This window comes from Pteronotus mesoamericanus, unplaced genomic scaffold (genome assembly GCF_021234165.1).
Source record: "Pteronotus mesoamericanus isolate MK-2021 breed Mesoamerican mustached bat unplaced genomic scaffold, CSHL_Meso_final contig_221, whole genome shotgun sequence".
NCBI classification, from domain to species: domain Eukaryota; kingdom Metazoa; phylum Chordata; class Mammalia; order Chiroptera; family Mormoopidae; genus Pteronotus; species Pteronotus mesoamericanus.
The window spans coordinates 8,187,640-8,256,746 of record NW_026555092.1 but is presented as its reverse complement, the minus strand read 5'-3'; the positions used below and the strand labels follow the sequence as shown (position 1 = coordinate 8,256,746).

Below are 69,107 nucleotides of genomic sequence, written 5' to 3'. Positions count from 1 at the left end.
TTTAGGTCTCAGCTCAAGTGGTTTTATTTTTTTATGGTAAAGTGTACATAACACAATTTACATTCTAAGCATGTCAAAGGTCCAGTTCAGTGGCATTGGGCTCATTCACACTGTTGTGTGGCTGTCACCGCCATCCAGCTCCACAATGTTTTCATCTCCCTAAACTCAAACTTTGTACCCATTAAACAATAACTACTGCCCTAGCTCCTGGTAGCCACTATTTCACTTCCTGTCTCTAGGTTGAATTTGACTATTCTAGGTGCCTCATATAAGCAGAATCATGCAATATTTGTCCATTGTGACTGGCTTATTTCACTTAACATAAAGCCTTCAAGCTTCATCCACATGTGGAAATTTCCTTCCTCTTAAAAGCTGAGTAATATTCCATTGCATGTGTCTACCACATTTTGTTTATCCATTCATCGGTGGATGGACACTTGGGTTGCTTCCACCTTTTGGCTATTGTGAATAATGCTGCTGTGAACATAAGTGTCTGCCTATTAGACACTTATGTGGACATGGATGCCTATTAGAACTCTTGCTTCCCATTCTATTGGATATATATCCAGAAGTGGAATTGCTGGGTTATGTGGTAATTCTATGTTTGGTTTTTTGAGGAATTTCCATACCATTTTCTACCGTGGCTGCACTATTTTACATTTCTATCAGTGATGTAAAACACACAGGGCTCTAATTTCTCCATATCCTTGACAATACTTCTTATTTCCTCTTTCTTCCTTTCTCTGTCTCTCCTCTTACTCCTGTGTTGTATAGTAGCCAACCGAGTGGGTGTGAAGTGGAATCTTATTGAAGTGGTTTTGATTTACATTTCTCTAGTGATTAGTAAGGTTAAACATCCTTTCACATACTTACTTGTCTTTTTTTTTTTTTTAACTAGCATTTATTTTCCACGACCAGCAGCTTGAGCATCATCTAAGAACTTGTTAGAAATGCAAATTCTCAGCCTCCTTCAAGGGTCGCCTGAATTGGAAACTCTGAGGCTGAGGCCGAGCAATCTGGTTTTAACCAACACGCTGGGTAATTCTGGTGCCCACGCACCTTTGAGAACCTCTGGCCTGGGCATTGCGTCAGGCACTTTACAGCATTATTTCACTTATTACATTGTTGTTATTGTTGTTATCCCCACTTGGCAGCTAAGAAAACCAAGGCTCAGAGAAGTGGAGGCCCTCGCCTAAGTCACACGGAGTAGGAGCTCTAAGTCCCTAAACAGCCTGTGTGGTGCCTTCCCTGGGATTTACCAGCAGCCCCAGTGGGGGTTCCCTGCATGGCCGGAAGGGGGAGCTCTTGACCCAGAACCCAGAACCTAGGCTTGGAGGGACTGGGAAGGACAGTGCTCAGGAGCCCTTGAGAGCCAGGCAGGACCCTCAGGGGTCACCCCTTATCAGCCCCACACCACTTTCTTGACCCTTATGTCTCCCACCTGGACTCTCAGCTGTTGACTGCAAAGAACCCTGAGGCAGGGACTCAGGGTGGGCAACTCAGGGACTCAGGGAGAGGTCCCACTAACAAGCTGTGTGGCCTTGGGCATGTTGTTCAGCCAGTCTGGGCCTCAGTTTCCCCATCTCTCAAATAGGGGGTTACCACCCTGGCCTTGGGGATTCACTGAGGACATGAAAGACCCTTCAAGTCTGAGGCGTTTTGGCTTTCTGGAGGGCTGCGATGAACGATGCTCTATTTGGGGGAATAGAAAAGTGAACATTTTTCTATTTGTTCACTTACCAGGTGCTAAATATGTGCTGCATGTTCTCAATGTGACATTTTATTTTATGTCAGCATAATAAAGTATGGGATATTGTCCCCATGTTGAAAATAAGGAAACTGGGCTCAGAGAAAGGAAGTGAGGTGCCCAAAGCTCACATGGCCAGAAAAGGGCAGAGCTGGAATTCAAACTCAGGTTCCCTCTCTTCTCCCAGACAGCCGTCCAAGCCTAGGGCCGCCGGGCAGTGTGAGAAGGCAGAGGTGCTTCCCTGCCTCCCGCCGTCTTTGAACCCTCGAGACCAGACTGTCCACCTTTGGCTCCGGCGCATACTAGCTCTGTCCCTGTGGGAAGCTCACTCTGTGCTCTGGGCGAAATGTTTGTGTCCCCCCGCCCCCAAATTCATATGTTGAAAACTAACCCCCAAGGTGATAGTGTTGATAGGGGACTTGGGGAAGTGATTAAATGATGAGAACAGAGGCCCGTATGGGATTAGCGCCCTTGTAAAAGAGACCCGGAGAGCTCCCTTGTCTTTCTGCCATGTGAGGACAGGCGTGAAGACAGCTGTTTATGAACCAGGAAGCCAGCCCTCACCAGACACTTGGTCTTGGACTCCTAGCCTTCAGAACTGTGAGAAATAAATCTCTGTTGTTTTTAAGCCACCCAGTCTACGGTATTTTGTTAAAGCAGCCTGAATGGACTAAGACACTTCCTCCTCAAGCCTCAGTGTTCTCGTTTGTATGATAGAGACAATAAACCTTGGATTACTCAAGATTTTCAGTCTGGGAAGCACAAGGATACAGCTGGTCTCAAGTATGGAAATAATGGGTGGCCTTTTCTGTCTGCCACTCTGTCAGTCTCCGTGTGCCTCTTGGATTCTCAGTCTGCCTTTAGACCGCTCTTGGCTCTGCTTATCTCTAGGTGGTGGCCTCACTCTTTACTACTGCCCATGGCCTTGCTTGATGTGATAGGTGAGGACAGGAGGGCGGGGCCACAGGCAGCGTTAGGCTATGTCTTTCTAGCTTAGCCACGCCAGGGGAATAGAGAGTCTCTATCACTATCCACATATAAAATCCCAGGGAAAGAGTCTGATTGGCTGGGCTTTTCTATCCCTGGACCAAGTACTGTGGCCAACTGATATGAGACATTTCAACTGGCAAGACTAGGTCACATGTCCACCCTTCTGGTTTGAGAGGAGGGGTTCTGTGATTAACAGCCTCACCAGAACCACTTGGGGTGGCATCAAGGCAATCACTTAACAGCTAACACATTATACCACGTGCCAGCGCTGTTCTAAGCTCCTTAAGTGCACAAATTCATTGGCATCTCACAACGAGGACCCGATTTTTCAGGGAAAGGAACTGAGGTAGAGAGGTACCCAGCTGGTGAGTGGTGCAGCTGGGATTTAAGCTTAGTCTGGTTCCAGACCTCAGGTTCTTAGTTCATCTAAAGAACCACTCTAAAGGTGTAGAGTTGTCAAAAGCAGAGGGAAGGGCTGCTTGGCCGACAAAAGCCATTCACGTCTGTTCTACCACCGCAGGTCCTTTGATGACGAAGTAGGTACCCAGCCGCGGACTTGGCATGCAGTGGGCCTTTTGGGATGGAAGCTCTCCTTCCCTTTCTTTGGAAAATCAGGCAGGCCAGCTTCTTCCTCAAAGAACCAGGTTGGTGTGCCCAGCTCAAAGGGCTGTGTGGATATAATGTCAGCCTGTAAAGTGCCGAAGGAGCCCGCCTGTCATTTGTCCCTCCCTCTGCATCCCCACCACCCAGGAGAGAGGTCTCGCTCAATGTACAGGGAGCCCCAGGTGGTGGGGGCCGGGGGTCAGGGTCAGGTTTGGAGTCTGAGGGCACCAGTCTCCCCTAGGGCATCGTGCCCCCCTGCCAGCATCTCATGCCTTCCCTCTGTGTTATCCTTGGAGCCTGTGGGTCGTGGGCTCACTAGGGGCCGGGGTGGGCCTCTGCTGGGTACACAAACACCAGTCTGCCGTCCAGTGGCCCTGTGAACAAGGGGAGCCCTCAGCAGAACTCGATAAGGTTTCCAAAAACAAGACTGGGCCCCTGGCATGCTGCATTCCTCCCTTCTGCCGGCAGCTGCTAATTTATGCTAATCAGATGCATGAAAACCCCAAGTCCCCAGCGGGTCCAAAGGGACAGGGAGGATCCAGCTGGCTGAACAGAAGATGAAATGGACCTGTGTTCCCCTGGCCGCCTGGTCCCTGCCCTTACCTGAGCTCCCAAGTGGTCCCAGTTCTCCTGAGCCCCACTGCTCTGCCAGCCAGAGAGGCCGGGCCATGTCCTTGGTGCCAGGGACCCCAGGGAAGGTCACAGGGATGGGGCCTTTGGGGCCAGGTCCCTGACAGGCACTATCTCATTGACTCTCCTCCTGACCACCCTCCCGCTCTCACTTCCCCCACCAGGAGTCACCGTGGCTGTGAGGGTAGGGGGCCAGGCGGGGTTTAGAAGCTTCGTAGAAATGCATACAGCTGGTGACAACTCTGGTGTCAGGCAACCGGGGGCTGAGCTCCTGGGCTGGCCACTTAATACTGTGTGCCCTTGAGCACCCTGCTTATTTTCTGTGCCTCAGTCCTGTCATCTGTAAAATGGGGAGGATACCAGTGCTTCCTGTAGGGCTGCAGAGGGATTAAATGAGATGCTGTACCACTTGGGAGAAGCTCAGCGGCGTTGACCATGACTATCAGCCGACCCTAGGGCAGATCCATCTGTCTGACTCTGAAGTCCGAACCCTTCCAGAGGCCCAGGCTCTTTCTCCTTGAGGAGCCTGGGGACCAGGGAATGTTCAAGGCCCATACCCGGTCCCTCCAATACTTCTACCTTGCATTACATGCCCACATGCAGGTTGGTGGGGGATCTCTGGGGCTGACTCTCGGCTCCTTCAGACTCTCAGTGGGGAGCCTCGGGCCATGGATAGGCCTCCTTGCCATTCAGGATCAGGGACGAGGGCCCCAGCTCCTATTCTTGCCTCTTTCCCATCGCGTGGCCCAAGGGCAGCCTCCTGACTGTGAAACAGATCGGCACTTTGGGTGCTCTGTGGTCCACAAAGTGGTGCACGGGGCAGTGTGTTCCCACCTCTCTGCCTCTGCCTATGCTGTTTCTACTGCCGGAAGTACCTCTCTGCCTCCTCTCCTTCCGGGGCACAGATGGCGTCGGCCAGGTCCCCAAGGCCCATCTCCTCTACCAAGACTCCTTACCTTCTGGGCGGCCCGCATTCTACTCATTTATCTGTCGCCCTGCCCCTCCCCACCCTTCACTCAGCTGCTCTCTTCAGGATTAATCTGCACTTTGTACCTACAAGGACTAGACAAACGTCACTTCTCTATGGTTTTATTTTTCCTTCTCTGGCCTCAGTTTCCCCATAGGTACAGTGCTGGAAGGGGTGGCGTCCTGAGGGTCTGAGGAGTTGGCAGCCAGGTCACCCTTTTCTTACCACGACCCCTGGCTGCATGAGGGAGCCCGGAGACAGGGGGCTGGCTCCCTTAGGCTTCTAGAGCCATCAGAACCCTGGTGATCAGGTGATTCTGGGTGGCCTGTCTGGGGGCCTGGACCTTGCAGCCGTGAAGAATTCATTTAAAATTTCCATGGAGCCATTGGCTCTACGCCCTGGCCACGTGAGTTATTTTGGGACACCCTGACCAGTGCTGTCTGCTCTCCACCAAATAAACTGATCCTGACCAGCGAGGCCCGGAAATCTCCCACCCACTCTCGTTTACGACCCTGCTGTGCTCCGGGGCTGGTTCGCGGCCGGAATCTGGTGTGTGCCTTGGATTCATTAAGCCCTGGCTGGGTGGAGCGGGGACACAGGACCCCCTAAAATGTCCTGACCTATTAATGGCGCTGTGGTCTCTGAGCTGGGCAGGGGCATCCTGAACCAAAGAAAATTAAAAATAAAAATAAAATAAATATAAACAATCCTAATGTCACCCCTTTGTGAGGCCTCCAGTGTGTGACAGGCATGCGATACAGCCCAGACCAGCAAGAAAACCATTTTCCTGTCAGCTGATCACAAACACACACACAGCCATGGGATGGGGCAAAACAGCTCTGTAATTTTTCCACTAAGAGTGCTTCAGCCCTTACGAAGTTGGCTATGATTGAGTGGGTGTCCAGGGGTCCCTCTCCCTCTTCATCGTCAATTTTCCCCCCAAACCGGGGGCTCGTACCCTGCCCCTAGCTCTGTATGGGGTCCTGCCCAGAGACAGCTGTTCCCAGCTGGCCCAGGAGAGCCAGACAGCTCCCCCTGTCCTCGGGGTAGTCCTGGGTGCTTCAAAGTCTTCCAGTTCAGCTTCCTCAAGACAAGGCTTTGTTGGGGCCTTTGGTGGGGGAGGGGTTCTTTACACAGGACAGCTTTGATGACTCACAGGGCTCAAAGGTCCCCTCCCTGCTGTGGAGGCAAGGCCAGGCCTCCTTGTCTTTCTTTTAGAGCAACAACAGTGGCAGCAGCCACCATTTACAGAACAGCTACTATGTGCCAGGTTTGATACCAGCTCTCTACACAATCTCATTAATGCCTAAGATAACCCTGGGGAGGAGATTCTATTCAGGTGGGTGTCGGTGAACAGGCTCTCTGAAAAATGAAATGAACAAACAACAGTTATTACTGACTGGTAGTGTTTGCCGATTTCCATGGTGTAAATACTTCCAGTGTGACCTATTGGTAAGGTCATTGAACACAGAACACCCGTGCACAGCTGGCCTTACAAGCCAGGGGACTGCCTGCTGCTGGCCTGTTCTTATTCTTGGTTAACACATCGTGAGTAGCAATCCCAATGTGAAAACTTGGGTGTGTGAGGAAAGCAGCTTTTTAAACACTTTCTGAACTGACCTTAATTTCTGTTTGATGCCTTTAACCCATTGTCATCTTGTCACTTTTGGTCCTCTGGCCCCAGCCCCAGGGTTATCTAAGGCCAAGGAGTTTAGGTGGTGCTGGGACACTGGTAGGGAGGGGCGCATTAGCCCCCAACGTTGTCATCCGCAGACTTCTCGCGAATTGTCCCTGTTCTTGTCTAGCCCTTGCAAGGCATTGCTGAGTCCTTCCTCATTCCTGATTACAATATCCCTTCAGAGCCACCAGCTCCCTGGGGCTGTGTTGGTGCGGTGCCCGTGGGCGCAGGGGAGGCATTTCATTGCACCTGCCCTTCTGTGGGGAGGGCACTCAGGTCCTGGGGGGAGGGGCTCTGGCTGCTGTGCCGCCCACAGGAAGCGCAGCGTCCCTGGCTCCTGTGCCAGGAGGGAGCTCCGCTCTCCCCACAGGTCCCCACAGGCCGGGGGTTTCCTCTCTCCTGTGTCTCCAGAGCCGGCTGAGAACCCTTGCCCCAGCTGCGCCTCCGGAGCCCCAGACTCCCAGCCCCCCAGCCCTCTCTACTGCTCCTTTCATCTCTCATACCTCATCCCCAAAATCTTCCTGGTCTCCTGGGCCAGGAGGACCTCTCTGGTTCGTCACATGGGCTCCCACATGTTCTATACCATGAGACTCAGAGGCAGTGAATTTGACTCCTCCGTAACCTGCACTCTCCTGTGCTATGCCTGAGGACAGCGGCGTGCTCAGCTGCAGGGACTGGGGGCAGGGGCGCTGGGACAGGAAGAAGGGGACAGAGGAAATTCTGGGGAAAGAGGCATTGGTGAATATTTCAACGTGTCACCCCACCAAGTGCTGATAAGGAAACAAATGCAGAGAGGCTAAGTGATCTGCCTCACATGGTCCAGCAGGTCAGAGACCCACCTGGCTGAACCCAAGGCTCTGACTCCCACCACAGAAAGCCAGCAGTGAGAACATCACAGAGACTGAGCTGTTGTCCTCTGGACCCGCCTGGACAGAGGCATAGAGAGAGGGAGAAGCTTACCTAACGCAGAGCGGGGGCCGCAACGCAGGACTCCCCTCTCTGTCTATGTTGGCCCCTAGGGACCAGTTGCTGCCCAGAATCCCTGAGGAGCCTCAGAAAGCCTGAGGGAGAGGGAAGCGCGAGAAGGGGGCTGCTGGTGCCTGGCTGCCCCACACGCCGCGTGGCCTCAGGCAGGGCTGTGCCCTCTCTGGATGCCCTGTTCTCATTTCATTTGCTGGAGGTGCTTTGAAAGAAGAAGAGGAGGAAGGAGGAGCCGGATCCCTTCAAGGCAGCCTGTTGCTCCTCCTGGCTGCTCCCGGGCTCCTTGGCTGGGAACTTAGAGAAATCAGGACACTGATGTTGACACATGTCTATGGCATTCCTCAGGCGCCATCCAAGGTCATCCCGTGGTCCCAGGAATGTCCTTACATGGAGTTGTCCTGTCGCTCCAGTCGTCCTCAGCCTGGAACTGGTACTTTCCCATGTCCTCATCTCTTCTTAACTTTTGTGGCTTTGATGCTGTTGAAGATGACAGGCCAGCTGCGTTGTAGAGTGTCCTCATTTGGGGGTTGTTCCCTCTGATTAGGTTTGCGAAGGACGCCTTTCACTGAGCTGCCTCAGAAGCGATGCTGGGTCCCGCCTGCATCCTCCATGTGGCCTTTGCTTTAAACTCGCTCCCTCTCCTGGTGAAGTTCACGTGGATCCCTGGACTGAGTCGGCCCTCAGCCTTCTCCACTGTCAAGTTGCTCTTTTCCCCTTGGTGATGAAACGGCATTTGGCGGGGAGGTTGCTTCGAGACAATGTGAACGGCCCGTCCCTCATTGAACTTTTAAATCATTTGTTCATTCATGCGTGTCAGTATGGACTTACCGTTTCCCATTTTAGTCAATGGACGATGATGTGGTATTATCATTTTTTTCTTTTGATGCTCCGAAGGGGCTGGAGGGAGCCCCTTCATGCTGCTCCTGGGTCCCCACCGTTCTTTGAGTACTTCCTTACTTTCCGATACAAAAAAATGTTCTGGGCTTATCTCGTTCTGTCCCGAGCCCGACCCTGGAACTGGCCATTTCTTAAAGAGCCTAATTTTAAGTTTTCCATGTGATCCCCAAATGAGGTAGAACATACAGTTGTTGTATTGTATGTGTGTTATATGTGTGTCAAAAGAGTTTATTTATTAAATACAGCATTAAAAAAATACCCCAGACGTTTTATAACTGTGTTTGGGCTGTTCTTATTTTTAAAAAACACACTAGATGCTTTAAAAGCTGGGTGTGGGTGTCATGGGATTGTGCCCTGGGCTGCCGGCGGTTCGGGCCTCGCCCCCGCGCCCACGAGGCTCGTGCCCTCCACCTGGAGCCTCCCGCCGCGGCCAGCACAGCTGCCGCCAGAGCAAACACAGCCCCACACGCATGGGGCCAAAGGAAACAGCCCCCGGTCAATATTAGCTCGTGCGGAACAGGCCCGAGGAATGCGCGGCGTGTCCCCTGTGGCCTCTGGGAGAGGGCGGGTGGCCTCGGGAGCTCACAGGAGCCCCTCCCGTCCTTGGTCCAAGCTCCTTCCGTGTGAGTGGGGAAACCGAGGCCTGGAGGTCGCAAGGACTTGCCTTGGGTCACAGTGTGAGCGGCAGGCCCAGCCATCACTTGTATTTTCCATTCTTTTCCTTTGAGTGTTCCTGCTTCCCGCCTTGTGGCTTCTGGGAGGCAGCAGAGGGCGGGCCAGCGAGCGCTGGACTGGGGGTCAGGACTCCAGGATTTGAGTCCTGGTTCTGCCCAGTTCTGCTGCGTGACTCTGGAGACGTTACTGCTCCCTTTATCTCAGAGGTCCCCACTCTCTGCAAACTGTAAACCCTGACCTCCAGTGCATCTGCCGCACTAATTCAGGCCTGTAAACGCACAAGTTGTTAGAGGCCAGGTAGAGAAGGCGGATGTGTGACGTGAGCTGTGGTGAGGTGATAGGGACAGGGGAGGACACTGGGGAGCTGGAAGGTGCGCCCCTGCAGGAGGGCGTTCAAAGTAAAACAGCAACAAGATCAACGTACCCTGTGGTCACAGGAAGCACGGACAGCTTGCAGGCCCTGCTGGTGTGAGACAGAAAGACGGGCCACTTGCTCTTCCTCCTTGTCACCTCCCCTCCCACAGCGGAGGGGGGAGCCTGGCTGGGGCTGCAGTGCCCAGGCCCGGGGAAGCATCCCAAGGTGCTGTACACCTTGGCTCTGAGCCCTGGGCCCCAGAAGCCTTTGTGCTGGTCTAGCAAGATTTCATCTCAATTCCAGCTGCTGGGATGTGCACATCACCCGCCCACCTCCTGCCTTATCTGTGGCTGCTGGCTTCCTATCTCCCAACTCCAGTTGCTTCCCCCACCCACCCTCTTACCATGAAGGAGGGTCACTGAACGCCAACCGCTGCCCACACCCTGACACAGCCTCTCCAACCCCCTTCAGCCGTCCCAGAAGCCAAGAACCAGCTTCTACTCCCCCCGAGGTCAGCTTTTGAGTCCCAGCTCTGTTGCTCACTGGCTGTAGGATCCTGGGCAAATCATTCAGCCTCTCAAAGCCTCAGTTTTCTTACCTGTCAAATGGGAGGGTGAGGCAATCCAGTCTTAGGGGGTCACTGGGTTGTTGTGAAGGAAAGAGAGTGCGCTGCAAAGCAGGGGCTCAGCACACACCTCCCCTTTCATCCCGAGCTCCCAGCTCTTCCCAGCACAGCACCTGCCTTCCTGGGCCTGCACGCTTTCCCTAGGCGGCCTGTGGGCAATATCTATGGGTACCCACTCTGTGCCCAGCCTCACCCTGGCCTGGGTAAGCCTTGTTTCCACTCCTAACACATAAACAGGATGAAAAGATGGCATAACCAGGGCCTGAAAAAGGGTACTAACTGAAGCACATAAGTAACTCAGGAGAGGGAATGATCCAGAAACAACAGCATAAAAGTATTAGTAAAAGACATTGAGAAATATTTTTTAAAAGGTTTTGCTTATTTATTTTTAGAGAGAGGGAAAGGAAGAGAGAGAGAGAGGGAGAGAAGCATCAATGTAAAAGAGAAACATCGATTGGTTGCCTCTCATACACACCCTGGCCAGGGACTGAACCTGCAACCCAGGCATGTGCCCTGACTGGGAATTGAACTGTTGACTTTTCTCTTTGCAGGATGATGCCCAACAAAGGGTTGAGGAATATTTTTGTAACCTGATATTTTAACAGATACTGTAACTTAAGATATCAATAAAATCAAGTACCTTTTAAAAACAGTGAAAAAAACCCATTAGCAAATTAAAGGAGAAACTGTATAAAAATACTTACCACTTATATAACTGACAACAGATCCACTTCCTTAATATGTAAAAAGCACCTTGAAATCAATAAGAACTAGGTCACCAGCCAAGAGAAAAAAAAAATGAGCAAAGGATATGACTGTTTCTAAAAAAGGAAATACAAATGGCTTTGAAACACATGAAAATATTCTTAACTTTACTAATAAAGGAACTTGAACTGCAACGCAAGTCACTTTTCATCTATGATACTGGTACAGATAAAAAAGTTTGATAACTCATTATGTTAGTGAGGATGTGGGAAACAGACACTCTTTTACAGTGTGGGTAGGAGTATATATTGGCACAACCTCGATGAAGAGCAGTTTGTCAGTATTGACTAAGATTGGCACGCTTGCATTCTGTAACCCAGTAACTTCACTGTTAAGAAGTTTCACTTAGACATGTGAAAACAAAGCCTACACAATGACATCAATCACTGTTGCATTTGTAATTGCAAAAAATTGGAGACAATCTAACATACACTGGTTAAAGTTTGTTTAGTTATGAGACACCCAGTCAAGGGACTACTATGCAGCCATAATAATTATGTAGTTAAATGGAACAAGCTCCAAACATATTGCTCAATGAAGAGTTCATGATACAGAACGTGTATAAGGTATGCTACCTTATCATTTTTGGTATCATTTTGGTAAGGTATCATTTTTGGTAATGATATGTGCTTGAATATGCATAGAAATCTCTAGAAGGAAATACCAGAAACCAGTATTAGTGTGGCTCCAGGGGAGGGTACTGGGGTAGCTGTTGGACAGGAGTAGAATGATACCAGTTTTTCACTTTATATCCATGCACATTTGTTACCTATTCAAAAATAATTGCAAAACCTTGAATGGCAAGGGCATTGCTTTACCCGCACAGAGAAGGGCTGATGGGAGAATCTCAGGCATCGTGAAAAGAAGACGTGAAGAGGGCGGAGCAGGTCTGCACCCTGTACCCATCTCCACGTTCCCGTTCAGTCCTGAGCAGCATCAGGAGGTCCTGTGGTGTGTGGTGGAAAGTATGAAGCTCTCAAACCTGAACCCCAATCCTAAGTGTACTCACAGCAAACCAATTTACCACTGGAGTCCTCAGCTTCTTAGTCTGTAAAATGGGGCAAGCACAGCACCTTCACAGAGTTAAAATGGGACAATGCCTGTGCAAGGCCAATCCTCTGCAGGTGCTCTGTAACCCTCGAGAGGCTCCCTGGGAATGGTGGAGGGTGGGGGCGCCGCCCCTTCCGTTTCCCTGGACATCAGCACTGCCCTTCGTCATTCCTGGGAATCCCTGGAGGGAAAGGGCTCAGTCTCACCTCCTCGAAGGAGCACAGAGCCGCGTTGCTTAGCAAAGCCGCTGGGGGGCGGGGCGGAAAATGTCAACATCAGATTAGCCTGATGGGAAATAGCACACTTCTCCGACCACAAACACCTCCACGTTTCCCTCCAGCACAACGGGGTTTTGGGGTAATGGGGTGGGGCTAAGGCTGGTGATACCAGTGACACCTTCAGGTCTGATACCCCCAAACCCTCTTGGCCAAGGTCATGTTGGGGGTGGAGGTTGCCCCTGCAGACCTCTGGGCCTCTCGGCTGCCCTGCTCTGTGGGATCTGGGAGAGGCCTGTCTCTGAGAAGGCCTCGGCGTCCCCGGGAGTTGCAAACAGTGGTGGCCCCTGATTGGTGGTGCCAAAGAGTGGGTCCTGCAGGCCCTAGGGGGCCACCGAAAGTTCCTGAGCCAGGCAGGGCTTGCTCAGAGTCGGCCTTTACGCAGTATGGTTGGCAGGGGGAAAGGTGATGAGTAAAGGGAGAATAGATGCCTCAGAGGCCACGTGTCCAGGGCACATCCCCATCGTCTTAATCTTCATAGTAATTCTGCAAGAAAGGCCGACCTATTGACGTGCCCATTTTAGAGACGAGAAAACTGAGAGAGGCAGTGAGACTGGACCTCAGTCACACAGCTTGTCAGGGACAAAGGTGAGGTGTGAACCCAGGTTTGTCCCCTGTTAGGATCTCTGGACTTCCCCTACACCTGATACCCCACTTACAGAGGGGCCAGCTATTTTTAGACCACCAGTTTCATCTCTGTTATTCCTTTTACTAAGAGGTGGTATTGTTACCCCCGGTCCAGTGATGCGATTACCGGTATTGTGACTATTACTGTCTTCTGTCTTACCCAGTCAGGTGTTGCTGGGCTGCAGGGGCTGCCACCTGTGGACCCAGTCTTGCTCAGCCTCAAGGCCTCCCCGACTGGGCAGGAAGTCCTGCTCCAAACTTTCTGAGTGGGGCCTGGGATCTGGTGGGGGCTGGGTCTAGCGGGTGCCCTGCTTGAATGGCAGCCCTTTGCAGGTCAAACCTTGGCCTTGTTCACTATTGTAGCCCCAATGCCTAGCCCAGGCCTGATACATAGTAGGCATACAATCAATGCTTGTTAAATGAATAAATGAATGATGCAACCACTTGTCAGATGAGCATGTGTGCCCTCTACTCCCTGATGAGGACCGTGGAACAGACCCAGGTACCCGTGACCAGAGGGCCAGCGGCTGCCCTGGGCAGGGGGCTCGTGGTAGCTGGGGTGCCCAGAGCAGGGATGGAGGCCCTGGAACAGCAGTAGTGGTGGCTGCTGAGTACAGCCTGGCCCCGTGGCCCCCGGCATGCCCAAGTCTGGCAGGGAGGGGACTTGGCCACAATTGGGCTCTTCAGCCTGCAGCCGGCTGCGGACAGATCTTTCAGCAGTTGTTGAAGATTTATTGGCATCCCTGAAAGGGTAGTAGTCAGGAGGCCTGGGCTGGTTGATGGAGCCTCCCAGCTGTTTACCCAGCGCTAAGGAATTTGAGGGCAGCAACATCCCATGCAGGCTGGAGAGGGTCCAGGCACTGGGTACAGCTGCTCAGAATAAATAACCTGTCTGGCCCCAGCGCCTGGCGGAGAGGGGGCCAGGGAACAGAGAGTATGGCTTTGGACCCCTCCCGGATGTTACAAACAGGGAAGCAGAGCTTGGAGTGGGGAAGTGATTGTCCCCAAGCTCCACAGTGAGTCTGTTCTCCAGTTTAGCCCAGAAGCCAGGCCCTTGGGGGCATCAGATCATAGCAACTGATATTTTCACTTGGTGAAATGCCCTTGTTTATGTGGGTCCTTGTTTATCTTCCTCACTAGAATGTTCACACCACGAGAAAAGAGGCTTGGCCTAGCTTGTCCACTGTTGTGTCCCAAGCACCTAACACAAACCCCTTGCTGAATGAATGAATGAAGTCAGAAGACCTTGGTTGGGTTTCTTTTTCTCACATTACAATGTGTCCAGAGGAAGGGGGTTCAGAGACTTCATGATGCCATCAAAGCTCCCCTGCCTCATGGGCTCTTTCTATCTTCCTGCTCCAGTATCCTTAGGCTGTGGCTTTTGTCCTCATGCCTCCTAAATGGCTGCTGCTGCTCCGGGCATTGCGCCTGCATTCCTAGCAGGAATAGGGGAATTAGGACAAAAGGTAGAACGCATGCCCTTATTGAGTGTGTCCATTTTAAGTCAGGCTAACCATAGATTTCCTACAAGTCCCTTAATAGTACATTGGCCAAAATCAGAAATATATAGTAGCGCTTTGACTTTTTTTTTTAACCTCTTCCAGGGCCATGGCCCTTAGCAGCTCCTACCACTTTTGTTGTTTGTGATTGTTATTGTTTTTATTTGATTAAGTAGAAATTCCCTCTCTGAGGGGAATGCCCTAATGCGGTCATTCTTACTATAGCGTTAATGGCAGGTGTGCTACTGTAGCCACCAAATTTTCAGGGACCTGGATCTATGAGGTTCTTTCCAAAGGTGGGGTTAACAGATGGAAGGCGGGAGGCTACACAGCAGCCCTGGACACAGTGGAGAATTCCCACTCTGGAGTTGCAGAATGAGGCAGAGGCTGGGGGTGGCCGGGGCCAGGAGGCGAGTGGGGTTCCCAGCTCCAGAGTCATTGCTCAGTTCCCCAGAGACAGGGCCCTTTCCGACTGTGGTGCCTTCTCTCCATAGCCTCCTGCCTGGGGGTCTTCTCCCTTCAGAACCATGACAGCACCAGCTGGCCCTGGGGGCAGCCTGGCGGGAGGCAGCCCCCTTAATGGGGTGTCGCACAGACAGCCTCAGGGGCCCTTGCCTGACCGGGGACTGACTGCCTGGTTGCCGGAGGGCCTGCTGTGCCCAAGCCCGGGCCTGTGGGCTGTCCTTGCTAGGCTGGCCCTCTGAGGGACAGGGGAATAGAGGAGGGACCGGAGGTCACATGCTTGTGTCCCAGCCCCTGGGGAGCATGCGAGGCTGGGGACTGGACAAGGGGAGGGAGTGCTGTGTGATTGCTTGTATTTTCCAGGCTGCAGCTCCAAATGTCAAAGGAGGGAGGGAGGTGGTGAGGGCAGCCAGGAGGGAATTACGGGCCAGTGGTCCGGCATGAAGCTTGACCTTTGGCCTGGGCAAGGGACAGAGAGCACCTAGGAGCTCCCCGGGCTGCACCGCTCACGTGCCTCTCATACCACTGTCTCGGAGCGGGTCCTGTGTTCTCGTTCCACCGCTGACCAGATGAGTGCCTGCCCGGTGGCAGGCCGCTGCCCTCTCGGACCTGCCAGGCACAGACCAACGCCTCCTCGCTGCCTTCCTGTCTGGGTGGGGCAGGGCAGGCCCAGGTGAGCTGCGAGCGGGGACAGGACTAAGGACGGAAATAACCAGAGCAGCAATCGTAACCAAGATTGTTCCTAGAGTCCTGACTCTGAGCCAGACCCTCTGTTAGTTGACAGGACACAAGACTCTCTAACTCTTTGTTTAAATATGAAACTTGGCAGAGGTGTGGGTTTTATTTTTTTACCTTCAGACATGTGGGTGAAGAGGGAAGCTCTGGCGAAGTTCTTCTGGCTTAACAAAGAAAACTCATAAGTAACTTCCTTGGAGGAAACAGAGATGTCTGCTGACATATTAATATACCACAGCAGCAAATTATTAAGCAAGACAGCCAGCCAGCATTGCAGACTGCTTTGGGATTAAAGATGACTTTCTGAACTATACGAATCACCCCTGAAGTCCGTGGGTCTTAAAAGACTCCTTTGTCAGAAGTAACATTTAGGAGGACAGTTTCACAAGTGATTTTGCTTTTCCCTGGCTATGACTGCAGAAAAGTGAAACATTTCCTCCTCCTTATCTTGAGAAGTTCGAAAGGTCTGAAGCTTTCAAGGGCCCGCCAGTTAAGAAAGAGTGTTTAAAAAGTAGTCTGGAGGAGCTCGAAACTTGTCATTTGTAATGGAAAAGGGCAGAAGAGGAGTAAGGCGCATATGTGGTATTGCTGCCCACAGCGGGTATTTTTTTAATTGAACCCTCACAAACCATGGGATAGTAGTATTCCCAGCCCGCACAGGAGGAAACTGAGGCTCAGTGAAGTCCACAACTTGCCCAAGGTCACACATGAGGAGGTCAAGGGCTGAGCTTATGAGGATGGGGACTGTGGCTTCTATGGGATGAGCTTGGGCTCTGGTGTCAGAGAAGCTCAGATTCCACTATGACCTCTGCTGAGCAGATGTATGAGTTTACTCTTGCTGTTGTAACAAATTAGCCACAAAGTCAGTGGCTGAAAACAACACAAATGCATTATCTACTCTTGTGCAGGTCAGAAACTCAAAAGGGGATTCACTGGGCTAAGATCAAGGTGTCCTTTTGGACAGGGAAAATCTATTCCTTTGCCTTTTCCAGCTTCTAGAAGCTGCCTGTCTTCCTTGGCCTTTGGCCCCTTTCCCCATCTTCAGAGTCCGTAGGCTGGCCTCTTTTAATCTCTGACTCTGATAGTCTCACCTCCCTCTTACACTTATAGGAACATTTTGGATTACATTAGGTCCGCCTGGATAATCCAAAATCTCCCCATCTCAAGTTCCTTTAGTTAATCACCCCTGCAAAGCCCTTTGCCAGGTAAGGCAATGTACAATCACAGGTTCCAGGAGTTAGGATGTGGGTAACTTTGGTGGGGTTCTCTACTCTGCCTACCACAGTAGTCTTGACAAGGGGCCTGACCTTTGGGACAGCAGACGTCCCTTTCTCAGGAGGTCTGGAGGAGAAGAAAATGAGGAGGGTTGGGTTGCCAGCCATAGAAAGTGACTGAGGTTGACACCAGGAAGAGACAAGCTGTCCTGGAGGCTGATGACACAGCGAGGAACACGTGGTCTATGAGAACTGTGCTTCTCGCAGACAGGCAGTGCCTGGGAGACGCCGCTTGCTCAGGAAGACTCTGTCCTCATGGTCACTGGCACCTCCTGAAGATGTGGGCCAGGACTCAGCATCTGACAGATCAGGGTCTAAATCCCAGCTCTGCCTCCTCCCAGCAGCTTGAGGGTGGTTATGGCTGGGGAGGGGAGCAGGGGGGGCCAGGAAGAGAGGAAACAAATACGTTGAGTTTGCACGTGACCTCATTTCTTCTGCCTCTGTTTTGCAGATGTGGAAAAAACAGCTCAGAGAGATCAAGCATCTTGTCTGAGATCACACAGCAGCTGTGGCATTTCTTACCCACCAGGATTCCTAAACCAGTGATGCCCATCAGTGGCTGTTTGCCACATCTGCCTGCCTCCCGGCCTGCAGCTGCCTTGATGTTTTTCTTTAAATCAAGTTATGTTTTTTCTTAACTTAAATGTATCTGTTTTAAAATGATACTTTATATTACTCCCATAAACGGGAAATCATGGAATTTATGAGCTGGTTATGTGTATTTTTATAATGCACATTAAAATGAATCTATCATCATAAAAATGAAGTGCTCATCTGTATACCACATAAAATGGTTCTCGTATACCAGCAGTGGGTTTTGGTTTTCTCTTTGGGAATTGGCTCCAAACCTGCACCAGTTTCACCAGATCATTACACTGTCAATGGCGGTCATTTATTATGGTATTACATTTCCAAATGGCTTCCTACCACAATTAAATCCAGACTCTTCAGCACAGCCTCAGGGCCCTACTGGCCCCGCTTCCCTCATCTCCAGTCACTTTGGTTCTGGTGCTCTTGAGCAAAGTAGAAATTATCTTGCTGTGTTGGCTGTCCAGCCACAAGATGCCAGGATTTGAACCTAGGCCGTGGGCCTTTGAGCCCAAGTGCTTAACCATTACACTACACCAGCTTTCTACAATGTCTGGTCTCAGCAAAGCCTATGATGAAAAATAAGCAGGTTTGGAAATGAAGCAGGGAAAGGATTGGCTGGGTCACCCAGGAGCCTCATGAGGGCAGAGCCTCCTTGATCTCACGGGCAAACTGAGAAAGTTTTGATTAAGTCCACCAGACAAGTTTTATGGGTCCAATAGAGCAACTCCTGTCAAGGAGGAGGAGGAGGAGGAGGAGCTTAGAGACCTTTTATAATCTCCCCTGGGGCAGAAATGATGGGTGGCCAAAGTGGCCGATCCCAACTCTTGAGCTCATCTGTGAGTGGGATTTCAGAGCAGGTCCTGACCTGTTCTCCACTGGAAGCTTTACTTTGCAAGTGAACTCAGCATCTGGATAGAGCAGACTTCCTACAGGAATTTTGCAAGGGTCTCATATTCCCTTCCCTTATTGCAATATAGATAATTTATCATCTGACAGGGAGTATAGATCCCTGTGTTGCTTGCCTAATAGTCAGGGTTTATTAATTCCAATTTTTCCCAAGAATGAGGTGAAAAAAATCCCTGAATGCATGTGAGCATCGGGGGACTGGAGGTCCATGAAGTGCAGTTTTACTGAGGGCTTCCCAAACTGCTGTGAAGCATTAATGACCCAGAGGTAGGGAGAGCCTAGATCAGGGCCTGACACACAGTTGATAGATTTGTTTAGTAATTATTCTTCTGTTCTGGTTTGGGCAGAGCTCAGGAAGAACATGCTTCTCTCTGAGGTTAGAGGGGGAGTGAAGGGAACACCAGCTCCATGGGGCAGCCTGGAGTACCAGCCGGCCCTGGTCCAAATCTCTGTTCCCCACATCCTACCTGTGTGACTTTGGAAAAATCGCTTCCTGTCTCTGTGTCCCGGGTTCTCCATTTGTAAAATGGGGGTAATGATAGTACCTCCCTCAAAGGGCTGAGGTGAGGATTTAAGGATTTAATACAGGAGCACGCTTAGAACAGGTAGGAATTAGTAGATAATAGTTATTTTTGCAGCCTGCCAGACCTGGGTTTGAATCCTACCACCAGCACTAACTTCTGTGTGATTTTGGGCAAATGCCTTGATCTTTCTGGGTCTCTGTTTCTCTCTCTGGAAGTGGGTTTGGTAGCAATCCCTGCTCCCAAGGGTGGTGGTGAGCATCCAGAAACTGCGTAAACCCCAGCCCTGGCACACGGGAGGTAGGTGCTGACGGTGCCCCGTGCATGGGTCAGCGCTCCCCGGGAAGCACCTCTGGAAGTGGCAGAGGCCAGCTGTGGTGCTCCCAGGCAGGCTGTGGCCCTTCCCAGCGGCCCCGCCCTGCTGGTGACGACCTTGCCCCTGCCTGTCTGAGGGACAGGAAGGAAGTGAGAAGGGCAGCTTCCCCTTTTCTGTCCTGCTCCAGGAGCTGAGCTTATTCCCCCTCAGTGTCTCGGAGGAGGGGACAGCAGCACCATGGCCCCCAGTATGGCCATCCGCCAGACTTGCTGCTGCTTCAACGTCCGCATCGCCACCACCGCCCTGGCTATCTACCATGTGGTGAGTGGGGGGCGGGCCCAGGGAGACCGTGTGTGCGTGTGAGGGTGTGAGAGAGTGGCCCTGATCTACTGAGCCCCCTCCAACTAGTGGCCACTGCTCAGTCTCCTGCTCTGTCTACTGGGGGGAAAGGGACCCTGTGGCAGCCTCCTGGGTGGGGCAGGCAGAGTGGAATTAGGGGCCCTTGTTGCAAGAGAACATAACTCACATTCTCTCTGAAGCTCAGTTTCTGCCTCTGTAAAATGGGACAAAATAGCAGCTCCAAGTCAACTTGATGCAAATGGAACCCCAGAAGGGAAAGTGCTTTGGGAGCCAGGAATCTTGGGAGAAACGGGGGCTGGGACGCTGCCAGGATACGGGGCCAGGTCGCAGGCCCAGCTCCAGCTCTTCCTCACCGTGCAGCCTGGGCTCACAAGAGGGAATCACCCTTTGGGCTTCCAACGGGAGGGAGGACGGAGTCCTCCTCGTTTACAGTGTGGGCGAACCACTGCCTTGTCCCCACCAAGAAAGCCTGAGGCTTTGTGCTAGTGAACAGGCGGGTTGCCTGGCTCAGCCTCTTGTGGGGCAACCCAAGGGGGAAGAGGCCCCGGGGTTCCACTTTGGAGGCTGGTGTGTACCTCCCGGGTGTGGAGCCTTGACTCTGGGTGAGTCACGGTCTCCCTGCCCCCTGGGGCCAGAGGTCGTCCCATCTCAGTGGCAGAAGGTCAGGGTCTCTGTTCTGTCCTTCCAGGCCCCCCTCCCCCACCCCACAACTCAAGCCATACCCCCAGGCCCTGGCGCCTTCCTCCCATGGTGGCTCATGGGCTGTGGTTAACATTTCTCTCATGGGCTGGGAAGGGCTTCCTCAAAATGAGCCTGAACCCGCATGCTGCGGTGGGCTGCTGTGGAGGCTTAGACCTGGCTACATCTGCTTCCTGTCCCAGGCTGGGCGGACAGGGCTGCGGCGAGGGCTCAGCCTCCTGGAGGGGTGTTGCTGCTCCGTGCACACCGCCTCGATCCAGACCCGTGTGCAAATCCTGGCCTCACCACTACTAGCTGCGCAGCCTTGGGCTACTGGCTTAACCTCTTTGAATCTTAGTTTCCTCCTTTAGTAAACAGGCATCACGGCAACCTCTGAGAGGCTGGCTGAGAGGATCAAGGGCGCTGATATCTGCAAGACAGTGCCTGACACCTAGCTGAGTGCCTTCTTATTAGCAGTGCATCAGACATGGAGCTTGCTGCCAGCACACCCAGAATCAAACTGTCAGACCCCAGGACGCTGGTTTTGGGAGGAGCTCAGAGGTTGCCCTGCCTGGCTTGTGCCAATGCAAGAGTGATGCTGAGAGAAGCAAATGGGCATTTTGACTGTTCCCACACCACATCCTTAAGGCTCCTTTAAGCTCTGAGATTGTGCAACATTCTCAGAAGACCAGTGTGGTGCTCAGAGGAGGCCCCGTGGGAAGCAGGGCCCCAGATCCTTAGGCGTGTGCCACCACTAACTGGCTGTGTGACCTTGGACAAGCTTCTCTCTTGGGCCTCAGTTTCCATTTATAAAATGAAGGGTGTGTCGGGGGTATGGACTGGCTTGGAGGTCTCAAACTCCAGTGCCTCCAGGGGCCAGACAGTGAGTGAGGATAGTGAGGGGGGGCAGCTGGACCCGCAGCGACCTGGGGAGTCCACGCCGGGTCCACTCTGGCAGCTGCCTCTGTTTCCGCTGATTGTTGCTAAGAAGGAATGTGGGCCCTTGCAGCAGCTCTTCGGGTGTTTAGAGAAGCAGGGAACATGGGCTTTGATGTTTTCAGGCTGGTGACTGGTTCAAAGTTAAAAAGAAAATCCCCGTGTAGGCCATGCTGAATCCGTTTGCAGGCTACCTGGGCCAGGAGGCTGCCCCACGAACTCAAGACTCTGTGACTCTCAAGGTTTCTTCTTGATCACACCGTCTGAGGTCCTCACCTGTACATGATATCAGTGACATGACATATAATATTAAGTGACATCAGTGCCCGTCCACAGAGCTGGAGAATCTGTGGGGAAGATCAGGGAAGACTTCTTGGAGGTGGTGCCATTGGCAGAGGCATAGAGTTGGGTTGCGGGGAGTACGGATGAGGGAGGAATGTGGAGGCTGAAGGACAGTGGCTTGTGCAGGTGACACTATACAGACCAACCTGGAGGCTTCAGGTTGGGGAGCAGGAGGTGGTAGGGGCTTGGAGTGACAAGCAAAAGAGCCTGGACCTTCACCGTTGATATTTTGGGCTGGAGAATTCTTGGTTGTGGGGACTGAACTGTACGCTGTAAGGTGTTCAGCAGCATCCATGGCCACGCTCCGCAAGACACCAGTAGCCGCCCCCAGTTGCGGTAGCCCAGGATATTTCCAAACATTGCCTGGTGTCCCCTGGGGGCAAAACTGCTCTCAGTTGAGAAACACTGTCTAATGGGAGTCACGGGGGGCCTGTTCTAGAGGAAAAGGCATGAGAAGAGAGGAGAAGCCCGGAAGCTGTGCAGCTGGCCCAGGCAGTCCTCTGAGGGTTCGGGCCCTTAGCTGGTTCCAGGGGAGTTTGTCCTCCTGCCCCCTCCATGACAGGCTTCTGCTCCTTCCCGGAAAGGGCCGGGCTGGGGGCTTTCCTGTGGCCCGGGAGTCGGGCGGCAGGTGTGCAGTCAGAGCCTTGAACATCTGGATGGAAAAGGAGAAGCCACTCTCCAGATGTGTTCATCACCAGCTTAATCGGCAGCCAGTCAAGGGTGACAGCCCTAAGCACTGAGAGCTATTTGTGGACTTGGCCCCTCTGGGGAGGGTTAAATCGGGCTCTTGGTGTCTTGGGACAGCTAACATGTTATGGAGTCATCAGGAGCGTGATGGCTGGAGGACCCTCCAGTGTCCGTGGCTGGAGGGCCTTCCTCGGGATTTTGCTGAGTTTGGGTAGAAGATTTCCTGGGTCACAAATGGTTTCTGACCCAAACTTGCACAGGTAGAGGAGTCAGAGAACTTTCTTAAAGTGGCTTGTCTGGCCACCAAAAGCATGTCCTTAAGTCAACGGCAGGAGGTGGAGACCCCTGGAAGGCTCCCTTGCCCAGAAATATCTTGCTCCCTGGCCTCTCTTCTCCAAGGCACCCTGAACTCTGTGAAAAGTGCATGGCCTGGTGAAAAGCTGACCCCTGCGGTGATCGCAGCCACAGAGCAGCAGGGTCTGCGTGAGGAGGGAGGACGGAGCACTGGCCCTGGCTGTCGCTGGGTGATAGGGTTGTGAGCTCTAATTTTTTTCTCCTTTTCCCTATTCCCCACATCTGGTACAATGAGCATTACTACTTTTAAAAATAAACTTTATATTTTGGATGGTTTTGAAATTACAGAACAACTCTGAACATAGTCCAGAGTTCCTGCCCATCATCGCTCAGCCCACACCAGGTTTCCCGTATTGTGACCCTCTTTCGTCAATAAGGCATGCTTGTTGCCACTGCTGCATTGATACTGTATGTACACTATTATTAACAAAGCCCACATGTCACTCAGATTTCCTCAGCTTTCCCCTAATGCCCTTCTTCCGTCCCAGGATCCCATCCGGGCTTCCATGTTACCTTTAATCCTTAGGTCCCTCTCGGCTGAGACAGTTTCTCAGATTTTCTTGTTTTTGATGACTTTGACAGTTTTGAAAGGCATGGGTGATGCATCTTGTCGAACGTTCCTCAAAGGGATTTGTCTGATAGTGTTTGCGTGGCTGGGCTTGAGTAACATGTTTTGGGGGAGGAAGACCCCAGAGGTAAGGTATCACATTGATGTTGACATTGATCACCAGGTTTCTCCATAAAGTTCCTGTTCCCCTGCCCCCATACTGTCCTCTTTGGAAGGAAGTCACTGTGCACAACCCCCACGTGAGGAAGGGGGGGTGCGCTTCCCCTCCCTGAGGGCAGAGCAGCCACACAAAGTATTTCACATTCTTCACAGTAGGTTCGCCTGTTCTCCTTGTTTATTATATAAATAAATGATTGATTTACATTTTTATCAGCAGGGACTCATGGATGTTTATTTTTTACTTTAGGTTATAATCCAATGCTATTTTATTTATGTGGTTGCTCAGGTGTGCTACTTTTTATATTGGAAAAAAAACACACGAAAGCAACCTCTTTTATTTAAAGGACTCTGCAGTGAGTGCAGATGCGTTCTCAAACGTGTCTTCATTTTCTGTGCTTGGCGCCAGGCCAGGATCCAGGCCTGACTGATTCATGGCCTGTGCCCTTCGGGGTTCTAGTCTGTCCAAGAACAACTGTGATTGTGGCTGTGATGGATGACAGCGATGCTTGGTGTGGGGGCACAGGGATCTTAGCTCAGCCCTGGGTAGAGGCTGGGGATTCAGGAAAGGCTCCTTGGAGGAGGCCTTGGTGCTAAGGATGAGCAGGACTTCGCCTGGGTATGTTGGGAAAGAAAGGGTATGTGGGTGGAGGGAAGGGCTGAGCAAAGGCTTGGAGGAGGGGAGGCCACGTGCTGATTGGCAAAGCCCGGGAAGTTCATAAAGCTGGGTTGGAGGAGGGGTGGCTGTGAGGTGTGGCAGGAGAAGCCAGAGAGGTCAACGGGGGTGGGACTGGACCAAGTCCCTTGCTTTTTCAGGCCTTGTAGCTGAAATGATAGGCTTCTGCTTGGCCCAATTCTTGCATTTTACAGGTGAGAAAACAGCGGTCCTGGAGGGTCCCTGACTTGCCCCAGGTTGCACAGGGAGGTTGGGCAGGGCCTGCCCCAGGCCGCCAGGACTGGCACACAGAAGGTGTGTGGAATTAGCTAGCGAATGAACAAATGAATTCTTCACCTGGCTCGCAGGCCAGGGGTGGTCCGAGGATTTGGAGGCCCTTCACTTCTTTATGGTCCAGCTCACAAGGAAGCTTCCCCCTCCAGGAAGCTTCCCCCTCCAGGAAGCTTCCCCGCCGATTTGTCCTCCTTAGAATTCCAGGGGCTCCTCTCTCTGCTCCCCTTCGGGTTAGGGAAGATCACAGACTTCTCTCTATCACTTAGTCTTGATGCGGCCTTGAGCAGGTAGGCACCTTTGCTATCTGGGCCTCAGCTTCCTCATCCATTAAATGGGGCTATGGTTCCTGCCTCAGGGATAACCATTTTAGGGTATCGAGCTGATGTGGACTCACTGGAGTTAGTGTGGGGCGGTGGGCAGCTGGCAGGCAAGTGCCCGGAGTAGGCTCTGAGAGCAGACTATAGGGGCCACCCTTCTGTTCGATTCTCAGCTGTTTGGAACCTTAAAATAGGCCCCAACTGTCAGGTGGGAAAAGCCCCGGATGAGAATCTGTTAGAGTCTTTGCCTTCACGCCTGATGCTCCCATGTTTTGCAGAGGAGTCTTCATGCCTGGTGCCCCCATGTGGGGCAGAGGGGCCTGGCTCTGTGCTGCTGCTCAGGGTCTGGGCCTTTCCTGGAAGGGTGGGGAGGCTGGTGGGGTAGGGTGGGTCTCTGCCTCTCCCCAGCACCCAGGCTGAGAGAGCTGAGTGTGCTGCTCATCTCTGGGGCGTGCATCCCACCCTCCAGCTTATAAAACGCTGGAGAGCCACTAGATCAGAGGACCTGCTAGGCCAATGGGGAAAGGCACACAGGGCCTCCTGTGGGCGCAGAACGGCTCTGTGAACTGCACCAGGTCTGGTGGGCTGAGTGATGATGGGCAGTCACTTGTGGGAGGTGAGCAAGGGTGGGTCAGACCCAGGCTGGGACTCATCCTCTCCCCAGCTTCCTGGTTCTCAGGCCCAAAGGAAGGGAAGGAAGAGGCTTCCGGGAGTGGGAGGCGGGTGGTGGTCCCAGTCATCGGGGGCCCCCTTGGTTGGAGAGAGTCACTGCTGTGAGCAGGCCATGGCTGGGGGCAGCGCTAGCCTGGGTGAGGGTCCTCCCTGGTTCAGCGGCTGAGGCCCGGCTCAGAATGACCTGTGGCTGGAGGGCAGGGCCTGGGTAGTGCGGAGCTTCTCTGTCACCACCTTGTCCTAGCTCCCAGGAAGTGAGGCTTTTATTTTCAGCCCAGGGTAGTGGCCTGGAACTAGAACTTTGCTCTGAGATCACTGTGAGACCTGTGTTGGTCTCCCAGGGGACCCTACCCTGTCGGGGGAAAGGGGAGGGCACAGAGCGCCTAATGAGGCGTGAAGCTGCCCAAAAAGCCGTGCAGAGCGAGACTGCTGGCTCCCTGCCCCTCCAGCCCTCGGCCCTGCTGCAGGCCCGTGCCTCCCTTCCAGCCTCAGTTTTCTCCCCTGTCAAATGGGGCCAGTGACCATGACCTGCGGGATCATTCAGAGACTTGAAAGAACCCAGGTGGGAGACACACCTGGCACCTATGAATGCCCCACAAATGGCAGCTGCCACCAGAGCCCCTACTTGACAGAAGAGGAAACTGGGGCTCAGAGAGGCCAGGCTCTTCTGCTGCTCCAGACTGTGGTGGGGCGCGGTTGGGGTAGAAGGGCGTGAGCTGTTATATCTGGGAGCCTTGTCCTATTCATTTTTTCTTTAAACATTTTTATTAAAAGTATAGTTGACATGCATATTATATTGGTTTCAGGCATTCGACATAGTGATGCTACATTTATATACCTTATAATGTGATCACCGCAGTAGGTCTAGTGACCATCTGTCTGCCACCGTGCAAAGTTATCACAATATTACTGACTACATTCCCTGTGGCTTGTTTATTTTATCACTGGAAGTTGGCACCTCTTACTCAGGGAAGCTTGTTCCTACTAGCGTGGAGCTTTCATGGAAAGACAGTCTTGATTTCATTTGCGAAATGGGGAAAATTGCGACCGATAACAGCGCCTACCTTGCGGGGCTGAGGCGAGGGGGAAATGATGTGTCAGTGTTCAGAGGAGGGCCCGGCCTCTCCTAAATGCTCAGCAGTAACTGTAACAGTATCCTGGCGGAGAGAGGAGGCAGGTTTGCTCTGAATGTAAATAGGGAAGTAACAGTTTACGGGATAGCTTTCAGGGCGCAGGCTGCTTCCCTGATGCCCAGGAGGTGGAAGAGGATGGGGCTTCGGCCAAGCCCGAAGGCTGAATCTGAATCTGTGCCCCCAAACGGCTGCCCTACTTTCACCCCCAAGAGCGGCAGAGACAACTGGCATTTTCGGGGCAGGAACTTGACCCTCAGCACCCCCCTTCCTTGCCATCCTGTCCTCTTTTATAGGGGCGAGTCTGGAAGGACAGGGGGCAGAGGACATGCCTTGCTGCCACAGGCTGAACACAGGCAGGGGCGGGGCTCTGAGAAGGACACGCTGGCCTTCTCAGGTGGCCCTGGGCCAGAGCCAGCTGCTCCCTGTGCAGTGCCGCTGTCCTGGTGATTTCTGTGCTGCAGGGGAAACGTCATCCTGGCCTTTCTCTGTGATCCTGTGGCCTTTGCATGAGCTGTCCTTTCTGCCTGCAGTACTTTTCTTCTGTCCCTTCCAGCCCCAGTCTCACCACCTTTGTAAAACCATGTGTCCACCCAGCATCTCCTACAAACTTCCACCAGCCCAGCCACATGGCATCTACCATTTCCTGGAGGCTGACGGTGTGCCTGGCACATGGATCACACCAACTCACATTTCCCCAAGGGAAACTTCTTACGGCTTCTTGGATGCATCGCACCCACTTTTGCTTTTGCCCCTGCCATTCGCTCTGCCTGGATACCCTCCCCACTGGCCTTTGGGAGAAATCTTTAAGACTTACCACTGTTCAGAAGCTGAAGTCCCCACTCCTGGACCCGAGCTCCCAGCACCTACCCCTGCCTCAGGGCAGCGCCCTACCTGCAGCTCTGGTGGCCCCGTGCTCACGGCCTGGAGGCTCATCCAGGGGTTGGCCGGCCTGCTTCATTTTGTAATGCCCAGGGTCTGACACAGAGTAGGGACCAGCCAACCTCTATTTCATTTTATTTTTGTAAACCTTTTATTGGGTATAATTGACATATCATAAGTACACATCTGGATGAACCTTGACAGAGTGAAAACACCTGTGCGACCTCTACCCTGATTAAGAAATAGGACAGGACCGGCACCCAGAGATCCCCAGGGGCCCCCTCATCACTACCCTGCCCCACCGACTTCTCCCCAAGTATGTGGTTCAAGACTGCAGAGGGATGGGGGTAAAGCACGTGCGTTTTTGTGCCGGTTTCTTTCAACACCAAGTCTGCGAGCTTCCGCCCTGCTGCTGTGTGCAGCCAGCTCACGCCCCCTGCCCCCACCCGTAAAGTACTTTGTTTCAGGGATATATAGCAATGCATTTCCCGGTTTGATGGGGGAGGGAATATTGGGCTGTTTGCAGCTTGGGGCAGTTATGAATAGAGCAGCCACTGCCACTGGGATCTACGGCTTGGCTTCCACACACAAGCGCTTCTGCTGGTCAGTCCATCTTTCTGAATCTTTATTTTTGGGAGCAGATATATGTTGCCTCACTTACCCTTCACAACCATTTACTGGTGGGTAGATCCTTCTCTCTGTTTTACAGATGAGGCAACTGAGGCACAGTGAAGTACAGTGGCCATGGACAGGGATGGGAGGACAGCAGCGCAGTGGCCTCGGGGGAGAAGCGGGGCTCCGGGGCAGGTGCAGACACCTGGCTGGGGCTGCCGCTGAGCCCAGGCTCTGGGAAGGGGGGCGTCGTGATGGTATCTGAGCTGCTCGGGATGTGACTGCAGAGACAGCCCTGCTGCGGAATGGCCCCCCGCCCGGCTGCCCCCTGATAAGCTGCAACAGGAAGTATAGGCTGAGGGTTGGGGAGGGGAGCTTCCTCTTGCCACTGACACATCTGATTCTCTTCTTTTCCTCCCAGACAACCTTGGGGGGTGGGGGCTGGCGCATGGGCAGGGAAAACAAAGTAAGCCTGGGAGGTTGAGAGGAATGAGCTTCAGGACAAGGTTGCTAATAATAATGAGGGTGGCCTAAGTGTGCATGAGCCCTTCAGCCTCAGGCCCTCTGTGCGGGAGGTCAGGGTGAAAAGGAAGAGGGGACAGGAAGGGGTGTGCACTGGGGACCCATTTGGAAACCTGCTTTATCCGTAGGGGAAGGGTTGAAGGCGAGCCTGGGCCTGATTCCTTGTGCAGCCTCTTCGGGGTCACACACAGGCTCCTGCTCTCCTCGCAGGAACTTGAGGGGACAATCCTGATCTCACAGACTTGTTAGGAGGGGACAATGGTGTTCATGGATAGGACCGTGCCATCGCACCGGCTGGCACATAGTCGGTGCTCGCTGAGGGTTGTGCTCTCTGTCAGTTTTATTCCCAGAAATCTCAGTAGGTGGGTCTCTGCCTGCTTCTGAGAGGCTGGGTCCTGAGCTCCCAGGAGGTCCGAGAGAGTGGCCCCACCTTCTGAAGAGGGAGCTGATATTTGAACCTCAGAATCGAGGGGTCCGGTGTCACATTGGTCTTCATCACTTCCGTCGTATCCTGATGTCCCCACCACTGCCACCATCTGTAGCAGCATCAAGGCTGTGTGATCTCTGCAGTTACTTGCCACTTCCCAGCACACTCACTAGTTTATCATCGCCTTGGCCACATCCACTGTCACCTCTATGATCACCACTCACATGATCATGACTCTTACCGCCATGCTAAACCCAGTGACACCCCAGCCGGTCTCCACCTCTCAGCACGGTCACCGTAGTCAGCCTCACCTGACCAAAACCTCTCCGCCTATGTTCACCGTATCCAATAGCGCCCCCGTGGCCCCCACCTGCCCTGACTTTCCTCCCTTCCTACAAACCCCGGTCCCCCTCTTGTTTCATCTCAAGCGGTTGGTTGTTCCTTGGAGCCACCAGGAAAACAAATAGCGAGTCTCTCCTGGCATCCTGGCCACTTGCCCCACTGCTCAGTTTAGGGAAGTTGTGCTTGTTATTCAGAAAGAAGGAACAGGGTTGGGGTGAGAGTGGGAACAGAAACCAGGGAGAAGCAGAAAAAAGAGGTAAAAAGGGGAATGAAGAGTGGGGGAGGGCGCTGGCCACGGCCTGCGCTGACACAGTCATGCAGCCTGAGCCCAGCCTTGGCCTCTGGAGAGGTGAGGCTGGCTCCGGCTCTGCGACAGTCTTGCTGTGTGACCTTGGGCTGCCTGCTACTTCTGTCTGAGCCTCATTTCCCCCCTGGTAACATCCCCTCTCAGCTGCACTGGCACCCCAGTCCCCTGGGTCTGCACGGCCAGGCTCCAGCCGCTTGCACATGATGTTCCTTCTTCCCGCAATGCTTCTCTCTCGTCTCGGTTGGAAAAATTCTCTTGATCCTTCAAAGCCCTGCTCCACCGTTTCCATCTGTCAGGGAAGCCTCCCTGAGTCTTCCAGGCTGCGGCGATCGCTCCTTCACCAGGGACCCTAAACCCGCTGCGTGTTGCCTGTCATGGCTCTGAATACACTGGGCACCCAGCAGCTTCCCCCTGGGGACTTCAATACCTTCAGGGCAGGGTTAATGACTTATCCAGACAGGGCCTGGAGGTGGTATGGGTTCAGAGAGTGCTTCCTGGACAAACGAACAAGGGAAAGAATGAATACCCACAGATTAATGAATGCTGCCCAACCGTGTTAGTTACGGAGTGCTTGCTGTACACCTGGATCTGTACAGCTGCCATTTGACCTGATAGCAACCTATGTGGCAGGTCCGGTTATTCCCCCCATTTCCCAGATGAGGAGACTGAGGCTCTGAGAGGTTAGTGGCTCGCTCAAAGGCATAGAACTTGGCTTAGGCCTAGGACCATCTGAATCCAGCACCCCAGCTCTTAACCACATGATCTTCCCGTGGAGAATCAAGGAATAGTGAGTGAGGGGACGCTATAGTGGAGGAACAGGTGGGCAAGGGGGTTGCTGTCTGCCTGGGCTTTGCAGGAGGACAGAAGCGCTGTTCCAGCAGGGTGTGGGTCCTGGGCCAGCCAGGCCCTCCAAGCTCGGGGTGAGGGCAGTGCTGTGTCCAGGTGGAATCCGGGGGCTGGGGGCGGGGGTGTGGGGTGGGCAGTGGAGGGAGATGAGAGGAAAATAAGGACCTGGGAAATCTGAACTCCTGGGGATTCCAGGCCTCTCCCAGCAGACACTGTAGGTAAGCCAGGTACTTTTCCAGAAATGCAAATGAGTCTTGGTTCTAGACTTGGGTGACTCTCGGATGATGCATTGAAGGCCGTCTGATGAGCAGGAGGCAGCTCTGAGCTGGGAGCCTGGGAACGACGTGCCCTCATTTGCAAAAGTTCCACTCCCCCGACTCTCCTGTGTTCAGTCATCCCTGTGGCCCTGGGAGCAAATGGGGTGACTCGGCTCGTTGACTGGAGGGGGGAAACTGAGGCCTAGGAGGAGCCAGGACCTGGCCATGGTAGGATGGCAGTGAGGCCGTGGGGGAGGCCTCCCGTCAGGCTCCACCTGCTGCGTCCTGAGCTCTGAGTGTCCAGCGCTGAGGAAGGATGGGCAGACGGCTGGTGGGACCAGAGGCTGGGGCCCAGAGCAGCCTCTTGGCTCTGAGTGGAGCCCTGGACCCTGGGAGCACAGGCACCAGGGTTCAAGTGCCAGCCGGGCCACATGACACAGCCTGGGAGTCCTCCTTTCTGAGCCTCCACCTCCTCCTCTGTAACACTGGGAAAACATTGCCTTTCTTTCAGGGTTTAGGGGTTTATGATGCAAACCTGTGAGTACAGATCTGAGCACACAGTAGGTGCTCAATAAGTGTCAGTTGTTCTCCAATCCATCTCCTAGGGAGCCGAATCCCCTACCTTTCTCCTGGACTGGGGACTGGTGTTTTTATTGAAGGTTAGGGGCCCGGGGAAGGTGTGAGTCAGCCTCTGTGACCTTGAGGCTGGTTCCTCCCTTCTTCGCTGTGTGGCCTTGGGTTTTCATCTGGTGCATGGGGTCAGAACCATCTCCCTCCCGCTGCAGGATTGTTGGGAAGGTGAAATGGGTGAAGGGTGAGCCTGTTATTAAACACAGATGGTTTTTTACCAAAATAGAAACAGCAGTGCTTGCTGCTGCTTCTTAAACAGGCTGCCGGAGGGAGAGGTGACTTCGGAGGGAAGAGGAGACGGGTGTCTGCCTCTGACTCCACGGGGGGTGGGGCTGGGGGCAGGCCTCGGGCGGAGCCAGGAGGCTGGGAGATGATGGGCGGGCAGGGGAGGCGATGAGAATGGGCTCTAGGTCCCTTCAGCCTGGCTTTGAATCCTGGCTCTGCAGATTACAAGCTGGGAAGCCTTGGGCCCCTCTGAGTCGCACCTTCCTCATCTTTGAAATGGGAGTGGGAGGATTAAGAATAGTCCCTTTCCCGGGCTATGGGCGTGTCATGGGGGTGGTGAGGGTGGTGCACCTGGCCCCTGTGGATCAGGGTGTACAAATGTCCTCCCCCTCCTCCCCTCGCTGGGGTCACAGGGCATTCAGGAGGGGCGGTGGGGAGGCTAACGGCAGGACCGCAGGCATGGCGACAGGGTCGTGAGAGATGTGTGGGGTCAGAATTGAGAAAGTGGGGGAGGCAGGGAGGTTTGGGAGTTAGCAGTGGTCTCCGAAGTCGGGTGATGCTCAAGGTGACCACTGGGGTTTCAGGATGACAATATTAGAATTTATAAATGTTTCCATTATATTCTTTATGAATTCCTGAAATTTTTGTATGTATGTTTCATGATGTTCATGATAAACCAGGAGAGTAGCACGTGCATATAATTTAGAAATAAAGAGGAGTATGTTCAAAAGGTTCCCCGACATAGGTGCGTGATCGAAATATCTGAGCCTTCTGGGGTCCGGGCCAGCAGGGGCCTTGAGGTGCAGGGGGGCAGGGTATATGGGAAGGCAACAGGGCATCACCGGGAGACTTGGACTTCAGTTCCACTCTGTCCCCAATGAGCTCCGTGTCCTTGGGCAAGCCACCTAACCTCTCTCAGTTCATTAAACAAGAAGAAGGAGCTTATAAAATAAGTGGATGAAGGCTCTTTCCAGCAACTGGAGTTTGGGGTTGTCTGATTCTGAGCTTCGTTCTAGATCTCAAATAATCCTTGATTCTTGGCACTTCAAAAGTCCTTTTGTGCCGCTCCTGGACCAGGGACTGGTGTCTTCCGTGGAAAGTTAGGGGCCTTTCTAAGCCCAGCTGCGACTCATCTGTGCTCTGCCCACACACTCCCAGGGTTGGGGAGCTCACTGTCTTGCAGGGTCCCCGGTTCTGCCCTGGACTGAACTGCCGTCTGCCTCCCTTTCTCTTTCCCTCATTAAAGGTGAAACTGGGAGGAGGGAGGCTGAGGAAGCAGCTTTCGTCTCTCAGGGCTGCTTCTTGCAGGTGCCAGCCTCAGGCCTCACCCCGCATCTGCCGTTCCACTCTGGGCCGCTCTCAGCCTTCCTGGTGAAACAAAGCCCGCTTGGTTGCCCAGGCGGAGCGGGCCGCTGGAGCAGGCTCACCGTCGCCCCCTGGCACCCTGTTCCCGGTACTGCCTGACTGGCCCTCGTAAATTTGCACCAGCCGAAAGCAGATTATGTTGGCTGAGCACCTATTGCCAGGGCCCAAGCTCAGTTTTTTGCAAATACAACACAATTTCTTCCTTACTCAATCCAGTGATGGCCATTTTCCAGAGGAGAAAACAGAGGTGAGGTGGCTTTGCCCAAAGTCACATAGGGACACGCATTCAAACCTCTCTCTGACTCTGGAGCCCAGCTCTTCATTACTCTCCTACGTTGTCCCTTTCTGCCCCACTGAAGAGGATGTAACATGGCAGAGAGAACAATTAATACCTGTGTCTGAGCTAAAAAACCCACAGTCAGCAAGGGGGAAACAGATGGTTGGTGTCGGGTTGCCTCTCCTTTCAGCATGAGTTACCAGGGTGGGGCTGCCTAGAAGCCAATGTAAATATAGGCTATATTAATAGAGGTAGGATGCCTGCTGGAGGGAGGGGATAGTCTTATTCTCAGTCAATGGATGGTGCCTAGAACATTGTGTGCGTGTGGTGGGGGAAGGGCAGAAGGCCACCTGCAAGGACACGAATGCACAGAAGATGATGAGTTCCCCGTGGCTGGAGGCATTTGCTGCATGGCCAGGATTCTTGCATCGGAAAGTGGATACTGCATCCACTGATGGACCTTGAACAATCGATGTTGTTCTTTTGGTTTGCACTAGGATGTGAAAGAAAAAAATCCCCCCGCTTTCTGCCTGTCTTTGTGGCAGCCCAGATTGAATGGGGGACTACATCTGCAAAAAGAAAAAAAAAAGAAAAAAAACATAAAGGAAGTGGAGGGCCTGGGCAAGGTGACCTCCAAGGTCCTTTTAAGCTGCAGTTTTGTGGCTGGACTTCAGCAGCTGCGGGGGCCACCCCGACACTCACGCCCATCAGAGTGCCCCTCCTCCGTTATCCTCCGCAGGGGTGGGTCCCCATCGGGGGATGGGGTTCATGTGTCTTTCCATCCATTTATTCATCAAATAAAACAGCAAGAGCAGTGAACAAGAGAGACGCAGGAACCTGCAGTCCATTGGGGATAATAGTAATAATAGTAGAAAGCACAGACTAAGTGCTTACGACCTGCCAGGCACTGTACGTGAATTATAGCCCATCCGGTCCCACTCCAACCCTGTGAGGCAGGTGGTGTTATTATCCTCATTTTGACAATGGGGAAACTGAGGTGCCATGAGAGATGGGTTTCGGAGGGCACGCGGGAATTCATGGGTCAGGTGCTGCCAGGCCTGTGTTGATGACTCTGTGAGCTTTAAGCTCTCTGATGCGCAGGTGCTGTGACTAAGGTCCCATGATGTCCCTCACCTTCTCTTAAGACTGACCTTCAATAGTCCCAGTTATGCTTGAATGAGAACATGGTTCTAAGGGCTTGACTGGGATTCTCATTTATTCCTCATAATAGCCTCCTAAGGTAGCTACTACATTACCCTCATTTTGCAGAGCAGAAACTGAGGCACAGAGAGGTTGCGTAACTTGCCCAAACTCACACAGCTGGGAAGTGAAAGAACCATGATCATGAGCTTGTACAGGCCATGCTTTGATCCAGGCTGCCCTACTGACCTGCTTTTCAGTCTCCTCCAGGACCCCTCCTCACAGGCCCCTGACCGTACACCCTGGGGGAGGGAGGGGCTGGTGAGGGGGCGGTGCAGACCCTGCTGACTGATGCTCTGCTTTGTCCCCAGATCATGAGCGTCTTGCTTTTCATCGAGCACTCTGTGGAGGTAGCCCATGGCAAAGCCTCTTGCAGATTCTCCAAGACAGGCTACCTCAGGTTTGGTAGGTCCAAGGGACAGGAGGGGGAAGCTGGGAAGGAGATGGGAAGGGGTCCTGGCTGTGGGTGACTGACTGGGGGTTGAGGCCCTGCCACTTCCTCTCTTTGAGCCTCAGATCTTTATCTGCAAAGGGGGCTCTTCCACCTGTCCTGACCCGGGTCCCGAGCTGTGGGAGCAGATAGGGTGGCGCCCTGCTAACCTAACCAGCTTGGAAGGATGACACCAGGGCTCCCCTGCATATACCCGTCAATGGCTGCCCATCACACTAGAAGAATCGTGAAGTCCAGCCCCTGCTAACCTGTCTGGTCACAGTGGTGACTTAACCTTCCTCCAGGGTCTCTCCAGGCTCTCCCCACCCCATTCCCCGCACTCCAGCGGCACTGACCACACCTTGTCTCAGGCCCTGCCTGGCCACCTTGTCACGCAGCTCACAGACCTCACCCTGGTTAAAGCAGACCCCTAGCCTGCCCCTCCCCCCACCTCCGCTGGGACCCTTTGTTATACCCTCTTGTTCACCTGAAATGTTCTGTTGGCATCTTTGTAGCCTGTTAAGCCTGGGAACTACAGCAGGGCAGGGCCTGGGCTTGTGGTTCAGTGTCACAGCCCCCATACCAGCGGTTCCCAAAGTGCGGTCCTTGGAGCCCCGGTGGGATTCCCTGGGGGCCCCTCCGGCCCCTCACGACTCTGCCTTGCCTTTCAGCCGACCTGATCTCCAGCTTCCTGCTCATCGCCATGCTCTTCGTCATCAGCGTGAGCCTGCTGATCGGTGTGGTCAAGGTGAGGGCCCCGCTGCGGGAGGGGAAGGGGAGCCAGGACTTGGGGAGCCCCAGCTACCCTTCTGCCCCCCCCCCCATAGTCATACCCACTGGGGGGGGCGGAATTGGCTGCTGAGAAGGTGGGAGGTGGGTGTTTTGGGAGACCCATCCTGTACCCTAGATATCATCACTGGTGACCCACATCCTTTTATACGACAAAGAGAGGCAGGGAATTTTGATAGAAAAAAGAGGAAGAGCCATTTGGAGGAGTGAGGAGAGGGGAGAATTCAATGGGTTTTGTGATTGTGGGAGAAGCCAGAGCACAGGGGAGAGTGTAGACACCTCCAGCTCACTTCTGCCCAGTGAGGGAGTGTGAGAGAGACAGGCTGTGGCTCAGGCTCCTGCAAAGAGGAACCGTCTGTCCTTGGCCCCAGAGAGGCAGGAAGCGAGGCTCGAAACAGGGCCCTTCCAGGACAGACAGTGGCTTGGCGCCTTCAGGGCCAGGAGATGGGGGTCAATGGTTTGGTGTTTGTTTGGAATGTTTCCACTTCGCATGAAATGTCCCCATCACCCCCTGGCTAATGCCGTGCTACCCTGCCCTGCATCCCAGGGATGGGTTCCACCTTGTTCAGGGTGGCTCCCAGGCGCTTGAGCAGAAATGTAAATGGCCCAGTTAGAAAGATGGATCAGGTCACCCCTGGAGGTTCTGAGCCTCAGGCTGGGTCGTTTTGGCCACCTCCTGAGTGATTTTAGACAACCACATGAGAAACCACGAAACCACCCTTTCTGTGATTTTATCCCCAACTGTGGGTTCCTATGCAGTCATACTGGTCACAATGGTCACTTGCTTTCAGTTGCAGGAAGGGGATTTCAGCCTCAGCCTTTCGGGACCACTTACCATGGCGAATAGTCCCCAGGAGCACCTGCACGTTGGAGTGTCTGACTATTTCAGTCCCGCAGGCTTTTCCCCACCTCGGGCCTTTGCTCCTTCTGGCCCGTCTGCCTCTAGTACTCTCCCTCTTTCTCTCCTGCTTATTTCCAGATCCACTCTGTGTCCCCACCTCCAGGAAGTCCTCTCTGATCTCTTCTCATCCGCAAAATGGCTCATCTTGGTTGAGTTCTTGAAAGGGAACTGAGCTGCGCCTGCTCCTAGGGCCCCGGGAGCAGTTACCCTGTAGATAGGGCCTGTTCTTGTACCTCCAGGGACATCAAGGCTCCTTGCGCTCAGGGCCTGGGTCTTGCCTTCTCCCCCTCCCCAGAGCCTCACTCAGCAGAGGGCACGTGGATCCATGTGGATTAGGAGAATTAGGGAGGGAAGGGAGCTGCCGGTGAGAGGGCATGGGGGCATCAGGCTGCATGGGGACGTGTGCGAGGGGTGCCTGACGGCGCTGGGCCTGCCTTTCAGAACCGGGAGAAGTACCTACTGCCCTTCATGTCCCTGCAAATCATGGACTACCTGCTGTGCCTGTTCACCTTGCTGGGCTCCTACGTGGAGCTGCCTTCCTACCTCAAGTTTGTCTCCCGGAGTCGGGCTGTGAGTACCCAGCCCCACTCTCCGCCCACCCAGCCTGGGGAGGTGGGGCGTGGGGCTCAGGCCGGATGGGAAGCCCCTCAAGTCCCCTTCCTGGTTGGTGACCTTCAGCAAGTCCCTGAGTCCCTTCAAAGCACCCCAGAGTTCCTTCCTCTGTCAAATGGGTCTGTGGTCCCGTCTGCTCGCTGTGCCCTAGCCGCATTAACTGAGGAAAGTGTAGAGAGGGCACTCACACATGGTAAGCGCTTGACAAATGCCACCCACGAGTGACTCCACGGCAGAAGAAATGGCACATGCTCCCTTTCAGGCCCCAGCCCTACTTTGTCCCTCCTTTGTAACCATGTTCTAAAGGAAGATGAGGACGAGTAAAGCCACCTGGGTGCCCACAGTGGGGTGCCCGTGATGGCTGGCGCCCATCATTGATATGGCCCCCAAAGCTTCTGTCCAGACCCTCTCAGATTGCTGTCTTTGAAAAGACTGGGAGCTATACTGTGGAAGGGCCCTGGGCAGGCAGTCACGGCCCTGGTTCTAGTCCCGGGCTCCACCACCGGCCCTCGGTGTGAACATCTGAGCAATGGGTATCCATTTCTTTCTGGGGACAGTGGACTAGAAGGCCACTGGTACTCTCTAGCCAAGACGGTGTCTCGAGCTGAGCCCCGCCCCCTGCCCATGTGCCGGCCCCACAACACCTCTGCTTGGGGTTTAATTGCTGATCTATCTTCCTCCTTGTCTTTGTCCTCCTAAGCAACCTTCCAAGGTCCCACTGATGACCCTGCAGCTGCTGGACTTCTGCCTGAGCATCCTGACCCTCTGCAGCTCCTACATGGAAGTGCCAACTTATCTCAACTTCAAGTCCATGAACCACATGGTGAGTCTGGGCCAGGGGTCCATGCCTGTCACTGGCTGTGTGGCCTTGAGCAAGTTGCTTCCCCTCCCTGTGCTTAGACTGGGCTGGGCTCCTTAGAAGACAAGCCTGGCAGGAGGATTTTTGTACAGGTGATTTACTGAGGGAGAATGCTTAGGAAAACCTTGAAAAAGGGGAGGGGAACAGGTTAGACACAGGGAAGAAGCCAGGCAGGCATGTGGCTTCAGGGGTAGCCCTGCCCGATTTCAGAGGGAGCCCTGGAGTATGAATTGCCCCACAGAAATAATACTAATTTTTTATTATTGTCTAGCCAATTCTCCCCAAACAGAGTAACATAAAAACAATAAACAATTGTTATTGCACAGAGCTTTTTGGGGATCAGGAATCTGGGAGTGGCTTTGCTGGGTTGGTAAGACTCAGGGTCTCCCATGAGGTCACACCTGAGATGGGGATGGAGCTGCCAACAACAAGGGCCTGGCTGGGCCTGAAGGATCCACCCCCAGGATGGATTACTCACATGGCTGTCGGCTCTTTGCCTCAATTCTGCACCCTGTGCACCTTTAATAAGGCTGCTTGAGCATCCTCATGTCATGGCTGCCAGCTCCCCCGAGTGAGCACCTGAGAGGCAGAGCAAGGAGAAAACAGCTATGCCTCAGAGGTCATACTCACCTCTGCTCCCTTCTATTATTTGTGAGAAGTGAGTCTCTAGGTGTGGCTCACAATCTAGGGAGGGGAAATGAGCTCTATGTTTTGAAGGGAAGAGTATCAAAGGTTGTGTGCACATATTTGCAAATGCCATTGAGGCTGTCCCACTGTGAGCAGTAACTGGCATCCTTTAGTCACTGCTTGTGCGCTGCCCCCTTGGGAGTGGGTGATTTTCCAGGTACTTCTGGATCAGGCTGTTCAATCAGCCATAATTGTGCTGGGGGAAAGGCATGCCCACCGCCAGCTGGGGGCTGGGGGCGCCGCGAGGGAAGGGCCATCTGGGCATGCAGCAGCTGCATCTGCTTCCTGTGGTTTCCTCCCCTGTCACATGGGGCTGATGGTAAGTAGCACCTGCCTCCCAGGACCCTTGCAGGATCAGCCAAGACAATGGCTGGGCCGCAACATGTCCCTGCGTGTGTGTAGAGCAGGCTCGTCATTCCTCCCCTGTGGCCAAAGGCTCTGACACGGTCCCCAAATCTGTTGCAGAATTATATCCCCAGCCAGGAGGGAATGGCTTATAACCAGTTCATCAAGATGATGATCATCTTCTCCGTCGCCTTTATTACTGTCCTCATCCTGAAGGTGAGTGGCCCTTGCTCCGTGGCTCTGGGAGGGGTGGTGAGGCTGTGTGGCCCCAGACCCACCCTTGCTGGACTATTTGGAGGCAGGGACCCTGTTGTCACCCTCCCTGCTCTTGGCCCCTTAATCTAGCCCTCTCCCCATCAGCTCCTCTGAGCTGGGATCCTCAGGGACACCCCATATAGAGCAAGTGGATCTGCAAAGACCACCTCCATTCGGGTGTCAGGGACTAATGTATAACCCAGAGGGGCCCTGACCTCGGGGAGGAGGAGCTGTTCTGTCTGAATTAGATTCAGAAGGACCTGAATTTGAATCCCTGCTCTCCCCTCACTAGCTGTGTGGTTACTTTTCAAGTCTCTTCTCTGGGCCTCAGGTCTCCTCTGTGAAAGGGACATAATGTCTTACTTAGCCAGTGTCATAGTTTTATGTGATTCAGGCACCAAAATGTAGTTGGGTCTTGAGGTCATATTACTAGAGGCTTGGTGATAAGAAGGAGGGAGGGAAATGGTTTTGTTCTTCTGTGGGGTGGTCAGACCCAGAAGACAGAATCCAGTTTCAGGTCCCAGCTCTTAGGGAGATGGTGGCAGACTGGGGTGTGTTTAGAGTAGCACAAATAGGAGGACGAAGAGGCAAGAAAATTCTGCCATCTGAGGGAGCCAAGGACACTGGGCAATTCAGCTTGGGAAAGAGGTGCCTCAAGGGGGATATGAGCACGTCTCTAGTACTCAAAGGCCCCTCCTGGGGATTCTAGAGGCCAGAGCCGGGTCCTTTGGCCTGAAGCCACAGGGAGGCTGATGTTGACTCAAGAGAAGGAAGTGCTTCTAAAAAGGGTTCTGTGAAAGTAACATAGGCTCAGTGTAGAAATTTAGAAACTTCAGATGAGCAGAAAGAAGACAATCAGCCCCCACCCACTGCCACACAGAGAGCAGTACTTCGTGATACCTGGGTACATTTCCTCCGGGTCTTTTTTTTTTTTTTAATTGAGTTTAGAGAGAGAGGGAAGGGGGGACAGAGAGAGAGAGAGAGAGACAACAGTTTGTTGTCGTTGTTCCACATATTTATGCATTCATTGGTTGATTCGTATATGTGCTGTGACCAGGAATAGCCCACAGCCTTGGCCCATTGGGATAGTGCTGTAACCAACTGAGCTACCCGGCCAGGGCTCCTCCCAGTCTTCTAGTGGGGAGGGGGGTAAGCAGACGTTACCACCTCCCTTCAGCGAAGGCCCTGAGCGTCTCTTGCCCCACCTAAGGCCAACCTGGAGCCAGAATTTCACTCTTTTTAAGCTTCCCTCAAACTACAAGTGCGTTAGCGATGTGCAATGAGGACTTTTCTGAAGGCTTGGGGGAAACCAGAGGGGGGGTTACATCACACACTGGGCTAGAAAACAGCTTCTCCAACGCCACTGCACAACGCATCTCCCCCCTCTCTTCTCCTTGGATGAGGGGGGTTCTCTCTGGGCCCCTCACTGGCCACCTTCCACCTACTTGATTTTTCCGGGGCCCTTCATATTTCATTCTTTTATGTTTCCTTTTATGTATTTTTGCCCCCTCTAAGCCCCCATTATGAGACTCCATGAAACAAGAGACCTTCCAGTTGCCAGGACCCGCTCTTCTTCCTTATGGGGCCGTTTGGGGCACAGAGAGAACTTTTGGCCAGTGTCCTTGAGCACGGCCCTGGGACTTCACTCGCCACTCTGGAAATTGTCTCCCCAGTTCCTGTATCAACTGCTGAGAGAGAGCAGTTGCTTACGACATCTGACAGATATATATGTCTGTACATATAATTTTTTTATATTTGTAAACATGAGATATTACAGCATACACTGTTCTGTAATCTGCTTTTAAAAACAACATATCATAAGCAACTTTCAAGAACACCTTCCCTGTCCTGACCGATGTGGCTCAGCTGGCTGGACATCATCCCACAAAGTGAAAGATTCCTGGTTTGATCCCTGGTCAGGGCACATGCCTGGGTTGTAAGTTCAGTTCCCCGTTAGGGCACGTAAGGGAAGCAGCCAATTGATGTTTTTCTCTCATATCGAAGTTTCCCTTCCTCTCTTTCTCCCTCCCTTCATCTCTCTCTAAAAATAAGTAAAATCTAAAAAAGAAAACCTTTCCCACTGTGAGCTCTGTCTCAGGGTGAGCAAGGCCTTTTCAGGAAGTAGTGAGCTCCCAGTCCCCAGGGGTGGACAAGCGGAACCTGCAGGACTATTGGGAGGGAGGCTGAGGGTGGCTGCAAAACCTCCAAAAAGCCCCTTTTGCACTGCATCTGTGGGGAGGTAAAACGGGGAATACCTGGAGTCGTGAGGACTGGCAGGTGAGGCACCCCTCAACCAGAACAGGCGTCTGAGCTGCAGCAGCAGGGTGCTGCCTGCTGGGGTGAGCTGGGGTTCTCCAGGAAGTGCTCAGCATCTGCCTCAGGTCTGCTGGGACAGTGAGGAGCAGAGCCGGCAATGCACAGACTGATTTGGGCCATTTCCAGGTCTACATGTTCAAGTGCGTGTGGAGATGCTACAGACTCATCAAGTACATGAACTCAGCTGAGGGGAAGAGCAGCTCCAAGATGCTGGAGAAGGTGAGCCTGGTGGCGGGGGGAGGGGAGCCAGCGTAGCTCTGCTACTCACTCTGTCATTTGGGGCAAGTCTCTCTTCCTTGCTGTGCCTCAGTGTCTCCATTTGTAAGAAGAGGTTTGGCCCAGAAGAAATGTGAAGATATCGTTCAGCTCTGATAGTCTGGGGTTCTTTCATTTATGCGTGCTTTCAACATCTTCAGCCTCTTACTCTTTGTTGGCCTTATATCCCACTCTGGAGGTACAGAGAAAACTAAGATGCCACCTCATTCTAGAGGAGTGGATAGTCCAGAGTAAATCTAGACACAGAAATTCAATTGCAACTCAGTGTAACACACAGGGGCAATGGGAGCACAGAGGAGGCAGCTGACCTCATCTGGGTTGTCAGGGAAGGCTCCCTGGAGGAGGTGACATTTGACCAAGTCTTAGACTATCAATTGGTACAAGGTAGCTAGAAAAGGGGCAGGGGCCTTCCTGGCAGAGGGATGAGGTGCACTTAGAAACAGCCGATTGGAGAAGTTATGGGAAAAGGGCAGCTGGTTTAAACTACTTGTGGTTCACCTTTCTCATCTGTAAAATGGGGATGGTATTAGTCAAGACATTTTTGGTTGCAAATGGCAGAAACCCAACTCAATCTGACTTAAATTAAAGAAGAGAGTTTATTAGCTCACAGAACTTGAAAGTCCAATATTTACCTGGACATACAGATGTGATCCCATCCTCTTCATCTCTGGACTCTACTTTCCTCAGCATTGGCTCCCTTTTCAGGCAGCCCTTTTCTTGTGGTGGCAAAAATCACACCAAAATCCCTGGCTGACATCCCATCCTCTCAGCAGCCCCAGCAGACAGGAAGTCCCGGGAGCATGTCTGATTGGACTAGGTTGAGTCACAAGCCTAACCCCAAACCAATGACCACAGATAGCCAGCGGGATAAAATTCTCCTTTGAGGGGCCCCGCCCAGGTCACATGTCCACCCCCTGGACCTGAAAGATGGGGCCAATTCTTCTGAAAGCACGCAGACTGAGATTGTTCTCCCAGGGAAAATGGTGCTGTTATTAAACAAGGGGGCTTGATGCTGACGAGGCAGAGGCAAGTCTGTTCCCCACAGGAACAGAGGTGCGCCTGTCAGTGTGTACAATGCCGAGCACACATTAAGTATACCAGTAAGTACACGAGGTGTGCTGGTCCTCATCATCCTTTTGTCAAAGGTGTGGTTCCTTCTGGCCAATCCTCAACCCTCATCTCTGTCCCTTGCAGGTGGTCCTGCCGTCCTATGAGGAAGCTGTGTCTCTGCCTCCCAAGACTCAGGAGGCGGACTCGGAGCCTCCCCCATACTCCGAGGTGTGACAGCGCCAGTCCCCAGCCCTGGTGCTGGGAGGTGGAACTGCCTCGAAATCCGCTTCTTCTTTGCTTTGGTGGCCCCTGTGGCCTGGGTGAACCACCCAGCTGACTTCAGGACAGTCTGCTTGTGTACCCCTCGCTGGCCTGCTTTGCCTGTGGGGCCTGGGAGATGCTCACAATTGGGTCAACGCTTAAGGCTGAATGGCTCCTCGAGTCTCTTAAAGATTCAGTCCAATGACACCTGGCTTAGTTTGATCAGCTCTGGCATTTGTTTAAACAAGTGGTCATTCTAAATTCATTGCATTTGGTTAAATATTTTTCAGCTTGACCAGTTTAACCAAGTGGCTGACAAATTAAAAAAAAAACAAAACACTTGTCAGTTCAGTAAAATAATTTGGTCAAACTACAACAGTCCATTGTACTGGTTTGTAAATAGTTGTCAGTTCACACAGCACTTTAGTGGAGTAATCAGCAATGAGTCCTCCCCACCAAATCCATATATTTAAATTCTTCAGATAGCTTGCTTAAATAAGGATCAGGTTGGCTAACCCAGTCAATTTAGAATAAGGATTAAATTTGATAATTAAAAAAAAATCAGATTATCCCCCAAATCATGAAGTTCAATCCAATACAATAGCTGGTGGCCCACTCTGATCAATTCAGTACTTCCAAGTGGCTGAATAATTGTTAATTCAAATAAAAATTCAGTCAGACAGTTGCCAAACCATCATTCGACAGCTAGTTCCAGGAAATGACAGTAGTTTTAATCATCAGACAGTCCCTGTGAACACACATTGTTTTGCGTAAGAGTTGTCACCATTGACACGTGGTCAGAGCAGTCACACAGCAGGGGACTCTGTGAAATGGGTCGCTTCCAACCATGGTCATCTCTAGCAACCATCCGGCAGTCCATTCCACAGCCCAGTCTGTCCATCGCCAATGTGGTTGGAAGTGACCCAGTTCTATCTGATGCTTGTGGTCAAGCAGCAATTCAGCCCTGAAATCAGGAGAATCCATTTCTTGGACTAAATCCACATACTAGTTCAGTTAAAAACAGGCAAACCCTTTGTGGGTCCATGGACCTTGCCACGAGGGGCTGGTGGAGGAGCTGCAGGGAAGGTTTTGGCCCCAACCTCTTTTGCTTGCTTCCCAGAGGGCTGGGGTTCCTGAGGGAGCTGACCCACAAGTGGCGATAGGGCCACGGAAGAGGGCTCTCTGGGGTCTTTGTGGGGTCCAGAGGGAGAGGGCTGTGCAAGAGGCTCCCCACCAGTACACGCTCACACAATTGCTGTGTGTGACGGGGAATAAGTTTCAATAAAGCGGCGACATGCTTCTCTCAGGCTGATGTGGTTCCTCAAATATGGAGTGGGCGGGGCTCTATCACCCCCAACACACACGCATGCGCATGCACATGCACACACCAGTCTGTGCAGTCCAGACTGCACAGGGGGTCGTGTCCAGCTGGGGACTGTCACCACGTGGCACTGTTTCTGATTATAAATTACAGATCACCATGAGATTGAGTAAGTACCATGATGTCTCCCATATATGGTATGAACTCCACTCACCTGGAGGGAACCCACCTGGATGTTGTGCTGCGCTGGGCACGAGGTGGGACTGTGATTGGTCAGACTTGCCTCCAGTTACCCACAGTCTGGGTAGGTGAGGACAGATCTGTGACTAGTTATAATAGTTTGAAGAACAGGGAAAGTCTGGGGGACCTCAGACAGCCAGAGAAGGCTTCTTGGAGGAAGTTTCATCAAGTGGAGCGTGAAGGACAAGTGGGCAGCAGTAAGCAAAGTGGGGAAGGATGTTCTAGGCAAAAGTAGCAGGATATGGAAGGCCTTGTGGATGTGGGGGAGGGGAGCTGGGGTGGCTCAGTTTGGCTGCAAGTGGGGAGGCGTGGAAGGGGAGGCTGCTGAGGTCTTGGGCCCTGGTTCTGGAAGAGCCTGTGCATACCATAAGGCTCTTTGGCTGCAAGCCCACCTTGGCTAACTTCAGCCAAAGAGGGCATTTGCAGGAAGGAGATGGTTCAAGTTTATGAAAAAAATAAAAATAGAAAAAAGGTGGTCATGCTGCTGCTTGGTTTACATGAATGAAAAGACCAGGGACTTCTGGCTTTAGGTATGGTTGGACGTAGGAATCAAATTCAATAATCTTGGTCTCTTTCTCCACCCCTTGCCTTCTTCCTCCCCGGCCAGCAGCTGCGGGCCTGCCTGAGAGTGAAGTCAGCAGACAGTCCGAGGCAGTTCGAGTTGGGCTCCCTCACTGGTACCCAAAGGGACCTAATGGAGCCTTGAATGCCATGCCCGGGAGTGTGGACTTATCCTGGGATGGGGCTAAGGATAACCTTTGAAGGTTTTGGGCAGGGGGAGTTACAGGTTTGGGTCTGGTTTGGGTCTGGGTTTTAGGAAGGAAGAGATCAAATGCAGGGACCCATAAGAAGGCTGGTGAAGTCATCCTGTGGGAGAAGAAGGGGATAGATTTGAGAGGTATCATCAACCTTCTGGCTTGTCAGCTTTTTCTGGGGACAGCGGATTTCCTCATGGATTTCATCTGCTCTTTATCAGATCCCCAAGCAACTGATAAAGCGAGGCTGTGACAGAGATGGACAGCGAGCTCTGCTCCACTCATGAGGGGATTGAGACCCAGAGACATCAGGTGACTTTCCTGAGGTCACACAGCAGTCAGAGATTAAACCAAGTGACTTTTTTTCCCCCCCTACTCCACGTGGAGCCTGTTAAGAGGGGCTGGGGTCCCAGCCCGTGTGAGCTCTTGTCTCTTGTGCAAGTCCATATGAAGAGGCCCCCATAGACATCCCCATCAAATGCTAGGGGCAGACGTTACCAGAGGAGGGGATTGGCCTTGTCTCCAGTCTTGTATCCTCATCAGGAGGACACCGAGGGGCCGTGGCTGAGTGTCCCAAGGACCAGCTGAGGTGATGCCCCACCCCCCTCCCTGGCCTGGAGCCAAGAAATAGGCTGAGCTGTATAGTGGGATTGTGCCCTGCGGCCAGGCGGCTAGGAGGGGCCAGCCCAAGGAGCAGGAAATAGCTGGGTTTGGGGAAGTCACGCGGAGCCGCCAAGCCAAGCCTGCTCCCGATCCGCTGGGCGGCTCTCACCACGGCCCTATCAATGCCCCGTTTGAGGTGCACACAGGGGTCCTTTGACAAGGCCAGGTTAGAACCCACTGAGAGGGCCTGTTGGAGCAAGAAGCCCTGCAAGGAGCTGGCCCCAGGACAGAGGGGACTGCACAGGATGGTCAGGTGAGGGCCACCCGGATGGGCTGTCTCTTGCGGAGATGGAGAGCCTGCAAAATCAAACCTAGGTTGCCAAACAGAAGCACCTCAGTTTTCAGGGCTGTGATGGTAGCAGGAATGGGCCCTCGTAATTGAGTGGACTCTTCAGTATGTCATCTCCGTGACTGTCCCACTGGCCCCACGCAGCAGGTGTTCTGCGGTGACTATTCCTGAGGCTTAGGGTGTGCAAGCCACTTACCCAAAGTCATGATCGGTTGAGGGGCAGAGCTGGGGTTTGACTCCAATAGGCCTGACTGCAACCGGACCTTGTCCCTCTGGTCCTTCCTGCCCCGTGTCATTGAAAGGTGAGCAGAGTGATGGCCTGATTCTAGAACGCTGACACGCCCCTTGAAGGCAGGGCTGAGGCACAGTCATGGTTGTGTGCCTGGCACTGAGGACAAGCCTGGCTCAGGAGCTTGTGGTGGAGGACAGGGGTCTGTTGTGGGCTGAGGGCCCAGACAGGAGGCTGGCAGGGAGGTGGCCCGGGGGGACGAATGCTGGGGACATGCACCAGGCAGTGGCTGTGGGGCTGGGTGGATTCAAGAGGTATTCAAGAAGCCAGACCTGCAGGGCCTGGGCATAGAAGTGAGGAAGAGGGAGGGTCAAGGCTGGTGCCCAGGTTTAGAGAGCATCTGGAACGGTGGTGTCCAGCCCTGAACTAGGGACACAGGACAGGGAACAAAAGAAGATGCCCTGAGTTTTGTTTACATTTGAGCTACCTTAGGGGACACATGATAAGAGAGGCTCTCTGTCTATACGTCTGGAGTTCAGGAGACTGAAGAAAGAGGGGTGGGGTATGAGTATCATTTGTGGACACATGGGTGTGATATCACCAAGGTTCATTGAGGTGTTAACACATCAGCCGGCCACGGTGTTGATGTGCCCGTAGATGAAAGCACGTGCGTCCTCACCCTGTCCAGCCTCTGGCTTCCAGCCTACCTGACAACTTGTGGGGCCTGAGACCAGGAAAACACCTGTGAGGTGGATGAACCATGTAAGAGACCTCATATGCAGGGACTGTGGCCCAAAGGATGGGCAGCCCAGGGACAGAGCAGCAGCCTGGGCGGTGGGGTGTGTATCTACTTCACAGATGAGGAAACCTTGCCCTGTGCTTATGGGCAAGTTCTCTACTTTGTGGAGTTTCTGCTGACTATTGGGGAGACCAGAGATTCATATCCAGTCAGGCACTCTGGGAATGTCTCCAATTTGCAATGCAATAGTTTTAACTGTCAAGAAAAGCACTTCCCAGGTTAAAGGAAGTTGGGGAGGACCCACCCTTGGGCCCACCTGGGGTTTCTGGGTGGCATCTAAGCAGCAGCTACTGTGGGTCTCTGCGGCCACAGCCCCTGCCCACTGCCTGCCCAGATGGGCTCTCCAGCAGCCAGGGCTCACCCCCTCGCCTCTCTCCTGGGACTCTGGGAGGAAGCCTGTCTAATTAGCCACCAAGAGTGCCCGGCAGGCAGTGGGCTTGGCAGAAAGCGGCCAGCACGAGGGAGCCACAGCCCTATATAAACAGAGTCCATCTGGCAAACAGTTTTGCTGCCGCCTCAGGGGCCCAGGTGGTCTAGCAGGACACTGGCCTTGTAACTTACTCTGCGCCACCTGCTGGGGGCGCAATCCTGACAGGAAGACAGCCTGGGCAGAGGCCTGGGGAGGTGACCACATGTCAGAGGGTGATTCCAGTCCGGGGACCTCACTTCTGATAAGTCACAACTTACAATTCCACAAATGTGTTCAGCCTGGACCTTGACAGGCCCAGGCTGCTGAAATTTTGTACATTGATGGAGCTTTGGGAGGAATGAAGGTGCTTATACTAAAGCACTTCAGCGGGGACAATGGAAGGAAGAAGGAACGTGCCTGGAGTCTGGGAAGGAAAGATTTAAGTTTCTGGGGTTGGACATCCCCATGAAGGCTATAGGTGAAGCAACCATGACATCCTAACATTCCTTGGTTGCCTGTAGTCACTCCACAAACCAACAGGGCCAGGCCTTGCTCCCCGGTCACCAAACTCCACAGGGAGCTTTCCCACCCTTCGTTGCTGAAGTCACCCCAGAGGGAGGGGCCCGGAGATGGAACCACGAGAGTAACAGCCGGCTGTAGTTCGGGTATGTTAGTTAGCATCTAGTGCTTTCCATATTGACTTTGGTGCAACTTCCCCCAAACTGAAAAATGCTGTATTTCCTTGTCCATCCTCTGCCCTCCTCCCTCCCTCCCTCCCTTCTTTTCTTGTTCTATGCCCATCTATTCCACCCGGAAGGCAGAAATGTGAGATGCCTTCCAATGGCTTATGACCTGGTATAGTTCTTTCTTCTTGAGTGTGGGTGGAGCCCGTGAATCTGACAACATAGTCTCTCTTGGGATTAGGTTATGTTACATGGCACTGTTAACTTTAAGAAAGGGGGATCACCTTGGGAGAGCCTGACCTAATCAAGTGATCCCTTAAAAGGGACTGGGCTCTCTCTGAAGGGGGGACTTGGCACAGGAGAGATCTGAAGCATGAGGAGGCTTTGGAGGAGACCGTGTGGTAAGAAACTGTGGTTGACCTCTAGGAACTAGAGTGCCCCTTGTTAATAGCCAGCAGGAGGGTTGGGGGCGTGGATTTAGTCTGACACCTGCAAGGTGTAACTGAGTTCTGCCAACCACTGTGTGAGCTTGAAAGAGGACCCTGAGCTCCGGAAAGGAATGCAGCCCAGCTGACATGTGGATTTCAGCCTGCGAGGCACGGAGCAGGCAGCCCAGTCTGGTTGTGCCCAGACTTCTAGCCTACGGAAGCTGTAAGGTAACACACCTTTGCTGTTTTAAGCTGCTAAGTTTGCAGTCATGCGTTACACAGCAAAAGAAGAATGAAAGTACCACCTCTTCTCAATTTGGAGGAAGTGTTATTTTCTTCCTCCTTAAATGCATAAGTGGCAGCCGTGGCAATAATCTTGAATGCCCGAAATCTTGTCAGGGTAGGTCCAGGGCTCTGAAATTGAAGGAAGAAACAGCGAGCTGAATGCCGCTCACATGCCTTCATGTGCTCTTCTCAGGTCTCAGGGGCTCTGTTTTGAGGCTGAGGTGGAAAACAGCAGGGATTTCGGGCAACATAACTAAAGGGTAGGTATTTTGGAAAATGGGGAGAAAAATAGATTCCGTTCTGCTAGCTGGAGGATTACATTAAATTTAGAGCCCAGATCTTTAAGAGGGAAAGAGACAAATTGAACTGCCACTGGGAGCTGGCACCAGGCTCCTAAAGGGCTGAAATCTGTGTGTTAAAAAGGATGTTCGTAAGAAATGAGGATGTTTTCACTAGGGCAGAATAGCTCAGTGGGGGCGTGGCCATGATCTTCGGGTCGCTGAACGTGGCACCCCAGCAGGTGTGCTCACCTCAGAGCTGATGGAGAACTTTGGGGGATAGGCAGCAAGCTCCCTGTCCAAGAGGTGTTCCAGAGACAGAGAGAGAACTTAAGTTGCACAGGGGAGGCTGGATGACGTGGGTGGTTTAGTTCTATCAGAACCACCTGGAGAGCTTAGAAATACAGATTTGCTGGGTCTGGGGTGGGGCCCGAGACTCTGCATTTTTTTGAAAAACCTTAACCAAACCGCTGGTTTGGGGGTAACTGAAGGAAGAGTCAGAGAATAAGTTGCAAGTGCATCTAGATGAGGATGCTTATTTGGCCCGGAGCCCCGTGGATCCCAGCTGATCCCTGGGGCCTGAACAGGGCCCTCCCTCCCTCGCCTCATGTGCCCCGCCCGCCAGGGCTGTTCTCCCCGAGGAGGACCCTCAGCACAGCCTCGTTTCAGATTCCCACACTCGAGAAAGCTTTGCCTGAGCTTCGTTTAAATTCCTCCAAAGCAGATCCCAAGACAAGGATTTGGTGCTGGTGGTTTATTTGGGAGGTGGGCCCAGGAACTATAGTGAGAGGTGGGGCGAGGCTGGGAAGGGGCAAAAGCCAATAAAAAGTGCCTGAGCAAACAGTTCGCTTCTGTGGGCAGTTGGGGTTCACACCTGTTGGGGACCCTCTGAGGGATGGTGAGGAGCACATCTCAGAACGGTCCAGCAGAGAGCACGGGGAAGCTGGGGTATTTACGGGTGGTGCCCATCCCCCACTGGTGAGGGTTGCCCTCTGGGAAATGCCAGGGCTGCCTTGCTCCTCTGTCAGTGTGATGGAAACTGCCTGCTCACTGAGACAGAAGGTGCGGTGAGGACCACACTGAGGCGACGTTCCATACATTTCCTTCTCAACCCTCCTGCACACGGCCATCAACTTCCCACCTTACAGACAGGAAACTCAAGAGCAGAATCGTGAAGGGAGTCTTCTGAAGTCAACACAATGGATAGGCGACAGACTCCAACCAAGCTCTGCCTGATTCCAAAGCGGTTTCATGTCACAGGATTCCCCAAAGTCTGGTGTGCGTGCCCCTGGCAGAGTGCAAGATAATTTTTGGTGCAAAGTAGATGAAAAAGTTAAATTAAATTTGTTTCAAATTTATTTAAGGGCATAGCAGAATAAATCTATAAATTATGTTGAACTGGTGATTTTGTGGCTGTTATTTCCTAGGAGGAGGAGATTTTTTTTTTCCAACAAGTGGATTGAGAGTTAAAGAGAAAGATTAAATAAATATCGGTAAACTTCTGTGTGGATCCAGCCAAACCGTGATGAAGCTGAGTGAAGGACGAGGGGACATGTTGTCCTGGACCAACCAGGCTGCATCTCTTGTCATGGGAGCTCAAGATAACCAGGTTTGCTCTTTGGAAAGAAGCTGAGCCTCAGGCTGGAGGGGGCGCCTTGCGCTCTTTCCACGGAGCCACACTCTGCCCAGGGGCCTCTCACTTTATCACAAACACTCTCTCTCTCTCTGGGATAAAACACTAAAGGCTTTAAGTTTCTGGAAACCTGAGGTGTGTGAAAACAAGGAGAGGGAACTGCGGGAGCCCTTCTGACCGGTGAGCAGCCTCGAGGAAGGCCCCTCAACGGATTTTTTTTCTCTGGCCAATACCAGACCCACTGTTCCCAATTTGATTCCTGGGGAAAATGTTTCACATTTTAAAAACACAAATATTTATTTTCTTTTCTCAATGTATATGCTGAACTTCCAGGTCTCCTTCCCCGCAAGCCCTTGCTCTTGCTGTGGAATGTTAAAGCTGCCCCCTTTTGAAGGGGGGGTCCATCTCTGTTCTGAAAACTTACCTGTAGCATATTTCTGTGGCTCCGCTAATGAGCAGAGAAGTGACCCAGAAAAGGCGCCTGTGTTCCTCTGAGGAGTCCATAGAACTGCCATTCAGAGCTGGAGCTGAAAGAGCTGTTTCACGGGCCCAGCTGCTGCCCCGGCCAAGGGAGTGTTGTACCCTGAGCTCTGGACACAGCCCTGTCCACCGGGCAGAGGGGGCGGTTGGCGAGGGGACTCGAGCTCACGTTCTCCTCGTCCACCTTCAGCAGGGCCACGGGGTGAGCACTCCGCCTCTGTCACCGTGGGTCACCGTCACTGACTCCGGGTGGATCCTTCATCATTAGTTCTTTCTTTTAGCTCATTTCTTCACTTGCATGCCTATCCCCTGTTCCAGGCAGCAGGCTGGGTGCTGAAGATTCAGTGGTGACTGAGCCAGGCAAGGCCCCTGCTTGGAGGGAGCTGAATTGCTTGGGGGGAGGCAGGCATCACATTTATAACACAATGTAGGGAAGCCATAAACACTTCAGTCATCAGGCCTGCGGTGCCTCTGAACAACAGAATGAGACTTAAAAGTTGCAGAGAGAAAAGAAGCCAGCAACCTCCTGGTTTTGACTGCGGAGGGCTATGAACTATACGAATAAATACGAAACTTAAGTGGGGAAGTCGGAAAAAAATGCTTTCAATTTCCTTGCTCTTTATAACTAGGACAAAGGGGACTGAGACCTGAGGTCCACGTTTGGCCCGGCCTCTAAACTGGCTGGGTGGCTTCCGGCCAGTCGTGAACTTCTTCCGTTTCCTCATCTGACAAATGGGCTAATATGCTCAGATCTGCTGCCATTGCTCAGGTTTGTCGGGAGAACAAAGGAGTACAGCGACAGAGTGAGTGACTGCCATTATTGAGGAAAGTCGTGAGAGTGCTGGTTGGGTCAGCTGTGCCCAGCAATCATTTTAAAGAAAATGTCTTTACATTTCCTTTTATTAAGGTACAATTTACATAGAGTGACGTGCATAGGTCTTAAGTGTTAACGATGTTACCCCCCGGGGAAAATGATGATTCTTGGGCCCCCATCTCCACTTCTGTCTTCTCATTGCCTCCTTACATGGTCCCAGTGAGGTGGGCAGGCCGGGTACTGCCATTCCCATTGCGTGATAACAAGCCAAGGATCAGAGAGGTTAAGTCACCAGCTGCAGGGCACACAGCCGGTCAGCAGCAGAGGTGGATCCGATTCCGGCTCTCTCAGGGGGTCAAGCCCATGCTTCTTTCGCTTTATCCCATCAACTGCTGGCCCTTGATGCCACTCCAGGGACCATCCCTAGTTATGTTCCTTTATTGACAAGCCTTTATTTTTGCCTCCTCCGTGCAAGACCCTGGGCTGGGCCTGGATGCAGAGATGAACCAACCAGGCCCTTACCCACTCATGGATGAGACAGACAAGGCATGGAGGCGCAGGGCGTGTCATAACCCAGGGTGGTGGGAATGAGGCGGGCCTGGAGAAGGCGCCTCTGCCTGAGCGAGCAGGGCAGCGGAGAACACCAACCTGGGGCCCTGTCCTGGCAATGATGCTTCTTAGCGGTGTGACTTCAGACAAGTTACCTCACCTCTCGGTCTCAGTTCCTCATCTGGGAAAGGAGGGCAATAATAGTAGCTGCCTCACAGGGCTGTCAAGAGAATTAAATGAGATAGTTCATACAATTCTGTCTCTCTAATCAGCTGTAGCTGTTAGCCTCCTGTTTTCAGAGGAGGAATTGGAGGTGGAGTAACGTGCCTGCGGTCACACAGGTGGCATATAGCAAATCCAGCTAATCTGGCTCCGAGTCTGCGCTCTTAGCTCCCTTCTCTACTGCCATGCACATGCCAAGTTCTAATGTACACGTTACTCCAATTATGATCTTGAAAGATTCTGTTTGGCAGAGTGAGTGCCATGAAAAGCATTCTGGGCAGATTGCCCTGTATGTGCGAAGACTTGGAAGAGAACTCTGAGAATCCAGGTGTAGCTGGAGAGCAGGGCTTGCGTGGAGGGGCAGGGGGTAGTTGAGGCTGGAGAAGGGGAAGTGTGTACAATGAGAAAATTGGGGTTGAAATTGCAGGCAAGAGAAGAATCTGGGTGTGGGATGAGGGTGCAGGGCAGAGCTGGGGCTTGAGGCCATGGAACTCAGGTTTCCCTGGCCTTAGAGTCGCAGCTTCAGGTCAGCGCAGCTTCCAGCCCCTGGAGGGGGCACCCTCCTCCCTGCAGCTGCAAGCTCTGGTTGCTTCTGGAGGCAAAAGAGCCCTTGTGGTTGGAGGGGTCTCTCCAGTGCACGCCAGGCAGCTCACTCCCTTCCCGGCTTCCTCCCTTCCCTCTCTGGAGGGAGGAACACACACACCTCATTTAGGCAGGCCCCACCCCCTACACAGGAGGCAAGGGGCAGGGCAGGGCCTCCTGGCTGGGAGGCTGGGCAGCAAGGTTAATAAGACCAGCAGCCGACTGCCCTGCACAGCTGTGCTGGCTGCTGCCCGCGCTGCTAGGACCATGAGGGTCATCTCTAGTGCCAGCCTCGTGCTCTGCGGTCTGCTGCTGCTGCTCCTGGTCCCACGGACACTTGGCCTCGCCCCCCAGCCCAGAGGTGAGGGGGTCTATGTGAGGCGGGGGCAAGGGAGGAGTGGCCCTGGACCCACAGCCTGGGAGACTGCGCCCTGAGAAGGGCAGGGACTAAGTGGGATCTGAGATGAGGAGGGGGGCGGGGAGGCAGGGTGGCCGGCAGGCTAGCACGGGAGCAGACGGAGAAGACGCTTGTAAGAGCCAGGGCTGGGGTGACCCTCAGTCTGCTCTGTCAGGGGACATGAGGGGGCTTCTCTCTGGAGTTCCGGAGTCTTCCCCGGGGTTTCTCAGCCCCCAGGCTGCCCTCAGGGACCACGCGTGCTGCAGGGCTGCTGTCTCTTGGGTGGCTGGGGGCGGAAGCTGACAGAGAGCCGCTGATGTCGGGGGCTGCACCAAGCCCAGCGCTGAGCTTGTGGTCCGGTGATGAGTGTACCCCAGGATGGGGGTTGGGGGACCGGCGAGACCCCATTTCTGTTTGCCAGCCCTGCCTGCTGTACCACTCCCAGTTTCAGCCTTGAAACTGGGTACTGAACTCTCAAATGCCCAACTCTTCCGGTACAGGTGGGAAAACAGGCTGGAGAGGGGTGGACCTGAGACCACGCAGTGAGAGAGCCCCGGGGCCTCCTGGCTCTTGATCCACTGCTCTGTGTTGTGGCCATTTCCCTCTCCCTCTCTGGGCCTCAGTTTACCCATTTTTTGTGCCCTTAGCTAGTGGGGACCAGGGAGTGGCTGCAAGATCATTTCTAAGGTCCCTTGAGGACCCTCATGCCTGGATTTAGGGCATGGTATCTGGTAGCAGGGAGAGCTAAGCTTATGTCCTGGGTCCTACGTCTTCTGCATCCTTCTTTGATAGAGGGTATCAGTTCAGACTCAGTTCACTTTCTACCGAGGCCCTCCAGCTGCAGGCCCAGGACAGTGACTTCATCAAGCAGTGGCCTTTCTCCCCAATGAACAGATGAAACGGAAGCTCCTAAAGGTGCAATGACTTGCTCAGGGCCACCGAATGGCTGAGCCATGAGTTGAAGCCCTGTCTACCTCACTCCAGCTCCAAATGCTTCCCAGTACATGGTGCTGCCTCCCAGGGTGCCTGGAAAGACGTATTTCCTTGGGGGTGGGTCTTGGCGGCCCACCTGGTCAGGCTGCTAAGGCAGCTACTAGAAGTTTCTGCCCCTTCCTCCTGCCCTTGGACACTAGCCAGCCAGCTGTGCTGGTCTCGGGAAACTGGGTCCACACTACTGATTTGTTCTGATGTTCAGGTGAAAGAGGCATGCTGGCAGGCATGTGTTGGGCCTCAGAGCTGTGTCTGCCCCGGAGGGCCCGCCCTCAGGGCCTGGCTTCCCAGCTTGGAGAAACGGCTGCCCCTTGCTTATGGAGCTGCTCTGGGCTCAGACCCAAGCAGTGGGTTTTAAAGGTGGTCCTTGCCTTTGCTGTTCCCTGAACACCCACCTCATGCCCAGCCCCCTGCGTGCACCCTGTGTGCGCTTTTGCTCGTCCTCATAGGATCCCATGAGGAAGGGACAATCAGCTCATTGTACAGATGAGAAAACTGAGGCCCAGAGAGGTGAAGTGAGTTACCCAAGGCCAGAATTTGAACCTCTCCTTCCCAGGAGCTGAGCTGTGAGACCTTTAGCAAGTTGCTTGGCCAAGTGCCCACATGCTAGCAAAGGCTCCAGATAGCCTGGCTCAAGCCCAGTCTTTTCTGCCTGAGGCCTCAAGTCTGGATCTAAGTAGCCCTGATGCTCTGCTCCTTTGTCTGATTGTTTTGGTCCAGCCTCCTGACGTCTGACCCCTGCTCTTTGTTGTCTGCCTCCTTCCCCTCCCAGGGCACCTCTGCCGAACCCGGCCCACGGACCTGGTGTTTGTTGTCGATAGCTCACGTAGTGTACGGCCCGTGGAATTTGAGAAGGTGAAGGTGTTCCTGTCCCAGGTCATCGAGTCGCTAAATGTGGGGCCCAATGCCACCCGGGTGGGCGTGGTGAACTATGCCAGCTCTGTGAAGCAGGAGTTCCCGCTGTGGGCCCACCTTTCCAAGGCTGCGCTGCTGCAGGCCGTGCGCCGCATCCGGCCGCTGTCCACGGGCACCATGACTGGCCTGGCCATCCAGTTTGCCATCACCAAGGCCTTCAGTGATGGTGAGGGTGGTCGCGCCAATTCTCCCGACATCAGCAAGGTACGTGCCCCCCTCCCACCCCTGCTGGGGTCCTTCTGTTTGCAGGCTCCCGCTGGGTGCTGGGAGCTTTGCCTGCATACACTTGAATTCTCCCAACACCCCTACGAGGTGGACATTTACAGATGGGGAGCAGACCCAACTAAGGTAAGTGGTAGAGCTGAGCCCTTCTTTCCCCATCCTTCTCACCTCAGGCGAGCACTTGATTATTTCTGTTTAGATGACCTTGGCTTCCCAGCCAGTCTGTGCTCCTCAAAGGCAGAATGAGAGTGTTCAGATGTTTACGTGATGGGTAAGAGCGTGGACACTGCCACCAGCCTGTGTGGGTTCAAGTCCCTGCTCTACCGCACTTGCCTCTGAGTGAGTTAACTTCATGCCATGTGCCTCAGTTTTCTTGCCTATAAAACAGGAGTGACATAACACCTTCTCAAGGGGTTCTTAGGAGGGCTAAATGAGTTCATAAGCACAAAGGTCTCAGAAGGGCACCTGGCGCCTAATAAGCCCCATATAAACATTTGCTATAAAAAAAAAGCCTTAGAGCAGGGGTCCCCAATTTCCAGGCCACAGACTGGTATTGGTCCATGGCCTGTTAGGAACTGGGCTGCACAGTGGGCGGTGAGCAGCTGGCAGGCAAATTACCACCTGAGCTCCGCCTCCTGTCAGATGGGTGGCATTAGATTCTCCTAGGCACTTGAACCCTGCTGTGAACTGCGCATGCGAGGGATCTAGGTTGTGCACTCCCTATGAGAATCTAATGCCTGATGATCTGAGGTGGAGCTAAGGCGCTGATGCTAGTGCTGGGGAGCAGCTGCAAATACAGATTGTCATTAGCAGAGAGGTTTGGCTGCACAGAGACCATCCCGAAACCATTCCCCCACTCCCCTGGTCTGTGGAAGAATTGTCTTCCACAAAACCGGTCCTTGGTGCCAAAAAATTTGGGGAGTGCTGTCTTAGAGGGTAGAGCCTCAGAACAAGGAGGCGATGCTCACCAGCTGCACAGTCAGCGAGGGCTCCACGCAGAGTGCTGCGTGTTTTCACAGACCTGTACCCCACGGGTCATTTTCAGGCCTCAGCCCAGGGCCTGTGAGTCCAGCAGGTGTGCTCACCCCCGCCGGTCCTCCCACAGGCTCCAGCACCTTCCCGTCACTGCCCTTATTGGACTGAGCTCCCGCCATTTGCCTGCCCGGGGCCCCAGCCCAGGGAAGTACTCTTTCTTGCCCCCTTGTGTACCCTACTCTCTGGCATGCAGTGCACACCTGCTCAGAACAGAACAGAACAACTGAACAGAACAATCCTGCTCAGGGGTGGTGTCTCCATTTTACAGATGAGGAACCTGAAGCACAGGGAGCTTAAGCCGCGAGCCCAGCTAATAAGTGGTAGAAGGGTTCACAGACCGTAGCATATAACCCCAGTCATTATGGCCCTCAAAGGAATGTCACCGCGGGCAGCCTGGTCTTATTTTGTAGGGTTCACTTTCAAGTTCCGGCATGAGGTTGCCGGTTATGGTGACTGGGAGGAGGTGGTGACCCTGGGTGATCCTAATGGAGAGAGGTGAAGGGGATGGTGGAGACATCTACAGTTGTCACATCTCCAGAGTTAACTGTTTCATTCCAGCTCAGGCTGGTGGCCTGGGGTGGGCAAGTGAGGAGAGTTCCTCCATTAGTTGAAACAGAGACCGAGGTCTGGGGGAGCTGGCACCAGCCATGAGGGGTTCGGCCTGGAGTTCACCTGTGGGAAGTCCTACAGGGTGGATCGGAAGTCCCAAAACTGGGTTGAAGGGGGACTCAAGGAGACAGTGGGCCTCACTGCATGTGGCCGTGAATAGTCTCAGCTAGGTTTTCAGTGCCAGGAGCCCAGGCCTCTGAGGGGAAGAGATTGTGCAAGCTCACTCCCCAGGGCACAGACACTACAAATAACAGTTCCCCTTCCTGGCTTCTTACTCTGAATCATCTCGCTTGAATCTCACCACAACCCTATCTTCTAGATGAAGAAGTGGGAGCTCGAAGGTGAACTGTAATTTGTGGGCCTGCATTTCTAACCTGGGCCTTTTTAAACCACCTGGGCCAGGAGTGGGGACCCAGGAATCAGAAGCAGATCCAGGTCAGAAGGAGAGAAGCGGCCAAGGGGACGGGATGCCAAGTTCTGGACTCTGGTAGAGTTGTGAGGACACAGCTTCGGGGCGGGGGCAGTGCCAGGGTCCCCTCCTGTCTCCCTTTTCCAGGGTGCAGAGCCCTTTTATGTGCCAAGGTCCTGGTAGGGACCTGTAAGAGGCGCAAATCCAGTAGAGAGGGGGCCTGAAAAAAACCCGTGCGTGTTTGGATGTCGGGCGGAGGGGTTAGGTGCTAAAGTGTTCCCTTGATGCAGGCTGGTCTGAGGGGCTTGGGCATTGGGCAGAAGATTTAAGAGTCCTTTGAAGAGGGAAGGTGGGCCTGTGAGCAGTCTTTGGGATTTGACCCCTCAGAAGGAGCGGGGTCTCGAGAGGGGGAGGAGTCTCATGGGAGGACAGCCGAGGAATCTTTTCCTCGGTGGGAAAGAATGTAGCATCTGGGAATGGAGGGAGAAGAGGTAAGTAGCATGTATGTGGGACAGGCTCCCGTCCTCTCCCTCTGCCTCCCTCTAGTGGCCAACTGGCAAAACTGCACGGTGTTGGGCACATTTGCTTGGCTTCTCTTTAGAATCCCCTGTCTGGGCGGGGGAAGACGTGATCCTGACCTTTGTCTGAAGCAGGAGACATCCGGAAGCTAGCCAGATGGAAGAATACCTTAGCTTGTCTCTTTCAGTCAACGGAAGCCTGTCTTCTCTTCCCCTAGACTTGTTCTCTTCCCTGGGGCAGAACCGTGGCAGGGAGTCAGATCCACCTGCAACCAGCTAGCCTCAGTCTCCTCTACTGCCAGCGGTCCCAGGGTTTGCTGGAGGGCCAAGCGCCCAGATCGGCTCAGCGCCTCCAGGGGGGCCCGCTCCTCACACGTGTCCCCTTGTGTCGCAGGTGGTCATCGTGGTGACGGACGGGAGGCCCCAGGACAGTGTGCGGGACGTGTCTGCACGGGCCCGGGCCAGCGGCATCGAGCTTTTCGCCATTGGCGTGGGCCGCGTGGACAAGGCCACGTTGCGCCAGATCGCCAGCGAGCCGCAGGAGGAGCACGTGGACTACGTGGAGAGCTACAGCGTCATCCAGAAACTGTCCAAGAAGTTCCAGGAGGCCTTTTGCTGTGCGCGGGGCGGGGCGGGGGCGCGGGGCGGGGACGGGGGCGGGGCTGAGAAAGCAGGACTCCGGAATCTTCTTAACTAGGGCGGGGCCGGGGCGGGACGGTGGCCTATAAGAGCCGGGACTGAGCTAGAGCTAGCATCTGGGGCGGGGCCAGGGCTGGTGACGGGGCCTCAGTGTGTTTAAGGCAATGTTGGAAGTAGAACCTGGGTCAGATTGAGGAAGACCAGCCTCTGGGGCGGGGCCAGGGCTGGGTGGGAGGGGGGGTGCTGATCCAGGAGCGGATACCCAGCTCGGGCTGAAGGCAGTAGGGGAGAGGCGATGCCAAGAACCCTTTTATGTGCCAGGGTCCTGGAAGGGACGCGGGAGAGGCGTGAATCCAGTAAAGAGAAGGCCTGAAAAAACCCCGTGCGTGTTTGGATGTCTAGGGGAGGGTTTAGGTGCTCAAGTGTTCATTTGATGCAGGAGGGTCCGAGGGGCTTGGGCGCTGGACAGGAGAAGGTTTAGAGTCCTTCGAAGAGGGGAGGTAGGCCTGTGAGCAGTCTGTCTGTGGGATTTAACCAGTCAGAAGGGGCGGGGTCCCGAGTAGGATGGGGCGGGGCCAGGGCAAGGATTTTCCTCATTTATGAAACGGGTCTAAGAAGACCATGCATGTTATTTTGAGAATTCAATGAAATAACTCATGGCACAGTGCTCAATAGGTGGTATTTAACAAATGTTTGTTGAGAGTCTTGTGCATGCTGTGCCCTTCGCTACGTGTGCTGTTCTAGACACTTGGGATACAGCAGTGACCAGAATAGGAAAAAAAGCTCTTGTTCCTCTAGCCTTTACCTTTTTAGCAGGACGTTTGAGTTTTATCATCAGCATTATCACCTTCTTCAGGGATGGCAGCGCTGGTGCAGTGATTCCAGCATTGGGATGAGGCTCTGTGGCTTGGACCCCACCTAGTTGAGGGCCTCAGTTTCCCTGAGGGCCCATCCTGGCTGAGATATTTGAGGCCCTGTGACTGTGAGATTCTGAGTCTCCTCTTGTCCCCCCAGTGGTGTCAGACCTGTGTGCCACAGGAGACCATGACTGTGAGCAGGTGTGCATCAGCTCCCCGGGCTCCTACACCTGCGCCTGTCGCGAGGGCTTCACCTTGAACAGTGATGGCAAGACCTGCAATGGTCAGTGGGGCTGCACACAGGCAGCCGGGAGGGTGGGTGAGGGAGGGGATGGCGCCTGGTCTACTCCCCAGCCCATCTCAGCCTTCCCATACTTTGCCTCTGGACAAATCTGCAAAGGGGATAGATTCCTTCTAGAGTTGGATGGCAGCCGAAAATTCTCTTCCGATGTCCCCCTTTTGACACAATGGGTGGCGGGCTTTGTGTGATGGAAGGAGTCACATAGCCTTGAGTTCGAGTCTTGGTGCCAGTACCTCTGAGCCTTGTGATCTTTCAGATTTCAATGCTGTAAAATGGGCCAGGAACTTTGGGTTTCTAGAGAGAGTTTTGAGGACAAGATGGGATGACCCTCAGCACAGAGCTTGGTGTGTGGGAGGCTCCCAGCCAGTGGTCAGATAGATGACTGTCTCTCAGCGCCGTCTCCTTGCCTTCTCACACTCCCCAGTCTGCAGTGGTGGTGGTGGCAGTTTGGCCACTGACCTGGTCTTCCTCATTGATGGATCCAAGAGTGTGCGGCCGGAGAATTTTGAGCTGGTGAAGAAGTTCATCAACCAGATCGTGGACACGCTGGACGTGTCAGACAAGCTGGCCCAGGTGGGGCTGGTACAGTACTCAAGCTCTGTGCGCCAGGAGTTCCCGCTGGGCCGCTTCCATACCAAGAAGGACATCAAGGCAGCGGTGCGAAACATGTCCTACATGGAGAAGGGCACCATGACTGGGGCTGCCCTCAAGTACCTCATTGACAATTCCTTCACCGTGTCCAGCGGGGCTAGGCCTGGTGCCCAGAAGGTGGGCATCGTTTTCACCGATGGCCGGAGCCAGGACTACATCAATGATGCTGCCAAGAAGGCCAAGGACCTTGGTAGGTGCTCCCTCCTGGACCCCGAGCAGCACTGATGACCAGGTGTACGCGGCACAGCTCAGCTGTTATTTATCTCAGTGTCTCTTCTGATCAGTGCCCTAAACCCAGGTTTGAATCTGAATGAGGAAGGATTGGCTCATCTATGTCTTTCCTATACTGGTGACAGAATTGAGGCCCTAGAAAAGTATGTGGCTTGTTTTGATGGTCCTTTTGTAAGAGGGCCTTGGAACTTTTCCAGTTGAATGTTCCCAAGAATATGCCAACTGTTGGAAGGCAGCCCACTTTGGGACAAACCTGGGCCTTAGTTTTAGCGCCGATTAAATGAGGATAATAATAAGCACCAGATGTTGGTTATGAGAGTTAAATGAGATTACAAGGCTCCCAGTACAGAGAGTCAGTGCAGGTCTGACTTATAGTAGAATCACAATAAGTGTTGACTTCCTCAATGTCTTTGTCCAAGGCATTGTGCCTGCAATTCCAGCAGTTGCCACCAGGAGGTATCTGGTGCTGATTTCCTGGGTATCCTCCGACGGGTTCAGCCATTGCTGCTGTCCCCACCACCATCCTTACTTGTCTTGGCCCTCTTGGCAGGCTTTAAGATGTTTGCGGTGGGTGTGGGCAATGCCGTGGAGGACGAGCTGAGGGAGATTGCCTCAGAGCCCGTGGCAGAGCACTACTTCTACACGGCTGACTTTAAGACCATTAACCAGATTGGCATGAAGTTGCAGAAGAAGATCTGCGTGGGTGAGTGAGGCCAGGGCTGGCATGGGTGGGAGGGGCAGGTGTAGCTCTGGGCATGGGTCACGGAGCCATCTTGGAACTGGACGTGGGTGGGGAGAAGCAGGAGCTGGGTTGGCACCACAAATTGGCAGAACCAGGAGAGGGGCCAGCCAGTCTAAGTCTTACTGCCAGCACATGTGTATTTACGGAATGCTCAATATGTGAATGACACTGTCCTCAGCGCTCTCCAGTATCAAAATCATTCAATTCTATTTTGGTAGGAATATTTTTATCCCCACTTTACAGACAGGAATACCAAGGCCAGAGCGGTGGAACAATTGTTAATAACTGGAGAAGCCGGGATTTGAATCCTGCCACCTCCTCTGATCGTGCCTGATGACCTTGCCAGCTGGTCCCCAGTGGTCAAGAAGGGACTCCTGAGCCAGATGTGTCTGTTTTTGCATCTTTGCTCTGACATTAACTACTTGTTGACCACGGATGAGTTGTTTCACTGCTCGGTTCTTCATTTGTACAATGGGATTAATAACTTCACACTCAAAGTATTGGGCTGAGGAGTCACCGGGATGACAGAACGGCTCCTGACAGCAGTGTCTTGCACATAGTAGGTGCTCAGCGCAGGGATGCTGTTACCGGAGTTCTTTGTCAGGGCTCTGGGGGATCAGGAAGACATTCACGGGTCGCCCTCCATCACTCCCAGGAGCTCTGTCTCAATTATACATATTCCTGCCCCCTCAGGTGTCCTAGGCCACATGCTCCCCCATGACTCCCTAGTCCTGGCTCTGGACAGTGACTGCCCCGCCTCCCTGCGTGGCAACCACTTACCATCCCTTTGTCTTTCTCTATTTCCTGTCCACTCCAGAGGAAGATCCATGTGACTGTGAGTCCATTGTGAAATTCCAGGCCAAAGTGGAGGGGCTGCTGCAGGCCTTGACCAAGAAACATATCCTTATCCAGAGGCTGACGCAGGGAAGGCGAGGGGTGGGGCCGGGGCACTGTGGGGAGGGGAGTGCGCCATGCCGCTCTGTGCGGCAGGGTCGGGGCAGGCTCCTCTTTGCCTGCTTCCTGCTGAGGATGGGCTGGATTCCGCCAGATAGGCGGACACCCGCTCTGATACTACCCTGTCAAAAGCAGTGGCTTCTAGAGGGCACACGGAGAAACTGAGGCAGAGTTCAAGATCTAGAGATGGAGACACACAGCGTCCTAGACACATTTAGGGAATCATGGTGCCTGGGGACACCTTACTTCTCAGGCTCTTGGTGATATGACGAACAACAGCCCCGACTCAGATGGGGCGGGGCCTTGAACAGCTTCCTGGCCTGGTCAGGACTCGGTGGGGACCCAGCAGGCCTAAATCTGCTCCTGGGCATTCGGGGCTCATCATACTGGCTGTGTTTTTGGAGAGCACCATTCTGAGGGCAGTGGATGGATAAAGCTGGACACTGGGGGGAAAAACATGATGTCGGGGGTGGGAGGGGGTGTAGGTTAAGAGAAAGCCCTGAAAGGAGGTCACTGGACAGGGAACCGAAAGCGGGGTCCTGAGTCCAGGGGCCACTCCCTCACGGCCCTGCCCTGGTGAGCCTGCACCTCTCCTTAACTCTGAGCCCACTGGAAGCTGTGAGCAAGCGGCTGGCCATCATGGAGAACAGGATCGTCTAAGGCCCCTTGTCCCCGCTGCGGCATTTCCACCTCCCGGCCCCAAGCACAGCTCACAGAGCCCCGCGTGTGTCCCCTAGAGCCCCGAGTTTAGTCTAGCTTCGTCCTGTAGTGAGGGGGATTTGGGAGGGCCAGGCCTCTGGGGTGACGCCAGGCCTCTCCTTCTCCCACCAGCCTTCGAGCCCTGCTCAGGGGAGTGTGTGTCTGAGTGCGTGTGCTGGGAGGCTGCGGGGTTCGGAAGCACGTGTGTGAGTGTGTGCACGTGTGTGCCCGAGGGCCAGGGTGTGTCTGGGAGCACAAGCGTGAGTGTAACTGGGACTGCGTTTGCATTTTTTAACCAGAAGCTTAATATATTCCTCTTGTTAGTGAACCCTTCATGAATGCGAGTGCTGTGAATCTCTTCTGAGTTCTCTATTCCTTTTTGAAGAACAATTAAAATGTGATTTAACTTAAGCACTGAATGGGCCAGAGGTAGAGTGGTTATTTGGGGAGCAGGAGAAAGGGCGGATGAGGGTGATTGCTGGATGGTGACAGTGGCGGGAACAGCGATGACAGCAACGGCTCCGAAACCCCAAGCCCCTTCACGCTTGTCCTGCCTTTTCAGTGACACGTTCACTTCCATGATGTCATTTCATGCCCCCAGTAACCCTACCCAGAACAGACCCGAGCCACCCCCGCTCCACAAATGGGGAAGCTGAGCGTCTGAGGGATGAGGCGACTGGCTCAGGCACTGGGCCAGCTGCCGAGACAGGACTGGTAGCCAGGACTCCGGGACATCAAAAGAAAGAGGCACGGAGAAGAAGGGCCGTGGCTCCCGATCGAACTTTATTCATTCACTCATGCAGACAAAACACAGAGCACATACCCCATGTCGGACAGTGGGAGAGGGCAGCCTATGAAATAGACACAAACCCTGCTCTTCAGGGACTTAGAGTTGAGCAGGGTGCCCTGCTACCCTCATGTAGCTGGGGGAAAAGACAGTGGGTTTAGCTGTATGTGAGGAGTGTGTGCGTGAGAGAGGGGTGCTGGGAAGGGTTCCAGCCCGGTGTCCCTGTTGGAGTCCTCTCCCTTGGTTCCTTGTGTTTTAGAAGTTTCGCCCTTCCCCCAACACAGACAGCTGCAGGCCCCACCTCAGGGGCAGCACAAGGGAAAGACTGCTGACCCCCAGGGCCCCCAACTCCAGCGGGGCCTGCCAGCCTCCCCCAGGCCCCGCTGGATCAGCACCCTTCTGGAATGTCAAGGCCTTGCCTCTCAGAGGGGGAGCTTAGGTGATTTTCTGAACTCATCCTTGTTTAATGGAGCATTTTTAGTGTTACTACTAAATTCACACTTGAGAGCATGTAAAAGGCTTTTACAAGAAGCTCAGAGCATCCTGGAAGATCTTCCTAGAAGCAGTTCAAGGAGGCAGAATAACACCACCAGCAATACCTAGGAGCCTCAGTCATACAGCAGACAAGCTCACAAGAGCAACGTAGCAGTCACGTAACCACCCTGGGACAGGCACCCGGCCACCATCACCTGGGCTAGAGGCTTTTGTGCTGCCTGAGAAGACTCCTTGCCACACGCCCTTGTGGCAATTACTCAGCCCACACTTCCCTCTTCTGAGGTTATCCCCCAACCCCCTCAGGGCCTGCCTCTTGGACTGGTCAATGGGTAGACAAGTTGGGCAATCGGTGTCTCTCTTCTGGGAGTTTGGACATGAGGACCTTAGCTACCTGGCTGCTGGTCCTGGAGCTGGGAGGTTTACATTTTCTTCCCGGTGCACTGAAAGGCAGAGACTGGGGGCCACCATCCTTAAGAAAGAAAAAAGCAGCATTTGCTGGGTTACTTTCCAGTTATCTATTGCTGTTTAGAAAACTGCTGCAGGGTATAGTGCTCAAAGCAACTCTCTCTTATTGTTGCAATTCTGTGGGTTGACTGGGTTCGCAAATTACAACATTTTGCAATTGTTTGGGTCTCAGCCAGGCTGGAACTTCCAGCATGACCCGCTCACGTGACTGCCGCCTTCATAGAGATGGCTGCGAGATGGGGTCTCTCTCTCTCCCTCTTGACGCAGTCTCATGGCCTTACCTTCTCCATGTGGTCTCTCCGACAGGGGACCTGGACTTCTTACAGGGCAGCTCAGGGCTCCCAAAAATCTTTTCAGGTACGAGGCCCCTAAACTGGCACTGAATTACTTTCATTGCATTTTATTGGTCAAAGAAGCTATAGATCAGCCCAAATTCTAGGAATGGAGAGATCAACTCCACTTCTCCATGGGGGCAAAGCAGCAAGGACTTTGTCACCACTTTTCATCCACCACAAGGGGTCATTCACTGGTTCCTCTCATGGGGCCTGGCTAAACTCCCTGCCTCCGTCATTTCATCAGACACCCAGGAAACCTCGGCAAAGCTCAACATGGCTGAGTCAGTTTCCATTTTGTGCCATGCGACCGTCCTCTTGCCTCTTAGCTGTCCTCTTGCCTCCATTTCCTCCCACTTACGTTGGTGGCCTTGGTGTCCTGGTTCATGTCCTTCAATTCTGGGAAGGGATTGGGCCAGCTCTGTGTTCCAGAAGTACTCCTCAGCTCCCCGGTGACGTGGCAGGGCCTTTCACCTCTCCGGGGGGGAAAAAAGAAATCCTGGCCCCGCCTTGTGGGGGGCCGCAGGGTGCTAATGAGATGACGTGCGGGGAGCCGCAGCTCGGTGCCACCCACACTGTGCATCGAGGATGGAGTTGGTGTCACTGCTGCCATCTGGAGGGTGGTGCCTGGGCCTCAGGGACATACCCACACCGGTCAGTTTCTTAACACTTCCCTTGCTTCCATCTGGCACTGCTGTCCCTCGAGATGCAGTAGCCACCTGGCCTCCAGAGGCTGTGTCCCCTGGAGCCCCTGTGGCCTGCTGGGAGACCACCCTGAGTGTGCACCGTGGCTCTCTGCAAGTCTTCCGCTCCTCAGCAGGGGCCTCGGTCCACCTCATTGTGCTAATGGGTACCAGCCCCCGGCTCCACCAGGTGAGGACCAGGACAGCCGTGCCTCGGCGTAGAGCGGCGCCAGCTGGAGCATGCTGGGCAGGGCCTCGATCTGGAAGATGGTGAGAAGCCACTGAAGAGGTGTAAGTAGGAAGTGATGTGACCAGAGTTTCTAATTATAAATGGGACTCATGTTTTTCGCACAAACGCTTGGTGGGGAGTGAAGCAGGCTGTGCAGAGGCCTCAGCTGGGAAGGGCAGGACCAAACATCCACAGCTCTCACTGGGGCAGAGACGCTGAGGCTGGCCCTGCTGCGCCCTGGGCAGGATGACTGCGCAGCTGTTGGGGTGAGGCCACGAGTCCTTGGGCTGGGTGCGAGTCCTTACTTGAGGGTCCTGATGAACCCTTCCAGGGACCCTAGGAGTTAGCAATAGTGTCACTCATCACTTGTAATAGCTTTACCAGTGATGAGTGACACTATTCTCCTGTAATAGTTTTACAAGTGATGGGACTTGTCTGAGTAACTGGGGGAGGCGGTTTCCTAGGTTTACCTGAAGCTAAGGCCTTTCTCAACAGCAGCATGAGCCTAGCTTTGCTGCCTGTGATCATGAATGTTAAGCCCTGGGCACATAGTAGGTGCTCAGCTGATCCCAGTGGCCTCTCTCTTCCCCCATCACCCTCCCAGGTGGTCAGCAGGCTCACAGCTTGGCAGAGGGTGGCCCTGGCCCTGTAGGAGCCTGGAGCTGGAGCCAGGTGCCTGAGGGCAGCTTGGACCCCAAAGGGAGGCAAGTGGTGGCCAGGCAGGGAGTGAAGGCCCCACCTGGCAAGCTGGGGGTTAGAGAAGGTGTTGGGCAGAGAGACTGATCAGAGCCCAGGGCCAGGGAGGGGACCACAGAGCAAAGGCTGTGGGAGACCACAGCCTAGAAGCCGAGAACTGGGGGAGCCAAAGCTGTCCTTGCGTCCTCTGACCAGGCTCAGCTCGTCCCCAGCCCAGGCTGAGTTGAGGTAGGTTGGGATCTGGGGTGTCTGGGGCTGAGCTTCAGAATTTTTGATGAAAGCAACAAATGGAGGGGGCCCGTGCCTAGGACCCAGTCATTTGGTGGGGTGAGGGCTGCTCCCTGTTTCCAATATTCCTGCTGCAGGAACAAGGAATTCTGTGGCAGGAGAGAGTATAAGACACAGCTGGTGGGAGAAGCGGTGGGAGCAATCACCTGGAGATCGGACCACAGGCACGTGGGCCAGAGCGTGCGACTGAGGGATTTTGGTTAAAGTGACAGAAAGTTCAAGGAGAGAGTTGATGGGCCGCCCTGACTGAGGGCGCTGTCGGGGGACGGGGGGGCGGTGGACTCGCAATGTCGCCCGGCCTCGGTCTCTGTACTCTTGACCCTGGTCTCCCCCACGACGGCCACATGGCCAGGAAGGACCTTTCCCCTGCACAGGCCGCAGCCCCGCACTCACGCCCTGCCAGCTCTGAGGAAGGTGGCGCCCAGGAGTCTTTTCCTCCCAGAGCCTGCTGTTAACTCATCACAATTCCCCCCACAGCTACTCTGTGGCCCCCGCAGTCCACCTTCTCCATGTCATTCCCTCGTCTCTGCTCTCGGTTGGATTCATGGAAGCTTATAAACAAATCCCCGAAAGAAGGACAGCCAGCATTTCCCCAGGGCAACCAGTGTATTGGCAGAAGGCACATTACTTTGAAGCTGTTATATATATATTTTTATATAGATAAACGGTACTAAACTAATTAGGGTTTTTTTCTTTCTTTCCTCAGGTCTTGGATGACAATAGGAGTCTCCTGGTCCCCAGTGAATTGGTTACCGGGTTTCAATAAGGGGTTTGTCTTTGCAATTACAGTTCATTAATGGATTTACAAGGGAGCGAAGATGGCAAAGTCCGCTGAGGGAATTGTTCCGCATTTCTCCTCTTTTAATTACACGATTTTCTCCTGGACCAATGCGCTGTGAAAAATGGGAGGAGGGGGGAGTCCCAGCATGCCATCTGTTCCAGATGCAAATGCAATTAATTCGGGAGGAGGCAGGAGCTGCTCATAGGCTCCCTGCTACCCCGGGAGCGGGCCTGCCTCTTCTCCGAGCAGCTGTGGGGCCGGGGCCAAGCCCCCAGGGCTCAGTTGGCATCAGAGTATGTTGACATGGGGACAGAACAGGTCTGCTCATGGGGACATGGCAACCTTTGAGTATCTGGGGTCAGAATCAGATTTTAGGTCACCCATGTGGTCCCAGTTTTTGATCATCCTTTAGGTGCTAGGTGACAGACCTATGCCATTTCTAATTTAGACTTCTCGGTGTGTCCTTTACTAAATTTATTTCACAAAAAGGAAAACCAAGGCTGCCAGCTGTAAAGTGTCATACAGCCAGGAA

The 69,107-nt window shown here is 53.5% G+C and overlaps 2 protein-coding genes and 1 non-coding gene across 3 annotated transcripts; all 3 read left to right on the top strand.

The window, feature by feature from the left end:
• The first annotated feature begins 19,359 nt into the window (after positions 1-19,359).
• Positions 19,360-44,297, top strand: LAPTM5 (lysosomal protein transmembrane 5). The gene is made up of 8 exons (XM_054571870.1): positions 19,360-19,490; positions 34,522-34,615; positions 35,312-35,388; positions 36,772-36,900; positions 37,643-37,765; positions 38,954-39,049; positions 41,531-41,623; positions 42,875-44,297. The coding sequence occupies exons 1-8, from the start codon at positions 19,407-19,409 to the stop codon at positions 42,962-42,964; spliced, it is 786 nt and encodes a 261-aa protein (XP_054427845.1). The 5' UTR covers positions 19,360-19,406; the 3' UTR covers positions 42,965-44,297.
• LOC129069549 (small nucleolar RNA SNORA31) lies at positions 33,453-33,581 on the top strand. Its single transcript, XR_008529042.1, has one exon. It is a non-coding gene; the product is annotated as a small nucleolar RNA SNORA31 (small nucleolar RNA).
• A 9,620-nt stretch (positions 44,298-53,917) lies between the features above and the next one.
• Positions 53,918-63,780, top strand: MATN1 (matrilin 1). The gene is made up of 8 exons (XM_054571517.1): positions 53,918-54,011; positions 55,810-56,156; positions 59,140-59,362; positions 60,399-60,524; positions 60,967-61,383; positions 61,975-62,127; positions 62,984-63,064; positions 63,731-63,780. Exons 1-8 carry the CDS (start codon positions 53,918-53,920, stop codon positions 63,778-63,780), a joined length of 1,491 nt encoding a protein of 496 aa, XP_054427492.1.
• The last annotated feature ends 5,327 nt before the right edge of the window (positions 63,781-69,107 follow it).

Excerpts from the sequence above, each read along its gene's own strand:
- LAPTM5 (XM_054571870.1), top strand. The coding sequence starts at position 19,407 with ATGGCCCCCAGTATGGCCATCCGCCAGACTTGCTGCTGCTTCAACGTC. Across the intron at positions 36,901-37,642 it reads TTGTCTCCCGGAGTCGGGCT|CAACCTTCCAAGGTCCCACT; the intron begins GTGAGTACCCAG and ends TGTCCTCCTAAG. Across the intron at positions 41,624-42,874 it reads GCTCCAAGATGCTGGAGAAG|GTGGTCCTGCCGTCCTATGA; the intron begins GTGAGCCTGGTG and ends TGTCCCTTGCAG.
- MATN1 (XM_054571517.1), top strand. The coding sequence starts at position 53,918 with ATGAGGGTCATCTCTAGTGCCAGCCTCGTGCTCTGCGGTCTGCTGCTG. Across the intron at positions 62,128-62,983 it reads GCAGAAGAAGATCTGCGTGG|AGGAAGATCCATGTGACTGT; the intron begins GTGAGTGAGGCC and ends TGTCCACTCCAG. Across the intron at positions 63,065-63,730 it reads GCAGGCCTTGACCAAGAAAC|TGGAAGCTGTGAGCAAGCGG; the intron begins ATATCCTTATCC and ends CTCTGAGCCCAC.